At 39.6% G+C, this 70,685-nt stretch overlaps 5 protein-coding genes, 1 long non-coding RNA gene, 1 other non-coding gene and 1 pseudogene across 11 annotated transcripts; 6 read left to right on the forward strand and 2 right to left on the reverse strand.

The window, feature by feature from the left end:
- The first annotated feature begins 736 nt into the window (after positions 1 to 736).
- Positions 737 to 6,918, forward strand: LOC149102768 (uncharacterized protein KIAA1958-like; annotated as a pseudogene).
- A 3,458-nt stretch (positions 6,919 to 10,376) lies between these two features.
- LOC110047669 (uncharacterized) lies at positions 10,377 to 14,673 on the forward strand. The gene is made up of 2 exons (XM_020753428.2): positions 10,377 to 10,706; positions 12,016 to 14,673. The coding sequence occupies exons 1-2, from the start codon at positions 10,600 to 10,602 to the stop codon at positions 13,634 to 13,636; spliced, it is 1,728 nt and encodes a 575-aa protein (XP_020609087.2). The 5' UTR covers positions 10,377 to 10,599; the 3' UTR covers positions 13,637 to 14,673.
- Positions 14,674 to 16,930: 2,257 nt separating this feature from the next.
- LOC110047532 (uncharacterized) lies at positions 16,931 to 27,849 on the forward strand. 2 transcript variants are annotated; one of them, XM_089273700.1, is made up of 2 exons: positions 16,931 to 17,349; positions 24,943 to 27,849. In XM_089273700.1, exons 1-2 carry the CDS (start codon positions 17,189 to 17,191, stop codon positions 26,441 to 26,443), a joined length of 1,662 nt encoding a protein of 553 aa, XP_089129826.1. In that variant the 5' UTR covers positions 16,931 to 17,188; the 3' UTR covers positions 26,444 to 27,849. The 2 variants fall into 2 exon arrangements, with proteins under 2 accessions (XP_089129826.1, XP_020608939.2); XM_020753280.2 differs by lacking the exon at positions 16,931 to 17,349 and adding an exon at positions 19,376 to 20,179.
- An 814-nt stretch (positions 27,850 to 28,663) lies between these two features.
- On the reverse strand, positions 28,664 to 32,021 carry LOC110047531 (uncharacterized). Its single transcript, XM_020753279.2, has 2 exons — positions 31,357 to 32,021; positions 28,664 to 30,252 (listed from the first exon to the last, which is right to left on the reverse strand). The coding sequence occupies exons 1-2, from the start codon at positions 31,656 to 31,658 to the stop codon at positions 29,505 to 29,507; spliced, it is 1,050 nt and encodes a 349-aa protein (XP_020608938.2). The 5' UTR covers positions 31,659 to 32,021; the 3' UTR covers positions 28,664 to 29,504.
- Positions 32,022 to 36,667: 4,646 nt separating this feature from the next.
- On the forward strand, positions 36,668 to 39,444 carry LOC149102769 (uncharacterized). Its single transcript, XR_016202053.1, has 2 exons — positions 36,668 to 37,032; positions 38,057 to 39,444. It is a non-coding gene; the product is annotated as an uncharacterized LOC149102769 (long non-coding RNA).
- Positions 39,445 to 39,609: 165 nt separating this feature from the next.
- On the forward strand, positions 39,610 to 48,186 carry LOC110047652 (uncharacterized). 2 transcript variants are annotated; one of them, XM_020753410.2, is made up of 3 exons: positions 39,610 to 39,770; positions 39,946 to 40,292; positions 45,201 to 48,186. In XM_020753410.2, exons 2-3 carry the CDS (start codon positions 40,042 to 40,044, stop codon positions 46,696 to 46,698), a joined length of 1,749 nt encoding a protein of 582 aa, XP_020609069.2. In that variant the 5' UTR covers positions 39,610 to 39,770; positions 39,946 to 40,041; the 3' UTR covers positions 46,699 to 48,186. The 2 variants fall into 2 exon arrangements, with proteins under 2 accessions (XP_020609069.2, XP_089129825.1); XM_089273699.1 differs by having other exon boundaries at positions 39,949 to 40,292.
- Positions 48,187 to 51,479: 3,293 nt separating this feature from the next.
- On the reverse strand, positions 51,480 to 56,844 carry LOC110047670 (uncharacterized). Of its 3 annotated transcripts, XM_020753429.2 has the most exons (3): positions 56,773 to 56,844; positions 56,232 to 56,325; positions 51,480 to 53,737 (listed from the first exon to the last, which is right to left on the reverse strand). In XM_020753429.2, exon 3 carries the CDS (start codon positions 53,620 to 53,622, stop codon positions 52,033 to 52,035), a length of 1,590 nt encoding a protein of 529 aa, XP_020609088.2. In that variant the 5' UTR covers positions 53,623 to 53,737; positions 56,232 to 56,325; positions 56,773 to 56,844; the 3' UTR covers positions 51,480 to 52,032. The 3 variants fall into 3 exon arrangements, with proteins under 3 accessions (XP_020609088.2, XP_089129824.1, XP_089129823.1); XM_089273698.1 differs by lacking the exon at positions 56,232 to 56,325 and having other exon boundaries at positions 56,773 to 56,843; XM_089273697.1 differs by having other exon boundaries at positions 56,232 to 56,836.
- Positions 56,845 to 60,963: 4,119 nt separating this feature from the next.
- On the forward strand, positions 60,964 to 61,045 carry Trnas-uga (transfer RNA serine (anticodon UGA)). Its single transcript has one exon. It is a non-coding gene; the product is annotated as a tRNA-Ser (tRNA).
- Positions 61,046 to 70,685: the final 9,640 nt, after the last annotated feature.

Raw genomic sequence — 70,685 nt, forward strand, 5'->3', positions numbered from 1 at the left:
CTCTTGTTTTTGTGTTTTAAAAATAAGTGAGCGCTGAAACATGATGAATAATAAAACGGCCCACCGAACTTTTCAGTCACTTAACGCACCCAAATTCTTATTAAGCCATTCGGAATCCGTATCTACTGTCTTGATATCTTGTGATATCAAGCCTTATACGGTGGGACTTTTGGCCAAATTTGGGGATTGTAAATTCCATAAGGCCCATTCACACGAGCGATTTTTGATGTAACTTTTGTCGCGATTCTTGTTGCGCTCGTCCAGCAACCAGCTGCAAGTTCAGCATCATATGAGCTCGATTTGATTGTGACATCGCCAGAAGTTTTGAGTGGGCGAAGCTCACACTAAGTTGGCACCTGAGAAGTTTGTCGGTCTACGAGAGTCACATGATCGAAAGGGGTTCTCCAAAGTTGAGAGGGCACTAGTTTAGAGCCTACAGATGGGAAGATTAGGTGGTAGTTGGCTTGTTCGAGTGGTTTTTCTGCCTCCTTCGTGTTGGCTTCACTCTTGTGTACCATTATCGGTTTCGAGAGACTTCATTTCAAATTTTCCCAACTTTCAGTTGCCAAGGTAGGTTTTGTTTCTTTTATAGCTTGTGTTGAGATGCGGTACTATATCTGTTTGCATGTAGCGAAAATCTGTCTTCGTATCCTTCGTAACTTCTTATTTAAGCTTGCGCTTAATTGCATGTCTGTTTGCATTTATCCAAAATACAGCTTACTAATTTCATGTAGGCTTTGAAAATGTTGATTGCAGTTGTATGGACTTTTTATTGATAGATTTCTTTTATTATTCCGCCTTCAGGTGTTCATAACAGGAGTTTACAAAGGACTACAAAGTAAGACATATTGTCAGGGATTATCAGAGATTGTCAGAAACTTTCAGAAACTGAAATGGACTGCCTTGCACTTACATTGTACTTGTACTTGGGTTTTTTTTTCGGCATTAAAAGTTAGTATGTGAATCTCGGTTGAACCGGTCAAGGATCGGCTTTCAAAACCATCTCGTGAAGGCAAAGGATGCCTTATCGTAAGGATCAGTTCTGGAATATGATGCTAGCAATGTTTTATTTACACATGTTTTATCTGCCAAAATCGAAACAAGTTACTACACAATACAAAATGTGGACTGAAGCGATGCTTTGGTTTACAAAAATGATGGTCTAAAATGTGTATATTCCATTGCTTATAAGGTAAACAAACAAATGATGTGGAGGAAAATCTAAGCCGTACATTTTTTGATGTCATTGATCCGACCGCCATTTTCTGCGAATTAGAGCATGCCTGAACTGGACACGCGCCACAAATATTACTTGTGAGTGGCTTCCAGAATAACTAGCTTTTGTTTCAACAAACTTAGAGGCAAAACACTTGCCATGATATCGTTCTACCACAACACATTGGATTTCAAAAATTACCCCAACTGTGATTGCACAAATGTCGTTGTCTGTTAAAATGAGTTTAAAAAGTTGGCCTTTGAAAAGTGTTAAATAGAGTTGACAAGGATAAGTGCTTTAATAAGGTCGACAAGGCGGGTCAATTCATCTTTCGCAGGTTCGGGCTTTCAGCATCTGGTTTTCTTTACACAAAGAGGAAAACACACAAAGCTAACAGCATCTCACTCAAAGCCCTACCATGACAATCAAAACGCAAAACTATAACAACATCATCTGATAATTTCCAGGTCAAATGCGCATCTTTCGGTATGACTCCGCCTTTCTCCTGCCAACCCCTTCTCCAGCAAATTAAATCCATGAATATCCCCTTACTCTTATCTTAGGCTCTCATGGGTAAAACAGGCAATAAATAAGCATTGTGGGTTTACCCTTCCCCTCAAAACGTCGTCTTATTTATAGCACATTAATATTTACTACATATTATTCTTAGAGCTACTCGGATGAAATCAGTACCAAGGGATTTTATGTAGCACGATATTTTTATTTCGCATGTAATAAACCAAAGACCTTCATGGATATTTCGCTTCAAAAAAAAGGCGTAATACTGCGACAACTCTATCGGTACAGAGTGACGTAATAGCGACGCTAACGGACTCGCGTAAGCAGACTACCTATTGTCTAAACACACTAACAAATATAGCCTGCAGTGCAGACGTAAACGGGGAAGGGATAGGGATCGGGTGGCGGCAAAAAACGCGAGGAAGAAGGGGATGGAACAGCACCTTATCCCGATAAAGAAGCCCGTTTCTAATGAGCAGCCCAGTTTAATTACGTTTACCTGTAAAATTCAAAAAAGCAAAAAGGTCGTTACGCCCACACAAGTGGACCTATTTTTATGAAACGTCATAAAATGAACAGAGGTTTCGCATCAGCGCATGAATCATCAGTCTTGTAAACAAATATGGTGTTGTCTTCGTCGTAAGTAAGGCGTGGCAACAATCATAGTTGAAATCGCTACAATAGTTTTACCAAAATTGCTTGTTAAAATGGGCCTCTTAATGGTACCTCTTCGGCACGTTTAGGCGTCATATCAGGCTCGTTTTGGTCGTACCATGAGTATTTCAGTCCACTGCCTCTCACCACAAAACTTACCATGCTTGGCAAATTTGAGTAACAAAAACAGTTTGATGTCAATTATTGTGAACAGTAAATATCGTTATCCTCTCTTGTTGTAGCTGCTTTTTATTTTGCTTGACATTAAAGAATATTTCCAGTCCGTACTGCGTAGTCTCAGCACTCTAATGTTTCTAAACATGATGAATCTCACTCGATGGAATGTGAATCGATGTATTCGTTACGAACCACATACCTTATCTTTGAGGGCTTTCAAATTCTTTTTCCAACAGCGTCCTTGATTTTTACAGCTGCGAAGTTGTTTCATCAAGTGATATGAGAAAGAACGAAGCATAAAGCCTCGATCGCTTCGCATCCATAACGGCGGTTGTTTTGAAACCTTGAATTTACTTCATGTGAGTAGTTGCGAAATGTTTACATTTTGCGATATCTTACATGAAACAAAACAAAGAACGCAAAAAAACTCTCGAGAGTGCGCAGTACGGACTGGAAATCATCTTTAAGGTTTTGGAAAGTTGAGCTAAATTCCAGTTGGTAGGAGGCCGCAAAAAGAAAAGATTGTGCCAGAATCTATGTACCATTCGTTGTTATACGTCACAGAATTCAGCACCTGTATGGTTCTCCTTACCCATTGTACCTTTCAGTGGTCTCGTGCGCGTAACATTTCTTTCCTGCAGCGATGCCTTAAGTGGAAAATTGAGCTAAAAATCCCGGCATATGGCAGATTACTGCGAAAAAAATGTGTTAAGCTAGAAATAACCTTTCGCTTGTTGTTACACGGTGTAGAATTCAGTAGCTGTGTCCTCTACTCTTTGGGTCTTTAGTAGTCTCGTGCGCTTGACAGTTCGACAACAGAGACCTTTAGATTCACGTTCACCGCCGAACGTGTAACTGCGGTTTGAAGTTAGATGTTTGCCGTTGGGACATTGGTCTATTTAGATTTGAGTAAATTGTAGCAAATAGAAATCATCCTGTCAATGCATTGGAAATTGTCAAAATTACGCCAAAAAAATTATACATAACAGTACGTTTTCTAGCATGTGTAGCTTTCTAAAGAAATAAAGCGTCGATCATAACAGACACACTTTCAACTTAAGCCGCCGCCACTTGGATTTCCACTTAGGGTCAGTGCCTTTCTACAAACATCAACAAAAGGCTAGGTAATTTCTTATTTGCTTAAAAGTTGTAACCAATTTGTAGAAAAAGAGCCACTTTATTCAATTTCAGCATTTGTACGTGGCATAAAAATAAAATTCAATGCAATAAAGCTTGAGGTAAATGGCTTGTATGTGAAAACGTATCTCTTGAAGTCCAAAACGCGAGTCGAAAACCTCAAACGTGACGTCTGGCTCTGGTCTTGTGACCCTTAGCCGTTCGCCGTCTGCGATAAACGTGAATCTAAAATTAAAAGTCTTCAATAAATGTGGTTACCAAGCAGGGAGCTTGAAAACTGAATACGAAGCCTGGTAAAAAATGAATGGGCGAAATTCGCAATAACCTTTGTTCAGTGCGTCTATTGGTCTAAAACTGTTATGCTCACGTGTGTACTGTCGTGAAATGTAATAATGTCGTGAATTGTAATACCTGTCGTGAATTGTAATTACACTTGTCGTGTATTGTAATACCTGTTGTGAAATGTAATAACAAGTGTCGTGAATTGTAATAACGCACCTGTCGTAAATTGTAATAACATGCTGTCGTGAGGTATAATAATCCGAGCTGTCGTAAATTGTAACAACACCCTGTCGTATTTTGTAATAGGTCGTGAACCTGAGAACGAGCAGTTTTTCAAAAAGCGTGTTTAGTCTTTTCAACAAACAACGGTTATTATACTACAGGCTGAGAAATTTCTGAAATGTGATTGGCTAAGATCAGTAGTATTTAAGCCAAATTTGAAATACTTACATGTAAAAATTACAGCCAGTTTCCATGGTAACTGAAAAATTATTGTTTCTAATTTTAAAACAATGGCGGATAGATTTCCCGATTGTGACGCGAAAGAACTACAACAGTTGAAGGAAAATGCAGAAAATTCGAACACAAAGAAAAGCACTAAGACCTGGGTCACTGTTTGGACTACATGGGCTGAAGAAAAAGTATACAGTCCAAATATTGTAAGCCACGAATCCAAGGAACTTGACGAGAAGCTTCAGAAGTTTTTCGCCGAGGTGAGAAAGAAGGATGGTTCAGACTACGAGCCAGACAGTTTGCGGGTAATGATAGCGTCCCTGTACCGTCATTTAAAGGAAGCAGGCAGCAGCATTTCCATTGCCAAGGACAGAGAGTTTGTCAACAGTCGCAAAGTACTCGAAGGGAAAGCTCGCTTCCTCCGTGAACAGGGCTACGGCAAACGTCCCCGTGCATCAAAGGCACTAACCACTGAAGATGAAGAGCTGTTGTGGTCCAAAGGGCTCCTTGGCAGCCAGTCTCCGAAGTCCCTAATAGCCACAATGTGGTTTCTTTTGACGCAGCATTTCGGATTACGAGGCTGTCAGGAACACCACGACATGTATGTCGAAGATTTTTCATTCAGCAAAGACGACAATGGCGTCGAATACATCACGTACGAAGAAAATCCCACTAAAACGCGTCAGGGCGGCCTTCGCAAAAAAAAGAAGAGTGGCTCAGCCGAAAATGTTCGCAACTGGTGGGCCAAGATGTCCAGTCAAGCTTCTAAAGACGTTCCTGTCACACAGACCCGAGGAAATGAAAAGCAGTGGGCCATTTTACCTCACGGTGATTGAGCGCCTTAAGTCTGAATGTGGTATAAGCGACAGAGAATGGGGATCCACTGCATTAATTCCTTCATGAAATCTACGGCTGTTCAGGGCAAGATTTAAGGTAAACGGCTCACAAACCACAGTGCACACAAAACGCTGCTGAAGAAACTCAAAGCTGCCAACCACCCTCGCTCCGCAATTATTGGCGTCACTGGCCATACAAACGAGTGCTCTTTAGCCGACTACGAGGAAGGCGATGAAAATGAACAACGGCTGATTTCCTCAATCATAAGCTCTGACGGTCAGGCAAGCACGTCCAACCAACGCCGTTCTCTTCGGAATGTTGGCCTATCCACTGCTGTGGAAAACACGCTGATGATGAATGAAGAGCGGTTGACGACAATCAACAATTTCCACGGCTGTTAAGTGACCATCAACTACCGGCTTAGCCAGAAGTTTCCCGAGCCGAGGTGCAGTGTTCCACAGGCAGAATCGATTGCAGATGATTGTTAAACTTTGACTGATAAGCCTGTTTAAAACTTTCACTCTTTAGAACTGAGATTTACAGACATTAGAGTACAGTTTCATCACAGTTGTGTGATGTGTGTGATGTTTCGGCGATCACATGTTTAATCACATGTTATTGTAAAGCCAATCAACTGCGCGTGACTAAATAAAAATATGTGTAATATGAAATGCGAAATTTCTTTGCCTTGTAGTATAAACAAAAAATAGCACGGTTTTTTCGGGGTATTTGGGATAAATACCGGCTCGTGATATTTCAAAACTCCCCAAATATCACTCGCCGCGGCGGCTCGTGATATTTTGGTGAATTTTGAAATATCACTCGCGGTATTTATCCCAAATACCCCTAGAAACCGTGCTATTTCCTATACAAATTGATGACGGTGGTGATGGTGATGACGACAGTGAGGATGAGGATGATGATGATGATGATGATGATGATGGTTTTATGAGAATTGCAATGCTGTTTATCGATACTGTTATGCATTCAATAAAGAAATGTAAACTGCGATTGGGAAATGGCCTTATGTCACCAGCAAGTTTAAAGAAAATACTTGGTTCACGCAGATTAGTTACTCTGAAGATGATCAATCGGTCGAAAACGTGTGGCAATAATTTTTAACAGCTTTCGACCTAGTACAGTTTTTTTCATTTGATATTTTAACGGTGAAATGTCAGCACAATATCATATATTCATGGTTGGGAGGTAAAAAGAAAAACGGGAGTGTTGCACAGCAATTTACTTTTATTCAAACCATAAATGCTATCTCTTACATACCATTACTTTTATGATAACAGGTGATCGGAACACGTAATGATTATAGCACTTAGCACTCAAGACAACCAAGAATACATAGCAATTACAATTTTAGTCCAGTTTAAGCAAATGTTTTAAAGTTCTATCTCGCCAAATAAACCAATGTTATTATACTATTGATGTTTTAACAAAAACTATGATTTAAAAAATCGAACTTGTGCGTTAACACAAGAATGTTCAGTGTTCTACAAAAGACATCCAGGCTCTGACCACTACAACCTTAGGAATTCATCGATATCTTTTGATGACATCGTAATGACCTCATTAAATTGTCCTTTTAGCCGCAAATAAACCATTTTCTTTTCCGTTAGACACGTTCCTGATAACGTCAGTGCTGCAAACGGTCGGTCATCGGACATTGGCTGACTAAAAATAGCTAGTGTCCGACGAAATCTCAACTATGCCAATATTTTTTTTTAGCGTAAATCTTTTTACGAAGATGTCCATTACAAGGCCATTTCAATATTATGAATTTTGAATATAGAAAATGACAATGAAATGAAATCCTTCTACTTCACAGGTTATTACAAAACACGACAGAGTGTTATTACAATTTACGACAGCTCGGATTATTACATTTTACGACAGCGTGTTATTACAATTTACGACGGGTATGTTATTACAATTCACGACACTTGTTATTACATTTCACGACGGGTATTACAATACACGACAAGTGTAATTACAATTCACGACAGGTATTACAATTCACGACATTATTACATTTCACGACAGTACACGTGCACACTGTAAATACGTAACATTCCATGCCGCTATTCAAAATTGAAACACGTTTTCCCAAGTAACCCGCGCCAAAATACACAGAATATGGACATTTCGCGTTGATGGTTTTCAGAGGAAGGCCAAGAAAGGTAGGAAGATACATAACTCACGTGCAAAGCCCGGCCATTGTTCTGTCCATAAAACCTTTTGCTAACTTCTCGTTGTCATGTCGTTGCTGATCAAGCGTGGTATGCTTAATTAAGTGCGGTTTGCTTAAGCTCTCTTTTGGATTTTGCCTAACGCGCGCTCAAATAAATGTTTTTGGCAATACAGCTAAGCCCATGGTAGAGTGCATGATTACGGCTATTGGCCACTCACATATGTCAAAAAGAAAGATCAGAGGCAAAACGATATCACCTTCTTTGACAATAATTATTTAACGAGTGGAAGGATGATGGTTCGCGTTTCTCACACTCAAGATGACTTGGAAACCAAGCCATGTATAAAAGATTTCTGTTGCACAACATGATTCATTCATCAGGTGACATGCATGGGAAAATCAGGCCAGACTGTGGTATAGCGATACTAAAATACTTTTCTGACACGTTAACGGGATCGGTGCAATAAGTGAACCTCCCATCTAAATCCTTCCTCTGGAGCCCCTTCTGGACCACCTCTGGACTCCGATTAGACCCCCTCTGGACCTCCTTTGGACCCACTCTGAACTCACTCTGGACCCCCTCTAGACCTCTTCCAGACCCTCCTTTATTCTTTTAGAAAATATGGGCCTCTGATTTAAATAACTAACATTTAAGTATGCGATAATGACGTTTACTAAATCAGTGAAGGAAAATGTGAAGAATGAATAAATTCCCACACTGTTATGTCAGGAATATTACGAATTTCGCGGAAAGTATAACTACACAGTTTAAAGTGAATTCACGGTAATCGTTAAGCTTGTATCTAAAAGTAAAATCTGCGTACGAGCCGAATGAGTCATCAGGCCGGCGTTTTTCTCCTGCTTCTTTGTAGCATGAGCCGACAAGGAGTAATTCAGTCTACTCCCCCCTTGATGGGATGTCAGTCCATCGCAGGGGTACCCCCAGAATTAAATTCACCAATACTTATTTATAAACCTGGGTGCAGAGAGGCGCTGTGAGAGTAAAGGCCCGCGCTCCGCGCTGGACTGCTAGTAGATCCGGCGCTGAGCGAACTAACGACGAGGTCACCGCGCCTCCCAAGAGCTTATATGTAGTTCACGAAATGTAATATAATTGCAACTCACATTTTCTTTGGTTTCGTGTTTAACTCTACATATGCTAAGCGATTGGCAAAAACGTGTACCACTTATTCACACATGTCTTCTCCTGCTTCGCGCCAGCTACAGTACTTCCTTCAAGTATTGTTTGGTCCACTGGATTGCCTATGTCCTTTGTGATTGACCAAAGTGATAAGTCTGGTCTTGGTTTTACAACACTTGAAAACCGCTCTAAAAACTTTTGCATCACTTTCGAAATTACACTAGTTATGATTAGACTTTTCATAGAACAGAACACTGAGAATGCGCTTGGCAATAAAATAATACGGGCCATATTTTCTGGACGAAAAATAAAGGTTTAGAATGGGGTCCAGATAGGGGTTTAGAAGGGGTTAGTGGGTCCAGGAGGAGGGGTCCAGAGAGGGGGGGGGGGGGGGGTCCAGATGGAGGGTTCCACGTTTTGTACCGACTCAGTCATACATTATTATTCAGGTTGAGCTACAACCATAGAAAAATTGTGTTGGAAAATGCCAAAAACATGAAATCATAACCGTAATACCTGTAGAATAAGTGTCAGCACCCCCCATTCCCCCTTTCAATGTTGGAAAATGGTAAAATGCAAACTTGTGTGAGATCAAAGTGTTTTGTCAATATTGCACAGGGGTGGGGAGCGGCAAATTTGGGTATAGAATTAATTTTCCCAACCCTTGTGACCAAGGGTGTAGGTTATTGCTTGGTTTTAGAATAACAATTGCTGGTTTTCATTGTCACGCAATTCAAAATAGATCAAAATAAAAATCAAAACCGGTCAATAGATAAAGTCCAGAATCTGGGAAATGAAAGAAGGTAAATATGCAAAGACTCTCGCCAAAATTCTGGTCACAGCAACTTTTCTTATGCGAGATATGCAGAGAAATTTTTTACCCAAATTTATAGAGATTTGTACGGAGACGCCATGCTGGTGCCATCCCTACGGGCACCAATATGGCGGCCGGAAAACAATAGAAACATCTGTCACTGAGTTTTGCGACAAAAGCGTGAATTTATCCCTCGAGGAACTCTAAAACATTAAAATAGTACTTTTTCTAAGACACGAACTGTTGAGATAGCGAAGTTCCCCTAAATAAGTCACTTTTTAAACCATCATGACAGCTCTCTAGGCCGTCATGTAAATGCCGCGTCACGCACAAGCTTAGAAATTTAAGCGTAGTGTATCACAAAACCAAGAACCCATTCGGAGCGAAAATTTTTATGAATATTAGTTTTCAGCAGCTCTTATACATCATTTAAGTAAAATCTCAGGAAGAACAATAGTTTTGGAGTTCGAATTTTAGTGACGTCATGTGAAAACCAGCTATATGTAAAAACTCTTGTTGAAGCGCACACCTGGAAAATCTTTTTTTCTCTGTTCATGTTTTTTGATTACGAACCACATGTGTTTTGGTATTTTTCAGGGACGTAGCCAGGATATTTCAAAGGGGGAGGGGCGGGGGGGTCACACTGTGTAAAAGTGAGGGTGCACGTCAGATTGTCATGTCGTTTACGCCACCTGTTGTAGGTTGTTTGCTTAAAAAAGGCTTACAAAAGGGGAGGTCACGGGCATCCCAGGACCCCCCTAGCTACGCCCCCGTTTTTAGATTTTGTAATACAGATATTATTTAAGTTTCTGGCGCTTGATGACCGTGCACGGTTTATGCAGAGAGCTGACTTCACACTTGTTGTTTCGTTACTTTGTTTACACTGCACGCGACTCGCCTGCTTCATGCAGTTAGTAACAGTCAGATGAGCGTTTGTCACGGATTCCAAACAGGTTTTAAAATAATACATGGCGGACGTATTACAGGAAACCTGGGAGGAAATCCCAGTCTCGTGGTTGTCCGTTGTGACAAGAGTTATTTCAATTGCACAGGGCACAAAGTTCATATCTGCTAAAAATAGGTCTGGCATCAAAGTTGCTTTGTTATGTAACTCCACGAAAACATGACAGACACCCGCGCCACCTCACGAGATAAGCATCGCCACTAGTATGAATCCGCCGACTCAATGGCGGGCCGAATCTACTAGCAGCAGCATTTCTCGAAGCACCATGATTGAGCAGCAGTCTTCCTTCAGTTCTGGGTTAACAGTTAACAGGTAAGAGAAACAAATGACCTACAGTGATAATCAAGTAAAGAATAATGTCAATGGATTAGGGCTGGCGAGAAATCTTAGCATGAAATTCAGCGGGCATTTTGTTTGCTCAGTGACAGTTGAAATCACTTCGTATAACGAAGGTTACCAAGAATAGCTTGCAGTTAGTGAACAAGATAAGACGAATATATGTCACAATGACCACACTATATAAACGTTTGGCTTTCATGCGAAGCAGCGATATTATAGAATCCTCGCAAAACATTGCTTTGACATACAAAATATGTTAAGGTCAATATACACCGAGTCCAGGAAAATAGAAACACGTCAAACACGAGCCTGAGTTGTGTCGCGGCTCAGATGCGCTGGCTCATAACTAAACGTGAACTGAAAGCTTACAATATACGTTCACTTTCGATATTGTCATTATTGAATTTATTCCTGCGTCATGCTTTGCTGCATGACGCCACTAGAAAACATAAATAACATCAATACGGTCTCTGAGTTCGGTATTTGGTAAAGAACAGTTAATCGTATCCAATTATCGGTGTACTCTCAGAAATAAGTCCTTAAGGTGCCATAAAGGTACGTGTCAGTAGACGTTTTCTCAGTGTTATTTCGCATGACTGATGATAGCGTCTCATTACGAGGTTTACATTTTGTGGTTTCGTTCCACTCAGGAGATTTACATCAACATTGTATCAGGTCATGACCCTGGTTTCCAGTTGTCTGTCCTTGTGAAAAAGGAATATGGTTTGAACAAGTTTGCGGCTTTGTCGGGTTTGGTTAGTCATCGTCGTATGTGGTCGCGTAGTTTAGTAATTCACAAGTCATCAAAAAAGTCAGACTTTTCAAAGGTATTAGTAGAGATGAACTAAATGTTATAAACAATACCTAGTGAAAGTACTAAACTTATCGATTTAACAGAAAATGTGTCTAAGCCGGATGAATTCGGCCCAAACCTACGTCAGTCACTCATTCAGGGGTCTTTGGCCAGCGTATACATTTCCTTCGCTGTTAGAAATAATGTTATACAATATGTCAAAACCTCAGCTACAGACGAAACTCTAGGCGTTTGCTTTCGGGTTGTCTTCATTGACATTATTTCTCAGCGAAGTTCAACTCGTTTTCGACGAAAGCTTTTGATCGAGTTATTACTGCGAGGTATTAAGAAATAATCATTTCAGTCCAATGTCAGCAGTTTTTCCCGGCTGGCTATTTTGGTGTGAGTAACTTCTTCTTTACATATAGACCCTCGTTTTATATGTTTGATATCATTACAATTTTTCTTTTGTAATTTGATCTGACGCAGGACCAGTAATGATCACCTGTGGCTAGAGGTCGCTAAAAGATATCAGCAAATAATCGAAAAGGACATCAAACTTCGATACCCCAGTCAGCCGGTAGTTCCAATCAAAACTTTCCAAACTGACTGTAACATACCAAACCCGGTGGAAAATACTCAGTTTGGAAATGACCACCCTCTTCGGCCCTCTGCTTTACCCGTGGCTTATCAAAAGAAAGAGAGATTGAATCTTGCAGCAAGACAAAAGGAAATTGACCCCGGAACATTTCCGAGAATCGTTGACGTTTTCAGCTTAAATCCCTCATTGCCGGCTAAATATTTTCGAGACAATGTGGCAGTTCGGTTGACACCAGACGGATTAATTGCCGAGCCTGTTTGTAGAAGATCGTCAGAAAATGTTGTATCCAAACAGAGTGCGATCCCTGGTCACTCCTTCACCAGAAGGGCGGAGAACCTTCAGGAGAAACGAAATCTTGTTGATTACGATAAGAAATTTATGCAAGATGACAATTTCCAAACAAGTCAGTGTGTTGATATACTTGATTACATTGATATTGAAGCCGGCCAGAATGTGAACAAAATTGGCAGTTTGACGGAAGAAAACCCGCGCGCCATTGAAATGAACGGTGGCTGTGAGTTTCAAGATGCAAAGGAGGAAGAAACGTGCGATAGGGAGGCCATGGTCATTGTGAACAAGAAGGATGTGCCGGAGCAGATATGTTCTGACATTAATGCCCGAGGCAAAAGGAGGAAGAGAAAACGAAGAGCCATATTTGGCCTCAGGAGAAACAAAAGGAGGCACCTCATGGGCAATTTAAGTACCGTCAAAGAAAATAACCAACATGAACTTGAAGGCGAACTCATAAGGGATGGAACCAAAATGGACAAAAGTTTGCAGGTTGAATGCTGCAGTGCTCTCGAAGATGCAAATGCAAACAGCGAGGATATAAGCACCGACGAGAAATGCAACAGCAGCAAAAAGCAAGGTCAGGAAAAGATTCAAGACAGCAGCATCCTGTCAAAACAAAGTGATGAGAAAAACATTACCATTTCTTTCGCTAGTAAAACGGAACTTAAATGTCCAGCTACGACAGTTAGCGAAAACTTCAAAGACACTTTTGTTTCTTCTCTTCATGGTTATAACATTCGGCAAAGTAAAATCCTTGATCTTAAAGCAAAACTTGCGAAACAGGAACAAGAACTTCGGAATCTGAAGCAAAGAAAAGATTTTGAAAATGTCGAAAAGGAGGATTGCCCGTTCGATGGCAGACCTGTTGAGGACAATGGCAGTACGCTCCTCAAATATGAAACAATTTTTGATTTCAGCCATCCGATAGACGTTACCTTCTCGACCCAAAATGAAAAGAACGACGACTTTAACCTTGGCAAAATAGAGGATCTTATAGACACATTCCAGAAAGAAATAAAATCATTCAGAACACTCGATACTGAATTGTATCCAACAAGAAGACATACAGATTATGATCACCTCCAAACAAGGACTTATGTCGTTGGTGGAAATGACAAACGTGTTTTTGCTGGCATCAACAACCAGATGAGATTGGCACCAGAGAATTTTGCTAGCAAAGAGGAGTTTTTGTTTCAGCTTGGATTGCTTAGAATATAATGAAAATTGAGCGCAACCTCATTCTCATTCATGTATTATCGTGTTACTTTGTGCTCTTATATTACTCACAAGTTAGATAACTTAGATATTCTCATGTGTTTTAAAATGCAAACTGATAGCGAGGCTGAAATGCAGTGAATGGAGACTTATACCTCCTACAAACTATGTTTTGGTTTTGTTATTAGCCCTGCAAAAAGTGTTTTGAAAAATAGCTACCGTCCGAACTTTAATTGCGCTATGTTTTAATATGATTGCGTCGCAGTCGTACATCCCAAAGTTTTCCAAAATGCAGTCATCTGGTCTCCTGTTGGGTCGTGAGAAGTTTTCCTGTATGGGAAGGGAAAGAAAGGACGGTGAATAATATTGTTTTCTTTTTTAACCAAGTAGGTATAACTATACATGATAGTTTGTAGAGACAACCATGCAGTCTGTAATATCAGTCATATTTATGTTGTTGTTTTGTCAGTTTGCTCACGATGCATGCTTTTAAGTACTCAGTTTTAATTGCCAATCAACTAAACTGCAGTCTCAATGTTTCTACTTCCTGGTAGCTGGCGGGGGTTGAAGTTCCTCTCCAACTATCAGAGTCGAGAGCTAGTGATCTAACTGTGAGGTCAAAAGTCCCTAAAGGCTAATTTAGATGCAAACTCTATTGGTTAAAAAGAGAAAACAACAACATCAACAGCAACAACAACAACTAATAGCAAATTTCCGGGTTGCCTTAAGCCTCTCTATCAAAGCGAGGCCTGGTGTACAACTATTCATATAAAAATAAGTTAAGTTTGCATTTGAATGAAATCTCATTTTCATATGAAAGGATAGGCACCAAGACTCGGTTTGAGAAAGAGGCTAAGGGTAATTCGGAAATGACCTATTACTTGTGACCTATAGTTTACATTGTGGCCCACTAAGTTAACGAATTACGAAGCTGAAAATTAGACTAAGAAAAGGTGAATTAGAATTGTGAATTCGAATTGAATTTAATTGGAATTTTAATATACTGTAAAAACCCAAATAAACCTCTCACCGTAAGCTCAGATACTTGTGAAGGTCATTTAATGACTGCAGAACCTGTTTTGTGTTTCATTGACAAAATGTTAGATATCAAAACAACTTTACTAATATATGAACTCCGAATATTTTTGGAAGAAATCACTGGAAAGCGAGGTATATTATTGCAATGAATGATTCCTTGCAATAATATGCCTCGCTTTCCAGTGATTTCCTCCGATTCCAGGCCCTTCCGAAACTGGACCACCAATGCAAGGCTTTTGAGCAAATTTAAGCCAAGGCCCAATCATCGGAATTTTGCAGTATCGGAATCCCCATAGGCTCGCTCCAAATTAACACGAATTAAAACATTGAAATCTTGGTGTTTGTAGAAAAGTAAAAGTCTTCCTGAAAATTGGTGAAATGGCCTTGCTTCTGGAGCCTGGGTTTTTTATTCTAGCGTGTTCAGTGCCAATTCGTGAGGACGCCAAAAACGCCTCCAACGAAGTAACATATTTATCATATACGCGAGTATTTTGCTGGAAAATACACCACTCGAAAAATTCATACGAAACTACTTTCGGGACCTGAGTGGAGTATTTTCCATATCCTCACAAGCGAGGATATTGATGAAGTCATTTCCCGCTTTTTCACGGTTATTAAGTTTGTGCAAGCAGTCAGTGAAAATGGCGAACGATATATTCCTGTTCATATAATTTAAAAAAAACAAACAAACAAACAAACAAAAAAAAAAAACACACACACAGTAGTTTAAAGATATGAATTTTATTTTCTCGTGTCAAAAACAATAGTTTAACTCACTTGCTGTGCTCGTTCGTAAAATATTGCTTTTATCACTCGAAAGTAAAGTTATTATCTCACCGCCGAGCATTACCCTTAATTTATTATATGGAGAAGAGTAGTTTACTGGGAACTAAACCACTCGTAGATTCCATACGCCAATTCATCCGGGACCCAAGTGGCGTATTTTCCGTATGTCACCTTTGTGAGTGTCGTATCGTTCAATGACGGCACGATTCCCGCCTTTTGCTTTTGTTGAATTGGTTTTTCCATATAATAAAAAGAACATTACACGTTGGCTCGAAGATATGAATTTTATGTTCTCGTGGTAAGAACAATATCTCACTCGTTCGCTTCGCTCACTCGTGAGATATTGTTCTCGCCACTCGAACATAAAATTCATATCATCTCGCCACCGTGTAATATCCTCTATATACTCAATCTCTCTACTGTTGCTGACGCCATTGCTGTGAACAGTTTCATTTTTGTTTCTAATAAACAAAGCTACTGGTCAAAACCTTGATAGAATTAGGCTTGATAACACATTTATTATGGAATGTTTTGTCCCTCCAAAATCTTAATCAACCTGCCAAATGTTTTTTTTTCAAGAAAACTCAAAGGCTTACAGCCTGCTAATTTTACCATTTCCGGATTAAGATTGTATTTACGCCAAAAATTCTAAATTTGCTTTTTGCTGTACACCGCACCAAGCAAACTTTTGATAAAAGGTATCATGATTTCGTAAGGCCGTGAACCATGATTTTACGAAAAAAATATTCAGTGAAATGAGGAATCAGAAAGAGTCTCACTGTGAGCCCTTATTTTGATTATGTTGTCTGTCATTTTTTAAACACCCTTTATTACGTAACTTGAACATTGCATAACCGTGAAAGGCAATCCGTTTGATTCTTCTGCTGCGTTACAGTCCTTAGTGGAACGTTGTTTTGCTGATTGTCTAAAAATTAAACGAAATGCGAGAAATAGAAAGATTTGCTGTGTCTCAAAAGCTCGAGTGAAAAATCTCTCCTTTTTCTGGTGACACGTGAAAAGTCTATGATATTTTTTTACAGTTGTTATTCATCTCGCTCCTGCAAAAGAAACACTCATGATTGTCAGTCATAATTTTAGCAATTTTGCTTGATTTGGTCGATGAACTTCCCAACCTCTTCCAGATTCCAGAGCGAAAAGGATGCGGCTGCATTCGCAGATACTTCGACCGGATACTCTGTCCTTGAAAGCGAGGACAAGCATTCAGGCCACAGGAAGTGGTCCGCACCTTATCTCGCCCCGAAAAAAGGAGCAATGTAGTAAATACTGTGACACAGGATATTTAATATATCTATTTCGTAAAAGGTATGATAAGCGGTGAAATTTGCATCACGCGTGAGTCCCTCATGACATTTTCTTTATGTAAAAAACAAAACGTTACCATGGATTATTACCACGAGGTCAGAGGTTTCCTTCCTGGAGTATCAATTTTCCAGATGTCTTGTTTGTGCTCAACATAACTACCCAACCGTGTCGACGTCAGTAGCAGTATTGAATAACAGTTCAAAGTTCGCAACGCTTCAATGAGAAGAAATTAGGCGGTATATTTTGGTTTACTTTCACACTGTACTCACCACGAGTCACACTACGGCTACTACGAATACCATCTTCGGCAAGTCCAGCTCATACCGCGGTCAATAGTTCCAAACGAATGCTCCAAAGGAAAATATTAAACATTTTATCGGCGATAAACTGAGACGCAACCTTCACATTATGTCATCTTGGACCGTCGGCTGTCGCGATGTTCTCACGCCAGTTCACAATAGCGACATAAATAACGACCGAGGCGTAAGTAAACCTTCCATTAACGGTTCTAGCCCTACCGGTCTTATTGATCAGGTTTCGTCTGGTGATTCTGGAACGACAATCAACAGGTTGGTGTAGTGTGTCAGTACATATAGCGAATGTTAACTTGTTTTGAAGAGGTTTTGGTTTATCGTCATCGTGCGCTCAAGGTCATACGTAGCGCATGGCTTCGCGCCCTTGTCTGTCGCTCGGTTAGTCCTGACGAAAGTCTGTTGCCCCGTAGGAGTGCCTTTATGGTATGTTTCCAAACTAATAGGTTAAATAATAAATAAGAATGCATTGATTTAGGACTTGAAGCAGACAAAAGTAAAATTAGCACTGGTCCGGAATATTTTCATCATGACTCTTGCCTTGATCGCTTGGATCTCATGGCGATACAACGGTGGAAGACATGTACACAAAGGTCAAATGAATGTGTCAAATATCGCTCCATGACGGTACTCAACGGTACTATACGGTAGTCAACAATCTTCAATGACTGATTCATGACTAGCCTTGGAATAAGCCGGATTCTTTTATTGAATTTGATTTAATAAGCTAAACGAACAGCGCTATCGCTTCATCTGTTTCGTAATCAGCCATACATCATTCTTTTAACTTTGCAGTAAAGTTTCTTAATATTTTTGTCGCCGGATTTAAACAATCTCGCTACGAAGATAAGACAAAGCGACTCACGCTTCTTTTGCAAACGGCCTTGGTGTACACCAAGGCAGTGATTTAAAGCCTTGGTCATGTGAATATCCGCACTCTATAAACGTCGAAAGTATTGTTTAGCCTGCGAGTTTCAGGTAGCTTTTAGTTAGCCATGATCTCTTGGATATAAAGTTAAAAGACAAAAATGCTGGTTAATTTATTACGTTTTACTGCATCGTCGAGTATGGAAAGATTTCAAACTGTTTTGCATATATTGAAGGCGGAACACCGAGGTCACATATCAATATCATTAATGAGTGATTTTGCCATTGTTTCCAAGTGATTTCATTGTATCCAGCACCCGCACATAGAATTTTATATTTGTGTCTGATCAAAAACTAGTTCTTCGGGGGATAAAACAATTCTGCGTGATTACTGTAAAAAAAGACGATTATGGGTGCTGTAAAGAGCGATTCCTGTTGACACGTCAGTAAATGCTGAATTCGTATTTCTTTTCTCAGCTTGTGGCCTATGACCTGCGACTCAATGCAATAAAATGCCTTTCAGCTGATGTCACACAAATCTTTAATTGTTTATAGTCTCTGTCGGCAGTTCTGAGAAAAGCAGTAAATCGAACAGATTCAACTTAGAAAAATCCATGGACAGTGAATGTGTGCATGGCCATGTTTTGATGGAAGGCCTGTCGCAAACATTTCCTCAGTCGCCGTCTTTGCAAAACTATTGTTTTGAGTTTCCTTCAATTTGAGAGTATCTTTCTACCTTCCAATCAAGCGTGCTTGATCCAGACTCGAAGATACTGGCAGAGTGACGCATATAACGGCGGCTTCGATTCACGATTACCGTAATGCGTAACCCTGTTACGGGTATTTTGCTGGTTATCAAATATTTACCAACCCTGCGGGAGCCGATGTTGACAGGTATAAGCCAACCTTTTCGTGACCTAAACTGACCCTTTTACTGAGCCTCAAACGAACCAGAAGTGTCACATCCAATGAACTTCACTCATTTGAACCAACCCTCATGTACGCTCAGCCAAAGAAAGAAACTTCGATTATATTTACCGTGAATTAAGAAAGGACTGTTTTAGTTTCCATTAAACGTGTTCCAGACCCCCTTAACCATCCTCAATTAACCCAACAAGTAGTCCAGTACTGGTCCTCTCCCTCACGCAGCATCACGCTCGGGAGAGGGTCCTTCTCTACTGAAATTTTCCTTCTTCTAAAGACTTTTAATTCACCAAAAAAACTCTTGCACGCCTTGCGTGCCTATGTTTTACATACCTTCGTATGTTGTTATCACAAGTGGATCATGAAAACCAAGAAAAATAATCCCGCAAGGCAGTTATTTTCTCGTCAGTTCCGCCGATTTTTTTTTTTTGCATTTGTTATTCATCTCGCTCCCGCAAAAGAAACACTCATGATTGTCAGTCATCACCGATTTTGCTTGATTTGGTCGATGAACTTGACGTCCTCTTTCAGATTCCACAGCGATATTTCAGATTCCACATTCGCAGTTATTTAGACCGGATACTCTGACCTTGAAAGCGAGGACAAGTATTCAGGCCACAGGAAGTGGTCAGCAACTTATCTCGCCCCGAAGAAAAAAAGGAATGTAGTAAATACTGTGACACAGGATATTTAAGATATCTATTTCGTAGAATGTACGAGATGCGGTGAAATTTGCATCACGCATGAGTCCCTCATGACATTCTCTTTATGCAAATAACAAAACATTACCATGGATTACTATGATTACCGCGAGGTCAGAAGTTTCCTTCCTGGAGTGTCCATTTTCCAGATGTCTTATTTGTGCTCAACATAACTACCCAACCGTGTCGACGTCAGTAGCAGTATTGAATAACAGTTCAAAGTTCGCAACGCTTCAATGAGAAGAAACTTGGTCATACTTCAGTTTACTTTCACACTGTACTCACCACGAGTCACACTACGGTCGGTCTGACGGCTACTACGGATACCATCTTTAGCAAGTCCAGCTGATACCGCAGTCAATAGTCGCAAACGAATGCTCCAAGGTAAAAGTTAGACATTTTATCGGCGATAAACTGAAACGCAACCTTCACACTATGTCATCTTGGACCGTCGACTGTCGCGATGTTCTCACGCCAGTTCACAATGGCGACACAAATAACGACCGAAGCACACGTAAACCTTCCATCAACGGTTCTATCCCTACCGGTCTTATTAATCAAGTTTTGCCTGATGATTCTGGATCGACAATCAACAGGTTGGTGTAGTGTGTCAATACATATAGCGAATATTAACTTGTTTTGAAGAGGTTTTGGTTTATCGCCAATTCTACGTGATTAGTTTAAAAAACAGGCGATTGTGGGTACTGTAAAGAGTGGTTCCTGTTGACACGTCAGCGAAGACCAGTGAACACTGAATTCGTATCTCTTTTCCTAGCCTGTGGCCTATGACCTGCGATAAACACGCCTGACTCAATGCAGTAAAGCACCATTTAGCTGATGTCACACAAAACTTGAATTGTTCATAGTCTCCATCGGAAGTACTGTAAAAAGCCGTAAATCAAACAAAGACAGATTGAACTTAGAAAAATCCATGGACAGCGAATGAGTGGCCATGTTTTGATGGAAGTTCGCTGACGGCGCCTGTCGCAAACATTTCCTCAGTCGCCACTGTCATTGTTTAACTTCGATTAATTGTTACATCTTTTGGTTTATCTACCTTGCAAAAATAGCGTTACGAATTTTCCCTCAATTTGAAACCACATTTAAACGCCCTAATTAAGCGTTGTTGATACAGACTCGAAGACAGTGCCAGAGTGAGGCATATAACGGCGGCTTCGCCTTACAAAACAAGATTTGTTTAAAACCCATTCGTTCCAGTTCCTTTATAGTCTGTTACAGGGGTTTTGCTGGTTATCAAATATTTACCAACCCTGCGGGAGCCGATGTTGACAGGTATAAGCCAACCTTTTCGTGACCTAAACTGACCCTTTCACTGAGCCACAAAAGAACCGGAAGTGTCACACCCAATGAACTTCACTCATTTTAAGTCACTCGCATGCGTGCGTAGCCACAGAAAGCAACGTGTAACTAATCATAACGGGCTTAACCCAAGGTCGCCTGCTAAAATATAGAGTATATAAACATTGTGTTCGTTTCAAACTAAAAATTTTGCGAGATTTAACAAGTGGTAAACGCCATAGCGTACACTATTGAGTTATGGATGCACGCGGGAGGTTGCTAAACACGAAGAAGCGTAAGAGTCGTACGAGGCGACAGCTGAGAGCAACCCTAGCTTCTTGAGTGCTTAGCAAACCTCCCAAGCACATTCATAACTCAATAGTGTAAAGCCGTGTAGTTTACCATTTGTTTTATAGCATATATTGACACATTGGAGCAAAAGAAGTCCTTTTATTGAGCTACATCACATCAACACACACGTCAGCAGCGTACATCCAAGGGCAAACAGCAGACGATGAATGAACGAATCAGAGTACGTGCTTTGCTTTAGTTATGTTATAAAGAGCTTTATTATGTCATATCTTTGCAATTTCCATTGCATATAACAATAACAATAACAATAACAATAACAATAACAATAACAATAACAATAACAATAACAATAACAATAACAATAACAATAACAATAACATTCATTTCTTATATTGCGCATTTTTTTTTATAGAAATAGTCAAAAGCGTATTACAATTAGATAAATTCTTACAAATTACAAATTGAGAATTAAAACTACCAACGCATCTTAAAATTATATAAGAAAACAAAACTGTTTTGTGGATCTTTGTAAGTGTATCGCGCAAAACAAAATTTGTTTGCATCCCATTCAGTCTACTGAGTTCCTTAATAGACTGCAAACATATCTACTCACCTTGGATGTACTTAGTCCATCACAAGCTAACCGCTCCCTAGCGTTGATTCAGGGTGCTCAAATGATCGCGCGGCCGAAGAGTCAATCTTCTTTATCGTCTTCTTCCAATAACGTAACGCGAGGACTTGTCTATGGCTTTCCGGAGCGCGATGCAGCGGTAGCCGCAGTGGCAGCGGTAGTCGCAGTGGCAGCAGTAGAGGTAGCAGTAGCCGTAGAGGTAGCAGTAGCAGCAGTAGCAGCAGTAGTTGCAAAAGCAGTAGCAGTAGTAGGAGTAGTAGTAGTAGTATTAGTAATAGTAGTAGTAGTAGTAGTAGCAGTAGCGACTTAATTTAACGAGGATAACACTTAAGAGGCTGTCTCTGTAAGAACCGACCACTGATTTTACTTCGAAAATTTGAGTTTTCTCTTAAGCTAGTATTTCGAAGCCCTTACCTAGTCAATCACTAAAATGAGTTTTATTTGATTGAAAATTCTAATTGAAGTTTTCTAGGATTGATTCAAGTTCGGTCCGCTCGACACAAGTTGCGTGCTTGCCGAAACTGGAAAAATAGCACATATTGCCGACGCTCTAAAAAGAATAATATTCGCTCAAAAGTCCCAATTCTTTTTCTCAACCATAGATTTATCATAGCAGTTTGTTTAGCCATGTTGCAATTATAATTCAATGTTGTTCCTTCAACGGTTAAAAGAAGATTTTCTACCCGTTAAATCGAGTTTTGAAGCAAACGCGAAAATAGCTCTACTTTGAAGGAACGTTTCAAAAATGTGGCACCTGTTTGAAACTGCTGACGGAACTACATGAATAGAAAGTATACATGTCCCTTAATTTAAAACAATAATAAAATTTGTCTGCCTACTAGGTTTTCAAAACTAAGGACCGCTTAAAGTTCAGAAAATTTGAAAGAGTATTCCGGCGAGTAACTAACACACTTGCCTTCGTAAAGTGCTCCGATAAATTCACGTAAATCTCTTACCTGGCTTCAACATTAAAGTTTTGGTCCTTTGCAGCGATCCTTGAAACCTAAGTAGCATTAAAACTGCCAGCTTTTCCTTCCAGCTGTAGGTTTGTATATAAAGTACATTTATACTTCGATGTTCTTTGTATTACTGACCATTGTTTTCCTCGAAGCCGATTTAATCAAGTAGAGTCCTCTTCAAAGGTTTGTAGAAGCACTCTTTTGGACAACTCTCGGCACACATACATGTATGAACAGTAAACGGTGATCAGGGGAGCCAAGGAAGGACTGATAAATGCCACGGCCATTTTGTGTTTACAACAGGTGTTTTAGTTCCCAATGTTCCCGTGAGGATCACATTCCTGTTATACTCACGGGAAGATTGGGAACTAAAAACACCTGTTGTAAACACAAAATGGCCGTGGCATTTATCAGTCCTTCCTTGGCTCCTCTGATCACCGTTTACTGTTCATACATGTATGTGTGCCGAGAGTTGTCCAAAAGAGTGCAAACCTTTCAATAGGACTCTACATGATAAACAAACTGCTATGATATATTTATGGTTGAGAAAAAGAATTGGGACTTTTGAGCGAATATTATTCTTTTTAGAGCGTCGGCAATATGTGCTATTTTTCCTGTTTCGGCAGGCATGCAGGTTGTGTCGAGCGGACCGAACTTCAATCAATCTTAGGAAACTTCAGTTAGAATTTTTAATAAAATAAAACTCATTTTAGTGATTGACTGGGTAAGGGCTTCGAAATACCAGCTTATGAGAAAAATCGAATTTTCGAATTAAAATCAGTGGTCGGTTTTTACAGAGACAGCCTCTTAATAGCAAATAAAAGCTAACAAAGACGTTGCCCACCGATATTGCAGTAATAAGATCACTAAATCTTTACAAATCTACAATTAAAAATTACTGGTAAAAATTTAGAAAAGACAATTAAAATAAGAATTATAACAACTAATTGTAAAGTTTTTAGTTGTTGCCATTGGATGGCTTTTACTTAACCATGTTATAATAGTATGTGTAATAATGTCGAGTTATGGACCTTCTTGAGGGGTAAAACAGTCAATTCTACTTCTATGTTCTAGTGTCATTACATAGCATCAGGCCTTTTTATTGTACATATAGCGAGCATTTTAGGCAATAAACCTTGCAAATAGAATTCTATATGTGCTATATTTCCACATGTGAAAAAAGCGATACGTCCAATCAGCTTCGAGTATGGCGTTCTTCCCAAGTGAAAATATAACCAATCACCGTTCAGAGTAGAACACTTAGCCATTCAGAGTTAAGCACTTAAATGGTATCCGAGAAGCGCGGTCGAAATCAGCGCCCGCTTGAAGTTTGTGTTTCGAGAACATGGCTTCGTCTTCCCGTTTCAGTTCACTTTCGGGAACACAGCAGCGAAATATATCCAACATCTTGAGCGCTAGAACTTCAGTTTGAGAATCAATGGCCATTTAAGAAATCGAGGAAGTAAATTTTAGATCAGAAAGCCAACATTCAAGGAGGAACATTCAAATTTAAACAGTGTGAGTCAAAGAGTCCGAATTTGTCTTAGCACAGCGCGAAGCGCCGCCATTACGTGATTAAATCTGAGAGTGATTAGGGACAAGCGAAAAGATTTCACTTTATGTATTTACGAATTCTCCCGTATTATATTTAAGCTTGTGCAGGCTCTTTGTCCGCTTGTTGCTCGTTTTCCAAAGTTTTGCAACTCGTGAATAAAAATCCGTACGTCGCACTTTCTATGAAGTAATCTATATCTATTGTACAGCTTTTTTCATTGGTTTGACCTACGGACTCTGTTTAGCTATAAAGAATTCCGTCCATGGTTCAAAGGCACATTTTCTAGTTTGTTTCAGCAACTGCTCAGCTCCCAGTATCATGTGTGCAGTATCAGCAATGCAGCAGTAATTCCTAATTGCTGACAAGTTACTTCTTCAAACAAAAAACCTAAATTATAATGAAAATATGTCCCGAAAAGAATTTTATTCTATGCAGCCAGTTAGAGGCAGATTTGCTCCAAGCACCAGTTGAATGAATTCTTAAGCCATTTTAAGTTAAGGAGTTAGAGATACACTGTTGTTTACAAAAAAATAGTGACCCCTGTAGGCGCCTGTGCTGTTGTGACTGACCATTCTTAGTACTGATCTCCATTCCTTGTTATAGGTACTCAAGCGATGATCCTCTATGGCATGAGGTGGCCAAACGATATCAACAGATCATCGATAAAGACTTCAAACTGCGTAGCCAGTTTCCGGTCTACTATGACGGTCAAATGATTCCCCTGACTACTCCCGTGAAAGTAACAGTGAATACTCTGTCTAGTCTAAAGGAAGGTGGCAAGCAAAAGGGAGCGTCGACATGCAAGTCATCGGAAAAATATGCGGAAACAGGTAGCATCTCGGCAAATGAACGCGGATATGGCAGCATTTTAACTGAGAAAACGGAGAACGATCACCTTCCTAAAATTGTGGAAGTCTATAGCTTGAATTCCCTCAATTCAAATGCACAAGAACCTGGGCTAAAGACCAGCACCCAAGGTAGGCTCTCCTGTAAGAATGAAGAAACATTTGCAAGGAAGAGTGACATGTCTAACAAACAGCCTTCGAAAAGTTTACTTCAAGATGTCAACACATGCACTCACAGTTCGCAGATGAAGCCTTATTTGGTATCGGATAACTTTATAGACCTTACAATTGGCGACGAAGAAGAAATAAAGTCATGCAATGACGATGACATAGCAAGACCAGGTGGTGAAGGTATGTGTGGGAGAGACGTGAATGCAGGTGACCAGAGTGAGTTTGATCCACCCATGGAGGACACAGGTGATAAAGAAAGAAAAAATAAGAAAAGTAACCAGCATAAACGTAAGGGTGTTTTTGATAGTCGAAGGAAAGGTAAAAGAAAATGCCCAGCACAAAACCAAAACCAAAAAAATACCATTAAAAGTCTGAATGTAGGTTGGGACTGTAATGGCTGTAACTCCGACAGTCTCATCCAAGGTGACCAAGACAAAACTCAGTGCAGCGTCTTAAATGACCAACAAAACAACAATCAAGGCAATGGTGAACAAAAGTTAAATGACCTAAACAATGACAACGACTGTGGGAAAGAAGAAAAGAACAGCACCGTAAAAACAGAAGAAAGAAAAGAACATTGGAACGGCAATAGGATTAACGGTGGTGTTCATATTTCATCAGATATGACTTATCGAGAGAATAAGATAACGACTCTTAAGGCCAGACTAGCGAAGCAAGAAGAAGAACTGGTTAGGCTAAGAACACAGAAAGAAAGTAATATGGCAAAGGTCATGGGCATGGAAGCACCAGATCAAGATGTTAGACAGGAAAAAGTAGAATCAGAGGCCAACGATTGGAGTAATGAAGTTCACGAGAGGCAGGAAGCGACAAAAGATGATCATGTAGAGGTGAATCTGGATGACATCTGCCAACACGTGATAAAATCATTTGATATTTTTAACGCTCGCCAGTGGGAGAGTAAGACGAGAAAAAAGGAAGGATTTCATATGCTTTACGAAGAAAACACTGGTATCATAAAACAAGCTAACGAAAGAAAGTCAGATTTTAATGACGTGGCTTACCTGCCGCAAGGCAGACAAGAGGAATTTTTGTTTCAAATTGGTTTAAGAAGGACTGAGAAGACCTAGTAACACTTAATTTCTCATTTGTGCAACATGATATACTGTGGCTCTCTGCTTTCGAATCGTACAAACGATGATAGGCCTGCAGTGACCCAAGGAATAGACAGACAACAAAGCCCATTACCTTCCTCCGGTCTAGGCCAGCCCCCCAGAGTTATAATTATAAGGCTAGTTTCGTTATCAATGCATTTCAGTGCTTCTTTTTTTCAACAAAGAAATGCGTCGTTTCCAAACATGTCAATCACTCTGGTTCGCTTCAGTTTTGCGTTTAGAGGTGTGTTATGTGTGATCCCAATGACAATGAAGTTCTTGTTTCTTTAAGCATTGTTTGATTTTACAGCATAGGAAGAAATAGAGGATATTACATGCCCGCGCGTGGATACGAATTTTATCTTATCGAGTTGAACACGATAAGATAAAATTCGTATCCACAAGCGGGCATGTAATATTCTGTTTATGATCTAAACATGCTAATGACGAATTGTTTTACGATTTTCCGAAGATTTGCGAACACTTTCCGAAGATTTCCAAAGATTCTCCAAAAGTTGTCCGAAGGTCAGACAAACGTTTCCGAACATTTTCCGAAAATTTCCGAAGATTACCGAAGATTTCCGAAGATAACTGAAGATATCCGAGGATGATCCGATTATGTTTCGATCACACAGCAACACATCTAAGTTCAGTTTAAGCGATTATCATGTTAGTAACCATGGCGACACCAATATCCTCACACGTGAAAGATTAAAGATGATATCTTCACTGCGCGCGATGAAGATATGGTTTTTTAGTAAAAGGAGAAATCCTGGTATTTCACTAGTGTTTATATAATAAATCATTTTATTATATAAACACCCGTGGAATACCAGGATTTTTCCTGTTACTAAAAAATCATGTCTTCGTCGCGCGCAGTGAAGATAATATTTTTATCTTTTACGCTGTGGAGATTCCTTTTTGATGACATTTTTCTTTCGTCCCTTTAACTACACTTAAATTCGTTGATGTATGATCGAAACATCTTCGGATCTTCTTAGGTCGTCTTCGGCAATTTTCGGAAAATGTTCGGAAGCGTTCGTCTGGCCTTCGGAACAATTTTGGAAAATCTTCGGAAAGTGATCGGAAATCTTCGGAAAATCGTCAAAAACGTCGTCATTAGTATGTTTATGTAATAAACAGAATATTACATGCCCGCTTGTGGATACGAATTTTATCTTCTCGTGTTCAACTCCATATCTCACTCGTTCACTGCGCTCACTCGTGAGATATCGAGTTGAACACTCGAAGATAAAATTCGTATCCACGCGCGGGCATGTAATATCCTCTATTTACAGTGATTGAAATTTGTTGCGCTTTCATGTTTAACGTTTATATAAGGAACGATATCGTTAAATAAAGTTGATATTTTGGTAATGAGAGTGTGGTTACACTAATACTGCTAATCGCGTTCCTCTTTACAATAGAATGGGTCAATTGCGGAAGTAACTGTGCCAAAAAGTTCGTCACGCCATACAAATTACTGATATCAGTGACGCCTCTGTTTGCATCGAAGAGAACTTTAAGCGCAGAACATGACAATAATTTGCAGAAAGCGGGTGGATTAGTTTCTTTCCATCGACAAATGCTGTTGGGAAAGCAGTCGTTTAAAAATCAGCTATCGTTTAAGTTAGACTCTCCACCTCAAATTAATCTCCCAAAGAATACATGTCTAAATATACCGGATTAAATCAATCTAGTTTTATTTTTTAAAAGTGACCAGCAACTACCATTTCCATATTTGTTTTGAGCTTTAAATACACTACTATCTTGAAACTGACATGATACCGCAATCGGTGATGGTGTACGTGCTAAGGTTGCTAGAAATATGAGAAATACACACAAACGCAAGCGACTCGGAAAAAAGTTCTCCCGACATGCAGTAGTTGACTCAATGACCTTCCGTGAGCTCACCGATGACAAACTAGGAGCTTGTAAACCATGCCATTCGATCGACTGTCAGAAGGTCATAGGTTCGACTCCTCCTTCTCTCCTTCTCAGATCATGGAAGGAGACTTTTTTTTCAAGCTTGTCGATTATTTATCCGTGTTATTTTCTACGCCAGAGTTAATTAATAATACTGACTAAATTTGTCGTCGGAAAAATAATTTAGTTTCGTTGTGTAAAAGATATCGGACAGTCGTGCATGAAGGGTAAGCTTGTTGTCGGAGTTCCACTCACAAAGGGGAAACACTGTTCATACCAGAAATATTTATTTGCCAGTCCTACTCCCGTCTACTGAAAAAATGATCTTGTACGAGCAACAACATGATCCCAGTATCATTTTCAGATTTTTAAACGAAATGACAATAATAACTTTGCTTGAAAAATATTTGTGTGTTGCCTGACCCATTCCAATATTATTAAAATGTCACCCCTGATTTTCTGTCTTTTTCCTCTAACGGCCGGTCTAATGGACAAATTTGATAAAATATCTCGCTAAAACTTCCTTACGTACATTGTATTGTTCTTTAATTTTATCTATATTTTCGTATATACTGCAATATAATTTGCTCCTCGACCTAAAAAAATTCTAAACTCTACCGTCTCGTTACTCTACAAAAGCTTACCATGACAATTTTCTAATAAATCAAATTTCTACACCCTTGTTTCTTGTACCTGCATGCAAGCAGCTTACACTGCCGTAAGTTGACTTGGACCATACTAGCTCTTATAATCCATCAAATATTTTTGCTCGCGTGGGATTGGTCTAAACGCGTCACGTTTCTGAATATTCCCTGACTGATATTCCCCAGCTTGAACTGAGGAAAATCCGGGTGACATTCCCGAATTTTCAAAACCGCGCTTGTTGCGAAAAATATTTGAAGGATAATAAACATTTTGCCTCCATTTTGCGCGAAAAAAATGCTCGGATATTTTTCCTTGGGCATTATCTGTTCCTCAAAGCTCACAGTTTTCTTCTAGCTACGCTCTCGGAAAACTGTTCGCTTCTCGGAACCGATAATGTCCGCGTACAAATATCCGAGTATATTTCCGCACCAAATGGAGGCTATTGTTTATATATTCACACTAATATTCATAGTATTTCTTGGTGATAATCACTTACCGTCATTGTAGTTCTAACAAGTCCAAGGAAAGACAGGAATTCATCTTGTGTGAAAGATTTTTTCCCTTTATCCCCTTTAAATGATTCAAGTGTTATTTTATCCTTGAAAAGAGAAACTGTTTCTTTAGTTTTCCTTTCCAAAGACCTGTTAACATCTAGTGGTATATCTTTTCTTAAATTATATCGAAATCTCTTTGTATTTGATAGAGCGGTATCTTCTGTACGCATTCGTTTTCGACTCGTACCTGTTGAAGTTCTTTTGAACTCTTTATATAAATCATTCATGGGTATTAGTTTTTGATGACTTTTAACCGAAACATCCCTCTCATTTTTACATGATACTTGTTTACCCAAGGAATATTCATGGTCTTCCTTTGTCAGAAATCCTTTTGATTCAAATATTCTTTCCCTGTTTTCACTTTTCAGTCTATTAATTGCCTTTTCTTGCTCTGCCAACAAAGCCTTCAAACTTTGTATCTTCTCCTCCGTTTTAGTTAAGATGCCGTTTTTGTCTTTCAGTCCCTGTACGTGGGAACCAGTCGTATTTTGATCAGAGATGTCGTTTTTAGTATAGTGCGCGTTATTGAAGCAGGTATTGGCACTGTCAAAGCGTTCTTCAGAGTTTAGCCAATATGGTGCCTCCTCAGCCTGATCGATGTCGTAGGGCTGGTAATCATCCGCGCAGGAAATAGAATGGCTCCACCAGTCGTCTGAAAAACTAACAAGATGAATGTAGGTGAATATAAATGAGGCAAATTTGTTATCGTTAAACTCTGGGAGCAAAATGTTATCTGTAAGTAGCTCATTATCTCATGATTTGGCACCTTACTCTATGACGTCACCGTCACGGACCATGATGTTGATATATCACCGTAATCCACGGTCAAACAGAAAGTAAAATATGCTCGAGTGAAACGGAAGTAGTTATTTTCAATTTCTCGCAATTTCTCGCAATTTTTTCGTCTCAGCATAGAGGTAATATAAAAGTATCACGTTCTCCGGCAAACGGCAAACGTCGGCTTGCCGTTAATTCTGTCAACTGTTTCCCTTAAATTCACGTGTTCTCACTTATCAAGAGACTATGACTGTTCACTATGACGTACAAGCGACAAACAAAGCAGCAGAGGGCAGAAGTGGGTTGTAACTGAAGGAAAGTAAACGTGATTTTAAACCTCTCCAATACTTAGAGGCATCCTCAATAACTCTTGTAACCTTACAGCTAGACGGAACGGATGAGGCCTGGTCACACTGGCCAGTGTTAAGTTTTGTAACAAAAAGAGAACGTTCAGCTGTAGCTGATCGACGGTAATGATCACGGCCATTTTGTGATATCCCTTACACCTATTAGCTTTGAAATTTAGTTACTTGACATCATTTTGTTTTCGTCAAAATGAAGCATTAACGGAGACTGAAATTTTATATTCGGCTAAGACAACACACATGGTTAGAAATGTTGAATGTGGAACTGAGAAGGACTAATCTGTTTGTTCTGGCGAAAGCCACCAGTTGTTTTGGGAACCTGCTCTGTTATCAGTTTCACAGTGTTTGGTTATTAAGTAATTTTTCACCAGTTAAGCAATCATACCTTCACAAACGAACATTGAGTTAATATTATTATATAATGTGGTAAAGATCACTGCTGTAGTGGCATAAAATGTGTCTAATTGCATCGGCGATATCATAGAAAATTCTTGATCTACCCTGTGTGACGGACAGAGAGTACTTTTATTATACCCTTCACAGTAGATAAAACTGAAACTTTCTTAGGTAATCAGGGCTAGAAAGGGTCTCGTAATGAAAGGAAAGATATTTGCAGACGAACCTTTCAAGTGGTAGCGAATCAACTTCTTGTTTCCGGTTCTCTCCATGCACAGTAGAATCTCCATTTCCGTACTCGTCGATTGTATTTGCCGTCGTTGGAATCACACCTCGTGCACGGTTATTTACGTCTTGGTAATCGCCCCGAGTGAAACTTCTCTGTAAATCAGGATCCATGTCATATTTGCCTCCATTTGCTTTGAGCCAAGCTGAGCTTGGTAGCGCCATGTCTGTGACTGGAGCAGCCATCATAACAACCGGATATTCGGTCTCTGAACGTTCGGTTCGAGTGAGTATTTTACCCATATCTCATAGCGTGTACCATGAATGGTTTACTCACAAAGATTGTTGCCTCTTATTTGATTTTAAATAGCGCTTCTTCACCACCAAATTGAAGATCTGTGAAGTACAGTTACGTTTTAACTGATGGTAGTTTTATCTAACTCAACAGCATGCTTGTGTTGACACGGTTTGTTTTAAAACTACACTCGAGCTCGCGTGCCACTTTCTCTGTTCTTAAGATACCGCTGTATGGCCTGTTTCAAATCAGGGCTTCCGCGTCTGTTCCCTTGAGATCAGTGACGGTTAAAACAGGGAGAGTAACGCTTGATTGAACATGGTAATATTGAACGTCTTTCAAAAGGCGTAATTAAATATTGATCACAGTCAAAATGATAGCGAAGAGGAATTGTTTATAAATCAGTGTTATTGTTTCTCTCCGCCAATCAGCTGAACGTTTGCAAACCGCAAATTTGACATGCTGATGCTAAAATGCTGAAACACATCACGTATAGCATGGAAACATACATGCTTACAAACATGCTTTATTTCAAATTTATGTTTTGAAGATCCATAAATTTCTTTAGTTCACACCACTAGCTAGGGCAACCAGCTCTTTGATTTAATGATTTGAGTCGGCTTTGATGGTAGCATAAGCATCTGCTCTTTATGCCACGCGCGTGACTAACTGAAGCAGCTTCTGGTTTTCTCCTAGCTCATTTTACTCTCAGGAGGAACTTTTAAGTGTTAGTTGCCATGTAGTTTAATAATAGTTCAGTCAAGTGGTAAGTTCAAACAATAGTCTTGAGCTTATTATTCCTTATTGACAGCTGTCTGCTCGGTACACTCTTTTCTCAGTTCTACAAGAAAACACTTATGTTATATAAGAATATCGAGGCTGAAATTTGCGAAATTACAAGAATATTTTAAGATTAAACACGAGGCCGAAATTAATTGAAAAGAATGTTATTTTGTGTGTTGAAATACAATTGTATGTTTTCAACTAAACCGTGTAAAAATTCTTCTTTTCCCTAAACGGCAAAATTAGCCAAAAACACACAAAAACAGCACTAGCTGTATGTTCGATGCTAATATTAACATTTCTACAAGAAGTTACGTGTGCCATATCCTGCTGAACTGCTTGCAGTCTGACTCCAAAATTACTTCAACGCCAGCAAAGTCATGATAGGGCAGATAATCTGTTGTTTTATTGGCACAGTCTACTTTGTTTTCCTATAATCTAAGAATATTCACAAAACTATTTTCAACCTAAAATCGGCAAAAAAATAAGAATATTCAGGGCCGGAAAAGCAATATTCTCGTAAAAACAAAAAAAGAGTGCAATGTAGTATTAAAATGGTAGTGCCAAAGTTAGCTTTTGTGTCCTCTTTAAAATCAAAAGGGGTGCAGTGAATAACTACTGTAAACTCGAAAAAAAGAGACATGTATCTATATAGTCTTTATGCGCGACAAGTGAAAATCTTTTCCACGCCCGGTAGTACAAATAACCTCTGAAATTGGACATTCGTTTTAGTATCACCAAGTCTATTTCAGCGGCTTACAATCCGGATTCACCTCTCTTGGATTCACTGTTAACTGACTAACTGGTCTGGCCAACATGACGATATATCAACATGGACGCAAAGTAAAAAAAAAAACAAAAAAAAACTCGCTTGTCTGTTAAGGTCATTAAGTTCTCCTCCGAAGCAGTGTGATAATAGGAGTTTGGCCTGGGAAAGCACTTCTCTGAAACCTGGCATATGGGAAATTCTCTGGCTTCATGGAGGCTGGGATCTATTACACCCGGGGGGGGGGGGGCACTGCCACATATGGGCTATATAGGTATCTGCCGCTGTGAAGGGTATGGTTTTCAAGCAGTGTACTCTAGGATAGGGTATATAAATCAGAGTGTCTGGGTCTAGAAACTGACCGGTTGGTTGAAGATTTTATCTAGAGTAAGGAAACCAGGAATTGCCACTCAAAAATATAAAAAAGTTAAATCGGCAAGTTTAAATTTACGCAAATCAGCCTCAACAGTGTCGATAGATGGGGGGATTTGGGGAGTTTACTCTAGTACAGGTTAGCAAAATTCAGCTGAACTAGCTCTGGTATAGACTAAGGGTTCCAGGGTCCCAGCGGCACATCCCCACCCAGAAATTCCCAAAGTACCCTCCCGGGCTATTACACGAGACGGAGCTTTGACCGGCGTATCGTGACCCCGATACAGGATAGTTGTATCCGGTGTCCCACCAGCAGGGGTGTGACCAAAGAACAATTTACAAAGCATCTGTATTGTGCTAGTCTCTAAACAAGTGATCTCATGTTTCATTTACTCGTAAACTGCTATTGGCTGCCAATGAAGTCATTGTAGTACTACACCATTTTATTATAGCCAAGTAATTTATAAATACTACTTGCAACTTCAGATAATTCTCACTACAAGGTGTTGCACAATAATGCAGATGGACAAGTAGTTACCATGGTTATTGGACTTTCACTACTGTTGGCTTTTCCATGGTTACAAACTCTGATATCAGCAGCTAAAATTCTCTCCCCAGAGCAGCTGAAAGCTAGATCAATATCGGGTTCTTTATATAAGTGTTCTTTATATCGTTAATTCAGAGGATTGGAAGTAGAATAACTGGGCGCCAGGAAACTATATCGTCTCCTAATATCTATCACTGATGATTTCAAGTTCGATTTCATTGACTTTCTCTGTTTTGTGTTAACGCCGGCAGTAAAAGCACGGTAAGGAAATAAATTATACGAAATAACATTTAAAGTGTATATCACAGCTATTTTTTAAATTTGCTTTATGGAATCTACACGAGATACGGATATGAAAATCGAAAAAATGGACATCGTTTTTTTTTCCACCGCGTTTACGTGAAATTTCACTTCCGGTTGGGTCAGTAGCCGCGGGGGATTAGGACCTGGGAGTAGTTGGATTGGGACCTGGGACTAGTCTATTGGGGCTTAATCGAAAATTAAAGGACACTCAGTAAGGAGCGTTTATTAGAAAGGAAGCGTTTACACCAAGAAAGGCACAAAATCGAATCGTTACGGTACTTCTCATTGAGTGTTTTCAGGAGCCTATCACTAGGAACGTTCAACTACTCCAAATTCCTGTCACGGCGTTTTCACAGACCGATTTCCCCGCAGTGACCAATAACAAGCACGGACTTGATTTTTAACTGACGTCATCATTTCACGTTAGCCTGATTCTCAGACGTCCGAGGTCGTTCGCGGCCCCTCTCTCCCTCTCCCGTCTGATATACTCTGTGTGAGGACGTGTTCATGACGTCAAAGCCATTGTCAATTTCCACCAATCAGAGCGGATGTACCACATCCTGAGAAGTGTGGAATGTATGGAATGTAATTCAAGATGGTAGGTTTCGAATTCGAGTCGGCCGTGCAAAATGCTTGCCTAGTTTTTGGCGTGGAAAAACTGTCCTCTAAACAGTTCAAAGCGCTCAAAAACGTTTGTTTCTGGTATAGATGTCCTTCTTAACTTGCCAGCGGGATTCAGAAAGTCGCTTGTGTTCCAGATGGCTCCTTTAGCTCACGTCGAAATCACGACGCCACGATGGATTTGCAGCGAATCCAGTGATAATTGTAATATCCCACTAGTGAGCCTTGTGGAAGATCAAACAAATTTCTTATGGAAATTTGGCATATCAGCTGGCTTGATTGGAGAAGATAAGGCCCTGAATCTGAAGATTGAGAAAGGAGAGAGCTCCGTGGTATTTTCGTCGCCGGAGTCCTTTCTAGGAAATGGTCGGTGGCGAAGGTTTCCTGGAAAAACCGGACCTTTGTATGAAAAGTATTTGTTGAAATATTCTGTGTAAACAGTTTTGTTTTTCACAAATTCGTTGTATACTCACACTTAACAGCCAAATACATCACTAAACACAGTTTATTATAATGATACTTAAGGAGGAACATTTCATATCCACTTGCGTCAAACAAAAATGTACCATTTTCTTTATTCCTTTTTTTAGCAAAACAAGCCATGATCGAATATTACGGGAATATTATTAAACTTAAAAAAACGCAAATAGGGGCTTCACTATAGAAATTGTCCACACATGTATAAAAGGCTCTTCATCTAAATTGCTTTTGGACACTGTTTCCCTATTTGCTGCTCCAAGTTTGTCCGGTGGTAGCTGCTGAGATGTGCTAAGTTGACTTGCAGGTGAGAAGAAATTCCTCCCAATGTTTACACATGCTGGAAATGCCCGCACAACTACAGGAACACCTGAATGCCTTACTGCTGTATATCCAACCATCGAAACTGCAGGAGGTAACCCTGTCAGACTTGTAACCTCCCTTGCTGTTACTGGCGAAGGAAACCTTGTTTGATTTTGAGGTGGATTTGTAGGAAATAGAGCTATCTTCACCAGCTTCCTGAGTGTGATCTTGACTCAATCCCCACTTAATGCGAACCACGGCGTTTTCAGACACTTCTGCCCTCAACTCATCTTCGAGACTTTTGAGATTTCACATCATTTTTTCGATCTTTTTCAACTTTGGGCAGCATTTTCTTCTGCAAACATATTGCAAGTCCTCGTTGGAAGTTTGTGATTCACCGCCTAAAATCTTGCAGAGTTCCTCGCAAAGCGCCCAAAACCGCTATTCTATCGCTTGTTTCCAGAAATTCAGCGCAGAACAAGCACTGAATCGAGTTCGTCTGAGATAAGACGGCTTTCTTCGGGGGAGAAGTTAGAAACATAGCTAAGAAATCTTCGCTTTGCCAAAAAAAAAAAAAAAAAAAACCGCGCGAAATTGATTTGCTGACTTTTCCACGCTTCATTTCTTACGCGCGTTGTGATTCGCTCTCGCTATACAATAGGTGAGATGACGTCAAGAACACGACCTTGCACAGAGTATATCAGACGGGAGAGGGAGAGAAGGGCCGCGAACGACCGCGGACGTCTGAGAATCAGGCTACCCTCACGTAGACCGGAACTGACCTATTTCACAGGAAAAGAAGAGCCTAAAAATTGACCGGTTTGTAAAAATGCAGGTACATAGGCTTAGTATGGAAGTTGTACACTCCCAGCTAGTGGTAGACTCATGTTGTTATGCTTCCAGCACTATTCCCCCACCCAGCAAAAGAGTTGAATTGCTCCTAATTGGGCTTGACTGTAGCTTGTATGTTTTTATGGCCAGCAGTCGGTTGATCCTTAAATTCTCCTCGAGACTAGAAAAGTTAAAATTATGCAAATTAAAGAAACAAACAGAAGGGAATGGGGCAAAGTGCCCCACCCCCAGTTCTCATCGCTGCTCGCCACTATAAATCCTTCTTTTTGCTTCGCATTAGTGTATTTCGTCACACGCTAGGATAATAAAGAGACTAATCGCAGACTAGGTCATTACTGTGACGCAGGAAGATTTCCAGGTGAGATTGCAGTATACATAAGATAGGTTTCAGGAACCTGGCGAACGAAGGCATATTGAAAGAAAAATCTCCCTAAACATGAAGGTCAAAGAAACAAAACAAGTCTACAATTAGCTTCTTCCAGGCGTTCAGTTAATCACCATTTTCGCGCTGCGCTCCAACCAACGGATCATAAGTAAACATATTATAATCACATGCAAATGAAAAACAGTGCCAACGGCCTTATGATACGAAGTACTTTCTAATGGATTTACTATCATAAGGGTTGATTATTTTTTATTATTTGGGGGGCTGAGTGGACTTATTTTTTGGTAAAGAGGGGTTAGGGACAAAGCGATTGCGGGTACTCGATTGCATGACATGAATCTTCTTCACCCGCAGTCCGGCTCGCCGCTGTCAATATTTACATATCGAAGAATACTTTTGCTAAGTGACTACGTGACTGTGAATAATTTATCGTGGACACGCTTCACACAGTACATATTCTTCGTTCTAGCTAATAACGTGAGATCACGGATACGCTACACACAACGCATATTCTTCGTTCTAAAAACGAGAGACTACGAACAGGCCACACGATGTATCTTGTTTTTCGACCGGGGGCCTTGTTTTCGGTCTGTGGGACTGCGGGAGCAGTAGTAGCTACTAGATGTATATCCACATAATATTCCCTTGTTTTCAACTTCGGGAGTGTGACAGCACTGTACTAGTTGTATACCTACTTTTAAACATTCGGAGTTTTTTTTGCGACCGTGAGAGTTTGGGATTGCCGGAGCAGCAGATCATTAACGTCACGCAATCGGTTTCCTGAAGTTGCTTCAAGCTGTCACGCAATATCAACAATTTTTTGTATTTTAAAAAACCACCTCCATAGATCACACCGAAATTAGTAAATATGCGAAGTTTAATAAGCATCTATTGCGAAAACATGGAAATATTAGACCCTAGCTAAACTTACCAATTTTTACGAAGAAAAGTACACTTTTTTATATAAGGATATATTTTTGCTGTTAAATTCTGACAGGTCTCTGAAGAGTCTCTTGGCCGAGACGAGACGCCGCGTCAGACTTGCCACGAACTATGTTTTCACAAGTATTTGTCAATTCCTATTGTATAAATGTGAACGTACGTGCGGTTGGGAATCCTTCTGCGATAGAAGGCCAGACTGCTAACATCTTGAATTTACAAACGGGACTTTGAGCGCGATGCTCAAAGAGTTTGCTGTTAAATTCTGAAAGGTCTCTGAAGAGTCCCTTGTCCGAGACGAAACGCCGCGTCAGACTTGCCACGAACTATGTTTTCACAAGTATTTGTCAATTCCTAAGGATATATTTTATAACAATATTGAGGCTGAAATTTGCGAAATTTTAAGAATATTTTGAGAATAATCCCTGAGCTTAAATTTTGAAAAGAATATTACTTTTTGTGCTGACATTTTGTAAGTACAATACAATTATATGTTTTAACTAAACTTCTCTAGACGGCAAAACTAGCCAAAAAGCAACGAAAACAACACTAACCGTATGCTCGATGCTAATTACATTTCTGCAAGAAGTTATGTGCGTCATATCATTATGAGGCTTAAACGGCCTGCAGGCCAGTTCCAAAATGACGAAGACACCATCCAGACACCAAATACATTCGAAAACAGAAATGTCATACGTTATTCACCAAGCCTAAAATCGGCAGAAGAATAAGTATTCGGCCTGGGCCGGAATATCCAGGCTTATATAAAGAGTGAATGACGAGAAGCGAGCGTTGTCCCATATTTTCATGAGTTTGCAACGGATGCAAATTCGGCAAACTGATGGGTAGAAAGGTCCATCGCGGTATTTTTTTTTATGTCAAGCTATAAGGTGTTTTTACATTTTTATGTCGAGAGTATGGTTTTGCCGCATGAAACCGGTCAGCACCTGTTTATTAATTAGTCTGTCTACATTGTTTTACGAGTTATTTTTCTTCGAGCGCGCGAGGGATGCTAGCGCAGAGCGCGAGAGTGGCCGTGAAGGGGGCGCAAAAATCGGATTAGTATTTTTCTACACTCTTTCTTTTTTATAAGAATATGTTTTATAAGAATATCGAGGCTGAAATTTGCGAAATTTTAAGAATATTTCGCGAATAAACCCGAGGCTGACATTTTGAAAAGAATATAATTTTGTAAAATTTGAATTTTTTTTGAAAATTTGTAAATGCAATACAATTATATGTTTTTAACTAAACCGTACAAAATTCTTCATCTCTCTACACGACAAAACTAGCCAAAAACCAACAAAAACAGCATTAGCCGTATGTTCCATGCTTATAACATTCTTGCAAGAGGTTATGTACTTTATATCAGGCTTTGATACCTACAGGCTGGCTCCAAAATTACTTTAACACCGTCCAGCCACCAGATACATTCGAAAAAAGAAATGTCACGCTGTAATCTGACAATATTCACAAGAAAATTTCAGCCTTAAATCTGCAGAAGAACAAGAATTTTCAGCCTGGCAGAAAAATAATATTCTTATAAAAAAAGAGTGTATCTAAGCATGCGATCTCGACGAACTCAAGACAAAATGGACAGATTATGTTTTCATAAGTAATGCAATCTTTTATGTCATTGACCCTTCTCAGTCACGCAATTGGAACTTTTGTCATTTAAATTTTTCTTGCGTCACTGTTGATGAATGCGCGGGCGGACGAGACTATATAACGAGCACGAAACACGCACTTGATAGAAACAGGGCTGACGTCAGGTAAGAGGAAATTTTTTTCTTTAAGTCAAAGTCGACTTACAAAAGTCTCAAAAATATTCCAAAATGAATTGAACTTGTTACTGCATTAGGATAAAGGTGTAGTTAGATAGCTCTAAGTAGACATCACAAAACAACGATATTGTTCCTTGGTTTGTTATTCATGCATAATTCTCAGCAGTGGTCAAGTGATGCTTTCATTCGTCATTCGCGTGCTTCTTGAGCCGTCCGCCTGTTGAATCCATGTTTATTGGAACCTCTACTGATCTTGAGCATGGGAAATGCTGAAGCTGTTCCAAAGCAAAAATTAATGAGCAGCGCGGAAACCAGCAACAAGGTCTTACCTACAGACAAGAACACGACGGTTCGGCTCTGTGACACGTCCTCTCCAAACCGTACGAACGCCAACAACGAAATCGAAACAATTGGCGGTGTTGATGAAACGATGTCGACAGAAAAATCTGCTCAGACCAACGGCAATAATCCCAAACCTACATCTTCAACTTCGTCAACGTTTTCAAACAGGTAGGTGAATTTTTTTCTTGACTAATTACAGCTCAGCTGACAGCCCGACGTCGTTTTTTGAAGGCCATTCAAATTTGTCGAAGGTCATGACATTAATTTTGCTTTCGAAGCAGAGTTGCAATTCCGATCATTTCTGATCATTCGCGGCTAAAATGACATTATACTTCACCTGTAAGAAAACGCTTCGTAGAAAGCAATCTGAATTCAGCAAAAGAGAGTGAAAGTTCTCGTAGTTATCAGACTGATCGTGCCATACCGTCCAGCCAAACGAGTTGTCACGCGTTCCGAGAAGACGCGTTCAGCAGACGTGAAAGAACTTGTGTATTCATCCAGTGCACGCAGTCTACAATAGTTAATATATTTTTTTTGTAAGAACACGAACTGATCTGTCTCTTCAGCGAAATATATTTATACTAATTTATCGTACAAAGAAACGAGATCGCGTTCAGCTTTGTGTTGTAGACACAGCAGACCCAAGAATAACACATTTATTAAATTATTGCGTGTCTCGTTGCTAAATGAAGATCAGCTTGCTCGACACAATATTATAATGACTATAATATTTTGGTTTTTTGGATAAAATCACCAGACGTAAACAATAGTTATACAGGAACAAGTCTGTTTCCTCAAACATACGAGATACATGTAAATGAATGACTTTTTTATGCCAGCGGTAAAGTAAATTCTATGCGCTCGTTGAACAAGCACTCACTGGCAGATAAATCATTACCCATTTGCAGTTTGTCTGATTTTACGGACGGCGACAAATTATCGATTATTCGTCCTAATTTGACGTCCGTTTTTATGGAAAGGACATAATTAATAACCTTTTTGGTGGAGTTCGGTAGTCTTGATAATATTCTTTTGTTAAAAAGAAGCTTTCGTCCTTATCTTCTCTTTGTTTCACCGGTCTTTCAAATTTCTTGGAGTTTTGCTTTCTCAAGTGTTACTAAGACGCCAAATGTGGTTCTTTCGTGCGGCAACGCATGGAAATTGAAAGGAAAATTGAAAACCACGTACCTTCAGGCCACAGTCACGCCTCACGAGTCATCATTTGACTTCCGGTCGTCTCGTCATGGCCTTTTCAACTTCCGGTTGCATTGTAGAACGGAAAGGAATTGCTGGTTTTCAGTGTCACGCAATTCAGAAAAGATCAAAATAAAAATCAAAACCGGTCATTAGATAAAGTCTAGAATCTGGGAAATGAAAGAAGGTAAATATGCAAAGACTCTCGCCAAAATTCTGGTCACAGCAATTTTTCTTATGCGAGATATGCGGAGAAATTTTTTACCCATATTTATAGAGATTTGTATGGAGACGCCACGCTGGTGCCCATCCGTATGGGCACCAACATGGCGGCCGGAAACCAACAGAAACATCTGTCACTGAGTTTTGCTACAAAAGCGTGAATTTATCCCTCGAGGAACTCTAAAACATTAAAATAGTACTTTTTCTAAGACGTGAACTGTTCAGATAACCAAGTTCCCCGAAATAAGTCACTTTTTTAACCATTATGACAGCTTTCTAGGCCGTCATGTAAATGCCACGTCACGCAGAAGCTTAGAAATTCAAGCGTAGTTTATCAAGAAGAACCCATTCGGAGCGAAAATTTGTATGAATATTAGTTTTCAGCTGCTCTTATACATCATTTAAGTAAAATCTCAGGAAGATCAATAGTTTTGTAGTTCGAATTTTAGTGACGTCATGTATATGTTCGATGCATGGAAAATAGAAAATAGAGAAAGAAAACAAGAAATAAGAGAAAGAGAGAAAGAAAGAAAGAAAGAAATAAGGAAAGAAAGGAAGGTTAGAAAGCGAGAGTCAACGAAAGAAAGAGAGAAAGAAAGAAAACAAAGATCAACCTCGATTCCAGGCTCTTTCCTTTGTCTCCCTTGCCGTACCACAAGAGAGGTAAAGGAGAAAGCCTGGGATCGAGGCTGAACAAAGATTAGCCACCAGACCAGATAGCTAGGCATCAGAGAGGCACCGCCAAAGAAGAGACAGACAGACAGACAGACTGTTAGACAACCAGCCAACAGACAGACAGGCCAGCAAGCACTGGGCGGACAGATGGACAGAAAGACGGAAAAAAAAGAAAGGACAAAAGAAAGAAAGAGAGAGAGAAAAAAGGTAGAAAGAAAACAATTAAGAACAAGGAAAACCGAAAAAGAAGTAAGTGGATGGTCAAAGAGTACGGTCGCCCTTTTTGAGCCATTCTGAGTATCGATTTTCATTTTTATATGCCCGTAGGCCTCGACCTTCAAATTTTTTTCATCACTCGTATATTTCTCTATATTTGGACATTGAATGTGCAATAGACAAACATTTATTGATCACTTTCAAGACCGCAGACGGAACAGAATGTTATATTTACCATATCTTACCACTATAGATCTCACTGTAATTACCATGTCACGATGATATCAAAGCTGATCAAGCAAAAGAATACGCGGTTGTCGTGTAATTTATACGCACGATCTGCGTATAAATGTGTGGCTAACGGTTCCGGCAGTTGTCTAATGACTTTCGTTATTAAAAACAATTTGTTTTAACTGTGTTCCAGTTCCTGTTATAAAATAGGATTGTACTGGCCCCCATGGGTAGCTGGAAATTGAACGACACGCCCTTTACCAAGGGCTCAAAAACTGATGACCCACCACTTCAAGTTCCAATATCTGACTCATTATATCTTTATTATTTCATTATATCTCGAAGTTTTTCGAGAACTTTCGATTAAAGTAAATAATTTAGTCGATCTAAAACAGCAACAGGAAAGAGAAGTGAACTGTCTTGTAGAAGGAAGGGAGTGTTTTCTCGTTATACCAACTGCATATGCTAAACGTTTTGTATTTCAGCAGGAGCCATAATCGGGGACGGGGACCGTAAGCGCGCGCCATTTCAAGTATTGGGGTTGTCCCCATGATATGGGACAATAATTCTATTTTTAGAACAAATTGCGCCATCACCTGCGGCACACGCGCGTACATGCTGCGAGGATATTTGCGGATGTCGCGCGGGGGAAATGGCGTCCGAAATTCCCGAAATTTTTCATGTTTTTGGCCCACAACTCAACGCGTTTACGTCTGTTGGAATTTTGCTTAAGTATTTTCGTCGTAAGCTGCTCCAGTTTGAGTGAAGTAAGACAGTGTCGAATTTAGGTATGTTCCGCTGTAAGCTTAAATATATCGCTAACCAAGTTGTGTTCCGACGGATGCTTCTTTTACATGAGCTGTACATTACTCCACTTTAAATTTCACATATGTTGAAGATTAACAGCTTTTCCATTACACAGCAAAAAAAACTAGCTGGATATATTTAGATATAGCAGAGCTTCAGGACTTCATAGTTTCCTAGCTCCTCTTGCCACACGCTTGCGAGGAATTTGTTAGCCTATCGCGACCGAAAAGTAAAGCAAAATAATTGCTAGTTTGAGTTTCGCTTGAATTGTGAGCAACGCTAGCTTGATGTTTCATCAAGGCTTAATAACTTTACAACCGTAGATACTGCTCAGTTTTATTCGTGTAAAAATCCAGTAAATTCTCTTTTGTCGATGAATGAGAGCGGCCGCCGATGCGTGTTTTGTACAGTCAGTAAACATGACAAATTGTACTTCCGCCGCACTTTCGTGTGAAAGCGTACATCGAACTCAAACAATAGCTCTGTAGTTTTTAAATATGTTTAAAGATTGATAAACGTTTGAGAACATATTAAAAGCTTAGCTGAAAGTATGTGAATAAAGCAGAAATAATCAGCAAAGTTACGATGACGCTTTCTTTAATCAACTTGGAATAACGATTTCGATTTTGTTGATCGAGTTATCAAAACTCCTTGTCTATTTTCATTTTCGCAGTGTAAAACTTCAAAATGCTTATGTTGAAGAAACACACATGATGTTAGTAGCCTTTTTTGCGATCGTGAAATTTGTTGCAGCATCTCAGCACAAAAGATAACGAAAGAAATCTTTGTCAAGATTTGTGGACAACTGAAAACGCCGACTCGGACTTGAAAGTGCACGAGCTGTACTATGCAAATGAGCTAATTGTACGCGTCAGACTTTCCTTTCAAAAACTTTTGAAAACTCACCAAACAAGCAGAAACAATAAGAAACCATCAAAACAGGTTTCGCTCATGATTAACCATTGTCTGAGAAACTCACAAATTAACTCGATACCAGAGTAGCTAGTTTTCTTGCTATATTCCTAAGTCAGAACAAACGCAAAAACATATGCGTAAGCTTACGACTAGCGTGAGCAGATCTTATTATTCATTCCCAGCGCGAGATTGAAGTCTTGTTTTCGACCCTGAAAAACCCACCTTTTCCGTTAGCTCATCAGAGCATAAAACTACATATAAGCGCCCTGGTTCGTATTCCCTGCCTTATTCCCTGCCATCGCTCTGAAAAATACGCAAGAGAATGTCTCAACTCTCAACATTTGATCACGCAACGTGACAACATCCACGCGAGAGCCCCTGACATGTGCGTGAATCCGCGTGGATATATGACGTCAGGATGGCGCAATTTGTTCTAAAAATAGAAAAATTGTCCCATATCATAGGTGCGCGCGAATCCCGAGACTTACGGTCTCCGTCCCCGATTATGGCTCCTGATTTCAGCTGTTCGCAATTACAATGACACTGTGGTTGAGGATCATAATTGTCTGTAATCGTCTAAAACAGCATGAGCAGTCTCTATATTTTATAATTGAGTATTGTTTGATGCAATTACCCGTTTATTAACTTGAAGTAAATTAACCACCGTGTTGCGTGCTTTTGAAGCTGAGGTTTCCAGCATTACCCCTTCGTTTCTTTGCTCTGACAATTTGCTGACGCTGATAGATAGCTAAGATTTTCACTCGCATTTCCTTTAAAAACTAATAACTTTACACTGTGATTTTTTTTGTGCTGTAGCTCATCAGGGAGTGGTCAAGACCAAAGACAAATGTGGGAAGAAATATCTGTAAGATACCAGCAAATTCTTCACAGAGAATACCGAATGCTGAACTTGCCTTCTTATCCAGTTGAAGGAGGTAATTTTTACCTTTATTATGTTCCTGTGATAGTAAATCCGGGGTACGTGCCTCAGAATTCTGGTGTTGACAGCGAATGCAGCAAAGAGACAACATCTGCCAAGGGAACCAGAGAAAACAGTGATGACGTCATTTACATTGAGGACAGTGATGAGGACTGTGTTTGTACCGTCAAGAAAGAACCTTGCGAAACGGTTCAAGCAGTGGAATCATCTTATGCGGACAAGAACATTAAAGTTGACAGCAAAGAAGAAACATATCGCCGTGAAGCAGCTCTATCATTTCATGACAAGAACATAAAAGTTGAAAGTAAAGAAGATATATTTCCCCGTCAAACAGTTTTGCGTCAAGTGGAAAAGAACCAACAAGATAAGCCCGCCTCTTTCCCCATATGGGAAGGGACTACAAGACAGGTGAAGGAAAAGTTCGATTACAGGAACTCTTTCATTCAACATAACCAATCAAACGACGGAAGAGATGGCTCCACATCGAGCGATGATGACAACACTATGCGAGATAAAGTACAAGATAGATACTGTGATGATAAAAAGATCGAAGTCACAGAAGATTTCATCCGAATTTTTAAAGGCTACACCATAGAGTACCATCCTCTACGTCGTAACAACACAGTAAAACAGGTCGTTCTCCCCGGATCTCAACTGTGCAGTGAAAGAGATGAAAAGATACAGGATCTAAAAAAGCGCGTGGCCGAACAAAAAGTGGAACTGGAGAAGCTCAAACAGTCGGTTGAGGGAAACGGGTGTGCAAATGGTCTTTCCAAGCAATTAACTGGAAAATACTTTAATGGAAAAGTGAGCGAATGTCGCATAGAAAGCAGCAAATGTTCATTTACGGGCCAAAGAGCGAGGGAAATTCTTAAAGACTGCCCTTCTGCCCAAATCCATTACTTTCCTTCAGGTGAACGAAAAACATTTCTCCCTAGAAGGAGAAAACAAAAGTCACCTCGTAGAGTTGATACCCTTTCAAACGTCAATACTGGAATGGAGACCAGTAATGTAAAAATGGACCAAACAGACACCATTATGAATGGACAAGTTAACAATTCCTTGGCGAAAGCGGGAAAGCGAAAGTTAACTCCATCCCCTGAAATAGTGAAGGAAAAGCTTAGCGAAAGCACTAAACGCGTGAAATGTTCCAAGAAGTCCAAAGTCCAAACAAAACGAAAGAAGATGCAGCATATGTCGCAGTCAACTAGACCGAAGGTAAAGAAACGACAGCAGTCATGGCATGGTAAGACTCAAATGGACCTTAATCATGGAGCAAATTTGAGCAAAGCCAGCGTACCTGAAGACATAAGTCAGGAGGAATTTCTATCAGTGTTCGGATTGTTAAGAAAAGACGAGAAAAAAGACACTTAAGGTTTGAATCTCACCGTGAAACGCGTTCAGGAAATGTCCGCACGCGAGATATATAATCTATGTTTTTTTTTTACTGCGAGGACGTTTTCCTAGTCACGCTTTGTTTGCATAGTAATAAAAGGGTGGTATAACTGTCATCTTTCATTTGGAGAGAGGTGTCATACAATAACTCAGAATTCCTAAGAAAAATTATCCTCCTTCCCAGATCAGGCCGCGATTAGTTAAAATGTAGTTGATTGAAAACCGAATGAATCATTACTAAATTTGAGGATATCGTGAACAGTTTTCAGACTAAGGAGACTCTTTGGTCGTGATTCAGATTGTTGCCGAAGTAGAAAGCCTATAATCTTTAACAACCGATGTCAACTTATATCATAGTTTATAGCCGGAAATGGCTATGAAGTCCGCCAAACATCGAAGGGGCAAACGAAGATGCCAAGATTTATGTTGGAAGGTCCACGACCGTGCACAATCTTTTGTTTCGCGCTCATACACTGTGCATGAATTACGTAACCAAAACGTTTCTTTTCGTTTGTTCCTCAGAATTAAACAACTATTGTGTTTTGTGCACGGCCAAGGCCAAAAAATCAAAGAAAAACATACAACAAAGAACTTCGTCTGGTTTCATAACTATTTCCTCCTATTAACTATGATTATATGAAGACTGGTATTTTTCTTTCCTCTCCAGTCCTCGCTCTTGTTTTTAGAGGGCTCTGCTCGGGATTACGTACGTGTGATATTTAGAATTTGTTATCAGATTAAGTGGCTCAGCTTTGATGAAAAGCTAAAATATTTCAAAATCGCCAAATATTTATAACTACCCTCACAGTCGTGAACACAGTTTAACTGATTTTTCATCCGTGATTGATTGTCAATTTGTACGAGTGCGGAAGCTTTCATGTAATGAACATATCTCTTTGCACACGGTTTGTATTTCATTTGATTGATGTAACATGACGTATTTATTGATATGTAAAAGTTAAGTGAACGGCCTGTAAGTAAGTAAGTAAGTAAGTAAGTAAGTAAGTAAGTAAGTAAGTAAGTAAGTAAGTAAGTAAGTAAGTAAGTAAGTAAGTAAGTAAGTAAGTAAGTAAGTAAGTAAGTAAGTAAGTAAAGGTGCGCTACTCGAATTATTAATATATTGGTTTACATTGTTTGGAAATGTGGCTGGCTTTTAACGACTTTTTGACGCTGGTATTTAATTTCTGGCTGCTATATTTATCTTGTAATGAAAAAAAAAAAAAAATAAATAAATAAAAAAAGGTTTCTGTGAGAAAAACTGAATAATGTCTATGACTTCCTAGCTTGCGTTGCTGCTTGGGTATATTCCGTCTGCGACGAAGGCTAAAACTTTCCTACTATTCTTATTTCAAAAGTTCTCGTTTAGTTGAGATTCTTTTCCAGTAAATGGATATTCCAACAATTATTGATTTGTCTGGAACACTGTAATCTTTTGGGTTCTTTTGTGCTTCTAAAGCCCTGGCAAAACGGACTTGGAAGTAGCCGCAAGCTGAACTTGCCTAGAAACTTGCGTTAGGTGGAGAAACGCGGACAGGCAAGTTTCCTCGCAAGTACGGGCAAGGCGTAAAAAAAAAAAAAAAAAAAAAAAAAACATTTCGAGGCTGCGGGCTTGGTCCCGCTCGGCCAACATGTAATCATTCATTGGCCAATAGGTTGCTATTACAACAAAGAGACGTCACTCAACTGGCGTTGACCTGGGTTGGGTGGCCAAACGGCGTAAAAACTTGCGCCGACTTGCGTGTAAATTTGATCGCGGCCAAAGTGAGCGCACGTCATCGCCAGTCAACTCAGGTGCTCCCAAGACCTGGCCAAACGGAGTCGCAAGTAGACCCAAGTTTTCAACTTGCGTCTACTTGCGAGTCCGTTTGGCCACGCCTTAAAGAAATTAAGAGGTGAAATGAGGAAAGGAAATGCTTTCTTGGCTCGTAATGTCAACGGAATTGATTGGCTAGTTTCTTCTTTGAATTCCAAACATGATAATTGTAGTGATAATTTGAGTGATCTACAGGACGTTACACACGTCAATCCAATTTTGAGTTTTGAACGGGACATCCAATTGTACGTCGGTAGTGATGGCAAGATATGTTAGTCTTAGTTTTCAGGTCAGTTTGCATTGATTTCTTTTGCGAATCGTTGGCTATTTAACAATTACACTGTGGTGATAGTAAGCAAAGGATGTAGGACCAAGTCACTTATCAAAGTCTGTGCAGTACAGATATTAAGAGCAGGAAGTGATATTGTGTGACAGTTGTCAGCGTGCAAAAACTTCAGTTATCGGTCGATAAATTGCGCTTCCGCAGTCAACAGATCAGTCGAGTGTTTCAACTGATAGCGCTTTGGTTTTGTTTTCAAATGACGAAGACAAAATCATTCGAAAAACAGAAAACACTTTCCTACATAAGAACACAATAGCTAACCAACAATAGTTTTTCCCCTGTTTTCTGATAGTCGGTGCTTAGCACGCGCTGTAAGTTTGGAGAACACGGAGAAGCATAACTTGTAGCGTCTTGAGAACCCTCGAAATTTCCCAAGTGCATCATATCTCGATACTGTACAGCTACGATCATGATTGAATTACCTTATACTCCTTGATAGAGCATTGCCAACTGAAATTTGCGATGCATTAAACCCCGCCGAATTTTCTTAACAAAGCAAAACGCGACGCGTGGCTCTGGATCTGCTTGAATTAGAGTCGCTTTTCTTGTTTGCCTCCTCTCCTAAAACTCCAACCCTCACTGAAAAATTAGGTAACTTTGCCCCCCTTTCCGCGTCGTATGCTTGTATGCCATTCTCGCAGAGGTTAAGTTATATTATTATAACTGACCATAACTGGATCGTTGGATAATGTAATTCGAAAGATTTCATTGGCTTAGCCATCAGGGCTCGTTGGCTATCTATCATCTCATATCCAACCAACGGTCGTGGAATAATTGTTAAATATTTCGTGTATTTCGAGTTTCTAAACAGCCCACAAAACCGGTCCGGACATCAGCGACAAACTCCGCTTTTTACCTTATTGGATATGGCGTCCCTGAAGATAGAGGAGTTCCGAAAAGGATGATTGTTACACCTAAGTTGTGCCTTAACAAGTATCCCACTTATATCTTGCTATGAGTCTTGTTTGAAAAGAAAGATACCCATGGTACGTTAACTTCGAGTCAAACTATGCAAAGTATAGTCTTAATCAATTAAGTGTTTCTATCCAGGGACTACGACGAAGATAGTTTCCCACGGAAATACCAGGGCGAGTGATTTAAAAGCTTTCCGAGTGTTCTCCCAACATCCCAAATGAACTATTTACAGTTTGTCAAAGAGAGGAAATTTTATTGAACTTCCGTGTTTAAGTTACTTATTATCAGCAAAATCATGAGACAAACAGATTACAATGGCTTAAAGAATGAAGCACAGGCTCAGCTCCACACAAAAAGTCCACAGAAAAGGCGAAGAAAACTGATAGCGCCATAACTGTTTTTTCTTAGAAAGGAAAGGAAAAAGGCTATCAGAGAAAGGCAGAAAGTTAACTAATTTATTGAAAAATACTCATCATGAAGGCTTAAGACTGTGCAAATGTTTGGACTGCGTAGTACAAACTTCATACACTTGGCGAAGTGATTCAACGATAACATACAAACGTTTTGCGAATTAAATAAAGGAAGTTTCAGGACGCAACGGCAGCTGATGCGGCAGGTTATGAATTCAGTTCGGCACGGCAAGAGCACGTCGCGCTACTGTCGTGAGGCACGGCAAGACCTGCCAAGCTGAATAGTCGTGCAGAACTTAATTGACCAGCCGAAATGAGTGGTTCAAACGTTGTGCAACTGCCGTGCTTAAGTCGAATTTAATTTTTAAATTTAGTTCGGCACGGCCAGTAGCACGACGTTTCGAATAGGGCCTAAATTGAAAAAGGTAAATTGGCCGCCGTAGAAAGTTTGTGAAGCTGACGATTGAAAAACGGCACAGTGAAATATTTTTATATTATCAAATTTTGATAAGCATGATAAGACGCAACTTTTGGCAAAATTAAAACAAAAAAATCCGTACATAGGGTGCAGAGCCACCTTCAATTTTCAAAAGTTTAAGGTGGCACTGAACCCTATGTACCTTGCCGTTTTTGAATTATAAGCCCCTAACATAGAGTGTTTTTAGCAGGTCTTACTGTTGCTATGGTAACCTATTGTGTCACGAAAATGATAACAATGTGTTCACCAATGATTGGGGAGATTTTTGGTACCAAGACTGTAGCATCAAGTGATAAAGAGTGGTTATAATAACCCATCAAAAACTGTTTTGAGCCACCTTAAGACGAAGGGCTGACGCTCGATTGGAAATGTCACCTTCCTAAACTCGATCGTTGAGCAGGTTAACTTACCTTTTTAAACAATTTCAAGTTAATAATTAACCCAGTGTTTTACTTGCTCATGGACGCATGCGGCCAACAGTTTTAAGAACGGTAGAAACCTTGCATATTACAGTGCCGCTCAATGTTTAGTAGTGTTTGGATCCATTAAAAAAGTGGTTTCCCTTAGCTGTCACTGGCTTTTATACTTCGAGTAGAGTAGAATCCCGATTCCTCGAACACTCGACCTCTGGAACTTTCCTCAGTCGCTTGCCTGGTTTTGTCTTACTCTACCCAACCCTCCTCCGATGCCTGGAAATCCGGTTTTCTCGAGCCAGTTTTCCGTTTCGATTTCTATTGGACGTTCGAGAACTCGTCGCCTATTTAACTCGGCACCTGAAGTGCTCCGCTACGTTTTTCACGATTTGTTCATAAAACAGCCCGAGAGAGCTTGAGAGAAATACAGGGACCTCTAATCACTATATCATAAACAGCCGGTTTCAGATCGTTTAAAAAATATTGAAACAGCACCACAGAAGGCGAGGATCGCGAAAACTAGCGTCCACTTGTGGTGCCAACAAATGGGCGGGTCGCGAAAATTCCAGTCGGAATAAGGTCAGTAGTGTGTCAGGAGTTGTGCGTGTGCACCTCATGACAAAGACCAGCGTCCCATCGTACATGTTACTCCATCGCCTAAGTTCTGTTCTCAACCCGGCCACAGCATCAATCCCCACCCCTGAGGTTACTAAAACAATAAACAACGTACCATTACGACTATTTGGCAAAACAAATGAAAAATCTCCGAATCAAAATGTTGCAAAATTTATCTATTTTAAAATACTTAGTTTCCAGCAATCGGTTATTGAGCGAGGTCAGAGTCTATACTATATGGTCTACAACTTTAAGGTTAAACCAACGTATGTTTTGCGCGTGGAATTAAAGTCAATGTTTGATGAAAAGCTTACATTTACTATGTCTTAGTCCTTGCTGAGTCTCACTAGCCCTTCTAATGCCGTAAATTCAGCATTGCTGAGGTTCTGATTTCCATCTTCAGATAGCGTACCATGCGCGTCAATTTCGTTCCTCTTTTCAATTTTCTCCGGGGGTTTGTGATCAAGTTGATCTTCTTCATTCCAGTTTTTGAGCCATCTTCGTTTTAACGAATTTCCGACAAGATTGGCACCTGGTGTAGAACAGCTTTCTTCTTTATCTTCGACGACGTCTTCTTCATCACTCGACTTCCGATGAGGTGCTTCATTGTTTTTAATATCAAAGAAACTTCCGCTTAGTTCGTCAGAAAAAGATTGTTTCCTCTGAAATCTCAGGGTGTCCAGTGCTTGTTCTTGTTTAGCAAGAAGGGTTTTTAAATTTCTTATCCTTTCCTCTCGGGCGTATATTTCCAAGATTTTGGCGTCTTGGACATTTTCCAAAGCTTTCTTATAGGTTCTTGATTTCTGTTTCTTTCGATGTAAGCCACCATTTTGAAATGAATCGAGATCGCCTGTTCCATGTTTATTTTTAGAATCGAAGCAGTCCAACTTTTTTGGTGACCACTTAGTTCCCTTTTGCAGCTTTTCTTCTGACGTTCTGCAAGCTTTCTCGTGTGGAAGCGAAGTATGATTCCAGGAAAAATTGCTGCGTGGACTGGTACCACAGGAAATCGTTTCATTGACGCCATGTTTGTTTGAAAGTTCGCTCAGTGTCAGTGGCATCGAGTGCTTTACCCAGCTTCGCTGAACGTTCCAATCGTCACTAGACAGGTCATCCTTCTTCTCAGTTGCAGGTGCACATCTTTCAGGGTAAATAGATTGAGCTTGCGCAGGCTTGGAATGCTGACCCATTGCCGAGACATTCCACCACGTTGCCGTAGTTGTTCCTCCTTGAAGAGAGCTGTGTTCAATCTTCTCCCGATATCTCTCGCTGTTGTTGTCTTCGCTTTGATGTTCGTCTCGAAATATTTTTCCTGTTCCACTTAATGGTAGAAAATTGACGTCGCCTTGGTAAATTGAGTTTTTATTTGAAGTTAACGCGCTGTTCCCATTGCATTTCTCACTCTTGCTTCTCAAGCGCGGATCTCGGCTGCTTAACTTGGTGGAAGAGCTTTGATGTATACTTGGGAAATGCTGTTGATTGTGGTAGCTAACCTCATCTGAGGTGCCATACCATGGCCAATAGTTTGTTACAGCTTCGTTACCTTTAACCACGGAGTCTGTATTCAACCACCTGGTATATGAAGTTGTTTCATCAACAACTGGCGTTGTCGGAGACTGGCTGCGAGCTGCAGATTGATAAAACGCGGACGTCCTGGGATCGGTTGGGTGTTGGATATAAGTAATAAAGTCACGTATTTGCATCTTGTCAGATAAAGTTGTAAGTCGATCCTTCTCTGGCCAAACTGCTATGCCATTGCCGTTTCCCTGCGTGCATTGCGCATTTATAACTTGATCTCCTCCAAGGCGTCCCTTTGTTTGAAGCGCCTGATTATACCCATTTGTTTTTCGACTGAAACAGCCACTTTGCTGTGAATTTTTGTACCTATTTTGATTACGGAGGGTGTTTGTCCCCATCTTGTCACTGGCGATGATACATTCCGCACAGCCACATTTTCTAGCCCAGAAAGGGAAAAAGCTTCCATCCCCTGGAAAACTGCTGTAAATACTTGGCTTGCTCTTATCGTTTGTCCTGCAGAAGTGAACAAGATAAACAGTTTCATGCATACAGTAGGCAAATCGCTCATTTAGGAATCATTATTTTCAATCGTTTTAAATACTTGAGTGAAAACAATTGACACTTTCGGTGGGCTTTGGCAGAACGATTGTTTAGGCATTTTCCCAATTTTTGGCTTAATATCTCAATGGATTGGAATGCGTTATATTTTTAATCACCATTTTACGATACTGTTAAACGCAAACTTTCTATTTTCTTGAAGATCATTTTCAGGCCGAGATCAGTCACCGATTTATAGACAGTTGCAGCGGTTAACCTAGCAAAGCTTGCAGTTGTCAGATCTTCATCAACGCTTTCGTGTGCTGCAACTGAAAGGGTCTCCAGTATTCAACGCCTACAGTTATGGTGCAACGGGGTCAAAAGCTGTCTGAAAGCTGGTATCAGGGAAGTAAATGAGTAATAAATCCTCGCAAGTTCCCCACTTTTTGCTTTACACATGTGAAAATGTCGCCCCTCCAGTGAATCATTGAAGTAAAAAAATATAAAAAAATATTTAGTCTGGAGTATACGAATATAACGTACTCGCGAGTATTTACTCACAAGAAGTTTCAACTGAACGTTTTTCATTAACAATCAACTCAACTACTGCTCTGTTAGGAAAATTTCAACCTTATACCCAGAGTCGGAACTCCCCAGTCGCTCTATGCGTCAAGCTAGCGCGGTACTTGAGGAACGGGATTGGGAACACGAAGAGGACTAAGACGAGGAAGAAGAAGAAGCACCTGGTTAACTGGATTGCTAAAGAAACGACTTGGGATAACAGGAAATGCCACATGCTTGGCACATTGTTTTTCTTAAGTCCTTCAAGTTTAAAGTATATGGCTATTCATTGAGGTGCCATTTCGCTATGAGTATGTTTTTTAGGTTTGACAACACGTGGTGGTGTTGCCTTACAAAAAGCTCTATTTTCTTTCGTTTGGTTTTGTTTTTCTGGGTTAGTGACGCTTTTCTATCAGAGAATTTAACCTCTGAGTTGTATTTTTCTACAATTCTAGCTGGGTAATTTCTATTTTGAAGGCCTGTTTGAAATTACTCACGTTTACATCAAAAGTAAATGTAGTTTCTGTTTCTAAGATTTCAGCGGTGAATTTGGATTCTAATTTCGACCGTCTAACATCCCCTTTTCCGCACGAAAAAAAAAAAAAAAAATCAATAATTCCCTTTTCCCGCCATTAATATAACTAACTTCCCGCCTCCTGCCGACCCCTTGCAATCCCTCGTCCCGCCTTCAAATTTCATTCCATCCCGCATCCCGGAAAAAAAAAAACACACACATGATCCCGCATTCCGCGAACCCTATGCTAGACCCTTTTCATTCACTGGTAATGACAGCTGCTTCTTCTTGTACACATTTGTTACAGTTTTAGTCGCAATCCAATTTCCATCGCGAGTGGAGAAGTCCAAAGTCTCTTTTGTAGTTTGGTTAGATCGTCAATAGATTATGAGGTATAAAAGGCTGAATCTAGTTCAGGCTACGCCGACGGTTTTCATTTGTATATCATCGACATTAAAAATCTTGTCACAAACGAAATAGATCAAAATAGAACTATGAAACTGAAAACTGCTCTAAAAACCAAAGGACCGACGTAAATATTTGTTTTCTGTTTCTCACTATATTCAGAAATAATCATCTGAGAATAAATTCCTTCTAAATAAAGCACGATCTACTACAGTAGTTATGCTGGGACTTTTATCAAATTTCCCTATCACGGTTTGCGCCGGTCAAAATGAAATCAGAAACAATTACCGTGAGAAAATTAAATTCCTCGATCGACGAGTTCGAGAAATTTCCATGTAGTATTTAACAAATTAAGATATACCCTTACGTGCAACCTTTAAAATTTAAATTGCATTTAGGATAATTATTGTGACGCTTTTAAATAAATGGCATCCTTTGAAAAGCTGGCACACGGATGATTTCCTTGGATATGCACCTGTCTCAGCAAATAACAGCAACGCATGGAATGGCTTTTAACACAATATAAAACATCACCGAGAGACTGAAAACCCTGAAACATGGTAAAAGCAATACATTTTTTTTTTCATATTTTAAGCCAAAAATCTTCCCAGAATCATGAAAAAAAGGATTAAGCAATCACCATACACGGTAGTGAACAATGACATCATCGGAAACGTGATATTAGAATCACGAAGCATTTTATCCGTCTGACGAATTTATCGAAAGATTCTTGTTGAAAGAAGTTTAACTAGTAAAATAGCAATATTTACAGTGCATCTAAGGGAAATTTTTTGACCTCCATAATACTTAAGGTGCTTAACTTTTTGCAGGAATATTTAGATTGACAAATCGGATTGATGTAAATACGGCCAGTATAGCGGGAAACGTTGTTCTGATACGAACAACACTGTAATGGTTTAAGCGCATTGTCAATTGAAACAAATTTTGCTGGAGGCTATAATGTATTACTATAAAAGCAAAGCTATTTACCTGTCATCCAGATGAGCGCTTATTACTGAGCCATTCGCTCTTTGACCATACGACGTCGTCGCGGTTTCCCAGTGCCCAGTTGAACATGGAAAACCTAGTCCCAAATGGTTATATGACATTGAGCTTCTCTGTTTGTAAACGACCTTTTTTTCGGTTTAATTTGATCGCCGCAAAACAGGCCGATGAAAATCCATAATACCAAATGATATGGTTAACAACACCTTTTGCGAAAAATTTGCGTACATCTATCAATTCTGAATGCGAATCATCTGCTACTAGAATTAGAAGTTACCATCGACCTTAGATGTTCCGGTTTGAACCCGGCTTTCTTGCTCTTTACGTATAGCACACATATTGTAACTTTCACTTTCAAAAACGTGCGTGTTTGAAGAAACTAATCTATTCCACGTTTTCGACTCTAGATGACCAAAACAAAATTCGACGCTTTTCCTTTCAAGTGACAACGAAGGGGTAAATTGTTTCTTCAGTCAACTTAAATAAGAGGAAACGCCAAAAATAATTCCAGAGTTCTCTATCTTACCGAAGTTGTTTCGTCTTGGGTGACGCCGCGGTAGTCTATGTCATCTGTTGTCGCAAAGTTTGATATGAAAACAATATGCATTGTGTTGTTCTGCCATTCAACCGACCGCAAATTGCACCAGGAAATATTATCTTTTATTTCATCTTTATTCACATAGAGCTCGCACGTGTAAAATTATCGTATGGTTTGTTTTGTTTACCAACGTTATAATTTTCAACCTCACAGGTGGTTTGAAGAATAATAATTTAAATCGTAGACTAGTTAAGGAAAAAACGACGTTTGGCAGTACACGATAAGTTTAACCCTTTCTCTTGTTTCTGGGAGCAGCCCACGTGACCAAGAACAAAACCTATTTGCGGCTGCTTCGAAACCGAAAAAAAGATAATTTCATGCGTATTTTGTCAGTTTAATTGTCACTTTTTCTTCTTCAGTTTATGTGGCCATCGTTACTGAAGGGCGGTTATGTATTTACATAACTTAGATCTTTTTGTTTCTTTATTTTCACGCGTGAATAACCTACGTACCCCAAACAAGTTCTTGAATTTAAAGTTATTGACTTGCAGGCACCACATTTAGAACTAGCTTGTGTTTAATTGCACAACTGCGTCGTGTAATTAACGTATATTAATTATGCACGCGATAAGTTAACCTGGCCAAGTAGCAGTCGTATGAAAGTTGTGACACTCAACTGATAATGGAGATGCAGTTCAAGAGAACTTTTGAGTCGCTTTCATCGTCTTTATCGCAGCTGCAAAGTGTTGGAGAGGTTTATTTATATTATTTTTTTGTAGTATTGACTTTATTTTCACTTTTACGTCGCTCGGATCGTAAGATTTCGTTGGTTTAGCCCCGCGTTTTGGATTAATGAATACGTACAACACGCGCAAAGGCGGACCGTCTTTGTACGGGAATTACATAGAAAATAACTTCAGCAAAAATTTTTGAAATATGATATGCAGCTGTACTGGAAAGTGCTTAGCCAAGTTTTCAGTTTTTTGTTTCTTTTTGTCGCCGTCAAATTAAAATCATTTGCGAAACTGAAAACACGAGTACGCAGAAATTGAAAACAACGTCAAAACATGCCTAATACCCAATGCACAGTGGATCATGAGCGGTGAATATATCCAACATCAACATCAAAAGATGCATCCGGCCCATTTGCTTTCATTTTCTGATCTTTATTGGCGTATTTCAGATGCCAAAGCCTAAAGAACTGAACTATTTAACGTTTTAGCAATAGTAGAGCTCTATTTGTGGAACAATCTACACCAAATCAAATGTAGGCTGTGCCGCCTTCCACATCGGGTGATTCAAAAGAAAACTCTAACAGAGGCAAGACCACACCTCAGCGGCAAACCAATGAGGAGGGCCGGATATTCTTCACTTCTGCCTTTTTTTCCTTCCCATGAAGAACAGTGCCATCTTTTATTAGTTCGGTTTCCAAAGAATATGTGGCCTTTTCCCATTTTTGTAGTTACGCGCGCATGTGGCGTGTTTAAAATATAAATAAAGACAAGAGTTTAAATAACGATCATGTTTATTGATAGTTCTAGTTATGCTTAAGATGGAATGAATGAATTTTGCTTTCTTTTGTTGAAATAAGGACGTTTTGAATTCATTTCCTCATATCAGTTTTTTTTCTCGGTATTGTTTTATTACGTTAGTTGTATGCTACCTTTTCGAAAAAAGTTAAAGTGTGAAATAGTGAGTTAAATGAATATACCGTATTCGTATTCTCGATATAGGACTGGAACTAGCTTGCAAGTGAGGCCAATGTGAGGAGCCTTTTCAAATGTAAAGGCTCCAAGGTTAGCATTGCCTTATTCATTAATCATACCACGGAACTGTATGTTGGGAAAAAAAAAATTATATTAAGACTTAAAAAATTATGTTAAGTTAAAAAAAATATTAAGAAATAAATCTAAAAAGACATCTCTTTACAAAAGCTCCATTTCAACCGTTCAGTTTTCACTCAGTAGAAAGTATGAAGTCATGACCCCTATCTCTAAGAGCCCTGTTACGTTTAGGTGGAAGCAAGTCATACGATATATGACCAGTGCCACTATAGTGATTCTTTTAAACAGAGCATTTTCCCTATTCTTTCTTATATCAGATATCATATATTATGTTTTTGAAGCGCCGGATTTATTTTCATTTTGACATCGCTCGGATCGCAAATCTTTTCTTTGGTTTCCAATGGTACTATTATGCCGCCATTATGCTCGATATCAGCTATAATGCTGGAAATTTTATTGGCATAATGGTGAACCGCTGAACAGGCAGACCGGGTCATACATACTCTATTTATTTATTCAAATTAAGATAGAAACTACAGTTACTCGAGTTTCACCGGCGTGTGACAGGTGATCATTAGATGATCGCTTTAAGCGTGAAACTCGAGTAACTGTAGTTCCTATCTTAATTTGTATTTTGCATCGAACACTTCTAGGACTGTATGAAAACAGGAGCCATAATCGGGGACGGAGACCGTAAGCGCGCGCTATTTCTAGTATTGGGGCTGTCCCTATGATATGGGACAATAGTTTTTGAACAAATTGCGCCATCATGTGCGGTACACGCGCGTACATGCTGCGAGGATTTTTGCGGATGTAGCGCGGGGAAATGGAGTCCGAAATTCCCGAAATGTTTGATGCTTTTGGCCCACAACTCAATACGTTCGTGTCTGTTGGAATTTTACTTCAGTATTTTCGTCGTAAGCTGCTCCAGTTTGAGTGAAGTAAGACAGTGTCACTGACCATGTTATGTTCCGCTGCTTCTTTCACAAGAGTTCCGCATTACTCCACTCTAAATTTCACATATGTTGAAGATTAACAGCTTTTCCATACCACAGCAAAAAAAACTAGTTAGATGTTGTTATATTTCGATATAGCAGCGTTTCAGGACTTCAAAGATTCCCTCCTCTTGCCACACGCTTGCGACGATTTCGCCAGAGTCTATCGCGACCGAAAAGAAGAAAAAAATAATTGCAAGTTTGAGTTTCGCCTGAATTGTAAGCAACGCTTGATGTTTTATCAACGCCCAATAAGTGACAATGAAGTTTATGTCTGTAGACGTTGCTCAGTTTTGTTTGTGTAAAAATCCAATAAATTGTCTGTTGTCGATGAATAAGAGCGCCCGCCGATGTGTGTTTTGTACAGTCAGTAAAACATGACAAATCTGACTCCCGCACTTTCGCGTGAAAACGTACATCGAACTCAGATAATATCTCTAGTTTTTAAATATGTTTAAGGTTGATAAATGTTTGAGAACATATTAAAAGCTCAGCTCAAAATATGTGAATACAGCAGAAATAATCGGCAAAGTTACGATGACGCTTTCTTTAATCAACTCGAACAACGATTTCGATTTTGTTGGTTGAGTTATCACAACTCTTTGTCTATTTTATTTTCGCAGTGTAAAATTTCACTATGTTAAAGAAACACAGATGATGTTAGTAACCTTTTGGCGTTGGTGAAAATTGTTTGCAGCATCTCAGCACAAAAGACAACGGAAGAAATCTTTGTCAAGATTTGTTGATAATTGAAAACACCGACTCGGACTTGAAAGTGCACGCGCTGAGCTACTCAAAAACTTTTGTAAATTCGCCAAACAAACAGAAACATTAAGAAACTATCAAAAACAGGTTTTGGTTATGATTAAGCATTGTTTGAGAAACTCTCAAATTAGCTCTATACCAGAGTAAAGAGTTTTCTTTCATAACTTTTCTTTACAGAACAAACGCAAAAGCTTACGCGTTCAACTAGCGCGAGCATGTATTTAATATTCATTCACAGCGCGAAATTGAATTCGACCCTGAAAAACTCACCTTTTCCATTAGCTCAGGGCATAAAACTACATGTAACAGCCCTGGATCTTATTCCTTGCCTTATTTCCTGCCATCGCTGTGAAAATCTGCAAGAGAATCTCGCAACTCTCACCATTTGATCACGCAAAGTGACAACAATCCATGAGAGAGCCCCAGACATGTGCGTGGATCCGCGCGGATATATGACGTCAGGATGGCGTAATTTATTCTAAAAATAGAAAAATTGTCATATCATAGGTGCACGCGGATCCCAAGACTTACGGTCTCCGTCCCCGATCATGGCTCCTGATGAAAAGCGAATGTCCAAAGCAAATAAGTCTATTTATAGTTTAAATAGTTAAATTTGCAGGATCATTCAAAGAGCCGCTGTGATGGCCGAGTGGTTAAGGCGTTGGACTTGAAATCCAATGGGATCTTCCCGCGCAGGTTCGAACCCTGCTCGCAGCGATAAATTTTTTTACATCACAATTTTTTTTTTCTTCACTTTCAATATTATTTTGCCTCAAAGACGGTTTTTTTTTGCTAAATGAAGCATTGTAATTTTTAAGATGCTGTCAAAGTGGTTTGTTTTTTGTAAATGTTTATGCTTTATTTTTATTATTTTTTTTTTTATAAAAACGTGATCGTTAAACTTGAATACGCGGAGCTGAGGCTCTCCAGACGCAAGGAAACTTACTGTTATGTATTTAAATCGAATTTGGAAAAAATTAAACTACTACAGTGTAGACTACCACGTTTAAGCAGAAATTGAATTAACAGAAGGTAGAATTATTTGCATTTATAGACAAGACGTGGTTACAAAGCATGTGTTCAATGTAGACCTTCCGATCAAACATTCTTATTGCTTCGTCATACCTTTCACATATCATAGTTTTAACAAAGAGACTCGTGAAGATCGTTGTCTTATTGTGAGATTTCGACCTTCCGGAAAACAATTCGACATTCAAGTTTACTAGCAACCAATAAAAATCAGGCCGGACGGCGGCCCGCCGCAGCCGGACTAGCCGTTCGCGTACCAAGACGGACAACGTTTTTGTTTACAGAATTTAAGAGTGTAGCAACAGAGGGAAGAATCATAGCTGATTGCTGCGATGCAGGCTCGATTTCCGCCAGCGGGGGCTCCTTTCCCGAACAGCGCCTGGTAATCGGCCCTAACTGCGATGTCTCTCTTGTTTTTCCTGTTTCACTGCTAAATTAATGTAATGGACTACTGGATTAGTGACTCCCCGGAACAAAACTAATAGGTTAACATGTACAGCTTGTATAAGAAAGATGTTATCCCAAAGTATCTAGAAGGATCATAAAGATTATAATGAACTGACTGCTACTGTAGCTTTATCTAGTTAGTCTCTAAGCCTGAAGTAGTGAGCCCCTGGAAATGGATCGAAAAGGAAAAACCAGAACAAAGAATTACACCCTTCTTTATTCGATTCGCATCAAGTTGAGCTCGATCGTTTCAAAGGATAATGAGTTTATCGTTAAAACATTGACCGGCGGTGATTCTTTAACCAATTAGGAGGCTGTCTCTGTAAGAACCGACCACTGATTTTACTTCGAAAATTCGATTTTTCTCATAAGCTGGGATTTCGAAGCCCTTACCTAGTCAATCACTAAAATGAGTTTTCTTTCATTGAAAATTCCAATTGAAGTTTTCTAGGATTGATTGAAGTTCGGTCCGCTCGACACAAGTTTCATGCCCGCCGAAACCGGAAAAATAGCACATATTGCCGACGCTCTTAAAAAAAATAATATTCGCTCAAAAGCCCCAATTCTTTTTTTTTTCGGGATCATTTGCGGTCCAATATGAGGATCATTTCCGGTCCGGGATCATTTGCGGTCCAATTTGGGGATCATTTGCGGTCCGGGATCATTTGCGGACCCGTACAGTTTTAATGCTGCCTAGGTTTCAAGGATCGCTACAAAGGACCAAAACTTTAATCTTGAAGCCAGGTAAGAGATTTACGGGAATTTATCGGAGCACTTCACGAAGGCGAGTGTGTTAGTTACTCACTGGAATATTTCCAAAATTTCCTAAACTTTAAGCGGTCGTTAGCTTTGAAAACCTAGTGCATGGGCAGACAAGTTTTATTATTGTTTTAAATTAAGGGACATTTATACTTTCTATTCATGTAGTTCAGCAGTTTCAGGTGCCACATTTTTAAAACGTGCCTGCAAAGTAGAGCTATTTTCGCGTTTGGTTCAAAACTCGATTTAACGGGTAGAAAATCTTCTTTTAACCGTTGAAGGAACAACATTGAATTATAATTGCAACATGGCTAAACAAACTGCTATGATATATCTATAGTTGAAAAAAAGAATTGGGACTTTTGAGGGAATATTATTCTTTTTAGAGCGCCGGCAATATGTGCTATTTTTCCAGTTTCAGCGGGCACGAAACTTGTGTCGAGCGGACCGAACTTCAATCAATCCTAGAAAACTTCAATTGGAATTTTCAATGAAATAAAACTCATTTTAGTGATTGACTAGGTAAGAGCTTTGAAATCCCAGCTTATGAGAAAAATCGAATTTTCGAAGTAAAATCAGTGGTCGGTTCTTAAAGAGACATCCTCTTAATTCCTAAACCGGCCAAACCGGTCTTGAAGAATCGTGCATGGTTCTTATGCCCCCTGTGTCGTCATCATTTATTTTAGATACACTATAGTGACCTATAGTCAGGGCTCTTGTAAGGTAAAATAAAGTCTTTCAAAGCATTCCCAAACGAACTTGATGGCAGTAGATCGACCTAAAAATGTCTCAAATTTGAAGGAAAACAATGGCGACCGAAAGGCCCTCAAACCCACAAGAACGATCATTTTAGATCGTACTAAAACGTGCAAGTAGGAAAGCTATAGCGCCTTAGGTTACAAGTTCCTGCCACTTGATATTCCTGTCATCCCCGATTGCGGGAAATCTATTATCCGACTTGTAAGTGTCCTCATTTTTGTCCCTGGTCGGACTAGGGCTTTCCACAGGTTGCTCGGGATTTCCCAAAAAGTTTCCCGTAATTTGTCAAAAAGTTGCTCAAACAGTTGCTCAAAAAAAGTCAGAGCTTGCTTTTTCCAGCGAAAGTTGCTCAAAAACATTTTTTTGTCGTTGTTGTCTTCCTTTATTTGGTCTGATGCAAAAATATGCAAATTGTACAACAAAAATAAGATTGTCTAGTAAAATTGTCTAATAAAACATTGGGAAATATGATATTAAGCAAGGCCAATTTAAGCACTAAAAGCTGCTCCCGATTTCTCAGAATTGTTAGAAAACTAGAAATGCCCAGAATGCAAAAAGTTGCTCGAAACGAGAAAAGTTCCTCGAAATACGAGAAGTTGCCAAAAAGTAGCTAAGCAACTTGTGGGAAGCCCTAGGTCGGACAGATCATGCTCAGTGTTGCTTCCAGAGCGCTGTCTAGCTCTTCTTTAGTCACTGTCATTATCACTGGCACTAAAGGTGTCTACCCATTCGTTGTTAGGAGACTCTGGTGGTTCAAAACTGGGATCCTTATTTGACTGAGAATTAGGCGCGGCGGCTCGTCGCTTTCGCTTGGAATTCTTCAGTAGAATTCTTCAAACCGATTGGTTTCAAGACCGCTCCAGTTTCATACTGGAGTTCAGTGGCAAAATGCCCGCCCTACCGTCCATTGTGTTACCTTGTCTTACATTTAGTTGTCCGACGGATTTATCATACATTTTAGCCTCCGCCCTCATTTCAGCCTATCTCCGTCCATGTTGTTTGTATCACACATATACGCATGCTCTGTAGACTTGCCTTACTTTACGTAGACTATCGTTGACCGCAAATCGAGGCCATTTGGGGGAAATACGAAAACAAGGTGCTTGATCAATTTCTGAAATCTGTCAACCCGCGAAAAAAGAGATGTCTCGACTGGTCATGGTTAAAAAATATTTATCCCATTCCCATTTTGGTCATTTTTTCCCATTCCCAGTGACCAAATCCTGGTCCCATTTACTAAAATCACATTTAACCCTGAGCAAAAACAGGCCAATCCCATTTTTCATCGGTGAATTACAGGAATCGACTGTTGGGTGGATCACATTAGTTATTTTAATAATTTCGGCTTAGAGGTTGGTTACGTAACGATCAAGTAAATATATTAACAAATACCAGCATTTAGTATTGCGTTGTCACAAAACTGAGCTGTTTGTGGTTATGGAAAAGTTTTCGTCTCTTGGCGGGGTTCAAGTTGTGGAGCTTCCAGTATTGCTTTTTTTAATTCAAAACGGCCAGTTTTACGGCCGTCGTACATAAAGTTTGTTTATTCAATTTTTTACTCCATTCACACACTTTTTAAATTTTGCGAACATTCAGAATTAACTAATAAAACAAATATTCGGTATTAACTAATAAAACTAATAGGACATTGTGTAATAACTTTTTGCGGAGACATTCGGACAAAAGATGGTTCATTTAGTTTTGATAAACAGGAGGTAAGAGTTCTCTTTTGATCAAACGGAGTTCACCATTACAAAAAAAAGAACTTTGCCGAATATATTTGCGGCTACTGATCAATCAGTGAAGTTATTTTTGGAAATAATCGCTAAGCAAGTGGAAAGACATTTTAGAGGACTAAATTTGAAGTTTCTCACGTTTTCTATCATGGTCGGAATGATTTATTTCTAGGAGCAAACCGCAAAGAGGTAATAAAAAGGCTATTTCCTCTTAGACATTACGTAACTTCCTGAGGCACCAAGAGGACCACATTTCGACTGAGGAAGCTGACAATATCATCAGGACGCGCGCTTTTCGCGACATGCCACGCGCGAGGCGTGATTGCATGACGCAATTTAAAATCATAACCAGCTTAATTTGACGGAAAACATTTTTCTTTTTTTTGCCAAGTTATAGAAACATGAGCTGAAGTTTGGGAGAACCAGACGTGGAAACACCAGCCGCAAGGAAGTGTTTCTACAGCGTTTTCGAATTCTCCCAGACTTTTACAACTTTCCAGGTTATCTTCATATTATAAGTTGTAGTTTTTTTCGCACGTGCCATCATTAGGTCACTAGCTAGTTGAGTGTTTCTACCGCGCTCTCGTTTTTCACAAGGTGGTTTCCAACGATAAATAAAGTAGAAACCGACTGCGTTTGGAAATTTTCGGACTGAGTGTTTTAAGGTTACTTCCCACCTTCGCGGGTGCCCTTCGGGAAAAAAATCGTACGCGCGCGTTTCAATAAAACCCCAACAAACTATATATCATAAGAAAGCTTAATAAATGTACTCTACGAAAAAAATACAATTTCAGCAATGCTTTCTTTTATGAAGTGTCAGGAGGCGGTAAGGCGTGAAACGACCGAGGCTTCTTCTATTGAATTTATCGGCTATCGGATTCCGCAGTACGAGCAAAATGGCTGCACAGTCTTATTCACAAGGCATCAATCAACAAAAGTGTGTCGGGCTTTTTCGATATTCTGATTGGTTGTCTAGATATCCACATCTAAAATTGAAGTAGCTAAAAATATGCGAGACGTGTTGCGTAAATGGGCGCCACGGGAAAAATGTGTTAAATATCAAAATTTCCCGACACACTTTGGTTTGTCATTATCTCTGGAATGTTCTGTCGAAATTTCACGAAAATCCATCAAATCTGCATACCCTATAAATTCGCTCAAAGTGGATGTATTCCGCCAAAAATCAAATGCGAGATTTTAGCTTTTAAAGGTTCGTAAACAACTCGCGCCACGCCCGGAGATTATCACGCCTAATAAAACCGCAAACCAATGGAACAACAGGACCTCCTAGTGTCTATGACAATAGATCAGGATTTCCCGGGAAAAGCATCGCATTGCAACGTGTTTTTTTTTTTTTATCTCGCTCAGTGGAGTTCAATTTAGGACGGCGACGTAATATAATGGGCAAAGACGCCAAAGGCAAAGGCAAAGGCAAAACCCGTGCCAAAAATGTTTAAGGCGGAAAATGTGCCGCTGAAAAACAAGACGTTAAGGAATCGACGGACAGCTTAAGAAATACCCTTAATGCTGAAATGAGTTCCCTTGGGTAGGTTTCATTTTCTTCATCGCTTCCGCCAGATTCCGACGAAGAATCTTGTTCGCAGCCTGCACTGACGTTGACTTTGATTTTAAAGCTACTTGTTCCAAGGATATTTGAACGCTCCGGATCTTCAGCAGATGCCGAGATTGTCGAAGGCGTTTGGCCAAACCAAGAGCCTTTATCGCTTTCGGCAAGGTTTTTTTTTTTTCTTTCTTCTTTGGGTCAGTTTTTTTCGTTTTCTTTACCCAAGGACTCTTTTCTGCTTTTGATTTTTCCATAGGAGTTCGCGAAAAGAGCTTTCGCGTGGGAATTTTTGTCAAGTGCGTGATGTAAATAAATGACATGAAATACGAGCGATGAGCGTTTGCCGCGAAAATTTCCCCAGGGTTCTCGCCCGTTGACAAGATTATGACACCTTCCTAGTTTATTAACTTTATTTGAAAATACGTTTTTTCTAAGTAACTCGGCCGCTTTTTGAGATTTTTAATGTTTTTCCTTTGGAAACACTAGATAAAATGACGAACGTCAATGTTGTCCAATAAAAGAAAAAACGATTTTTTTGGCCTCTGAAGGTGGGAAGTAACCTTAATTGGCACTTAAGTACAGTTTAGATTAGTTTACAATTCTTTACACCCCACTCTTCGGTAGGAACGAATCCCACCCTTCATTGCTAATACATAAAAAACATTCTGTAAACGTGCCCTCGCAAACTGCACAAAGTAGCATCGGCTTTTTAACGCGGTTCTATTTAGAATGGACGATGCAATAGTGTATTTCACGCTAAAGAAGGTATTTCGTAATATAAACTAATTTAAATTGGTAAAATTGTTAGTTGACAAGAAAACAAAAGCAATTTAGTTTTAAAAGCTTTAATGTAATTGGGTATATAAATGTTAATTTCAATGCACGCCTACGATGCTGTTTAAGGAAAGCTGTATTTCTGGTAGTAAACAACAGCTTGGTTTGTTACGTAACGGTGAGTTACACCAAACTTGAACAATCGAATAAAAAGCGCACAATCGTTAAAAACAAACAAACAAAGAACAGGAAAAATAAAATTAAAGAATGCCTTAAAGTTGGTTTGGTTGTTTGATGATTTTATTAATAGAGACATATGTCAGACTAGCTTGCTTGGGCATCAAATGTTTTCTATACTGATGTTTACTCGTCAGTTTCATCTAGTTTGCCTACAGGCTCAAATTAAGACGAAAAAATACGGCTTCAGAGTTCAAAATAAACCACCATTTCGAACCAAATTAGAAAGAAAGTCGTCTTATGAGGTAAATAACTCCCTTAAGTAATAATCAAACTATGAATAATCAAATTTAAAAATGAATAATCGTGTTGTTGTCCTAAAAGCAAGAAAACCATATGTTTGTCGTTTATATGGAATTTGTGTACCTTTCATGACCAAAAAATAAACTTAGTAAAAAAATAAAACAAGAATAACAATTGAAGTTTCAATAAGATTTCATAGCCGGATAAGCCAACATTTTCAATTCGCGGAGAAACATATCAGTGGCATTAGATGAACCCGACAAATTGTTTTATCCTATCCTAACAGTTTGACGTGACTGTGTCCTGTACAGGTGGATAAACTGCGTTTATTACACTTATGATTAACCTGATATGTATTTCGGAAACTTTAAAAAGAAATAAGCAACCGCACTTTAACAAAATTACACCACCTCTTTCCCCTAAGGTCATGGTCAAGATTTGAGATGATACCCTTTAACCTGCCGTGAAGGAAAAGGGACGCCCGTAGCAAATAAAACATTTGGGGCGCACATTTACTGATACCAATGCCCGTTTCAAAAGCGCGAGACTCCGAAACGGAGGGAAGCACAATAAAAACGGCAGACTGCGATAAGGCCACTGAGATTTCGAATCAAACGTTTCAGAGAACCTCGAATTTCTAGTTTCCATCGTGGCCCCCTAATTATCTCTACACCTACAGAAAGTGGGTAAATTCAAATTTCCTCGAAATCTTGATTGACTGAAAAATGGCTTGATTAATGTTAAACTGCGAAAACGTCAAGTAATTGATAGTTTAAAGGCACGAGAAAATGGCAAACATGGGATTGTCTTGTCTCCCCATACCGGTAAAATTCAATCGTTGTTTGGGCGTACAGCAGCAATACAGGAATTGGCTGTCAACAATAATCATTTAATCGGTTATAAAAGCCCCGTGTGATGTACATGTGCGTAATTTGAATCCGGCACGCGACTAAAAACGTGCGAAACTTGTCGCACGACCAAGTTATGTAACAATTTAAACACTTGTGAGTGGGAGCTTTTACGAAACGCGCGAAAGATCATTCTAAAAATTATTTCAAAGTAAATGTTTCTTATTACGAGTTTTTGCGCAAAATGACCAACGAAACAGATGGTGTTAGTTCCACGTGCTTTGGGTTTCAGATGGCTCTACGCAGGGATAAAGATGAAACATTAACTATCCGTTCTGCTGAATTTCGGAAGTACAGCGTTTGGAGCTATTCGCTCGCCTGGGCAAATTGTGCTCTAAATATGCTTCTCGGCGCCATAACTATTTTCTACAATGTCAAGATATTGGCAAGGGTTACCGGGCACCGCAGGAAATGGAAGTGTTCGAAAATTGCTCTGTTGAATCTCGCTGTGGCCGATGTGATGGTCGGGTTTGTTATTTTACCGTGGTGGGCGTTTCTCCTTGGCGCTGCGTTGCTGGGAGAAACGCGTTTATGTCAGCCTGCTGTTCAAATGCCATTTAGAAGCTTGCAGGTCTTTTTAAGCGCAGCATCTTTTCACGGTGTTGTTATAGTTACCATAGAGCGGTACATTTCGGTGATGTACTGCATGAAATGTAGTGTTATCATGACAAGGAAAAGAATGGTAAAAGCCACCTTAGCAGCTTGGTTCGTAAGCAGCAGTTTGGGGGCAGCAGTATTTCTCGCCTCATCGCGAGCAGTACAACTAGTTTTATCGATACACACTATTTCTATTTGTTTTATACTGGTTGCTTTAAATATTAAAATTCATCTGATAGCGCAAGCTCAGAGGACACGAATTTGTCTACAGCGACGCAGTGTCCACTGTGCTGAAAGACGCCCTTTTAAGAAGCGTCTCAAGATTCACAAGTCAGTTGTCATGGTGATAACTGCAATAACTTTGTGCTACGTTCCTCGATTCCTTATCAGCTTGACTTCCTTCGTGGGAATCGGATGGTTAGCAAAATTATTTCAACCTTGGTCGTCAACATTATTTTTCGCAGCCTCGAGCCTGAATCCTTTTGTTTACTTTAAAACTTTGGAAAAAGCGGCTATTTCTCGAAAACGTGCAATTTATGGTGCGGCAAGCAGCAGATATTACAATGGTAACGTATAAACATCTGTCATCGATATCGGCGTATGTCTTCAACCTCGCCGCGGCAAGTCAGCCCTTCAACGGAAATGTACTAAATGTTGACGGTAGAAGCTGATCAAATTAATTTCTTTTTCGAATAATCAGTTATGATACCTTCCAGGAATTAGATAATTCTAGGCGGCTTTGCTAAGAGGTAACGATAAAAAATAGATATATTTCCTCTATCTTTGCCACTGTCTACTTCTTCTCTGTTTCATGATATAGATCTCAGAGACTTCCTTGAGTTGGCAACAGCTGTTGTACGTACTGCGCGTATGGTAGGACCACACACCCTCCCTCTCAAGGAGTGTTTCCACAATTTTGAGCAAGGGTCTCTTTCCGAGAACTCAGCAATTTCATTATTTCTTAATTTGTACCTTTCATCCTATTATCCGATTATTCTATCTATCCTAGATTATCATCTAGGATATAAGATGTTTCCGTGACAATCATGTGTCGACTGGCAGGATGACCTACGAGAATGAATTCTATACTCTCATATTTCGCCAAAAACGTCAAAATAGACACGTCACCTCGTGCTTTATCGCACTTTATATCAGTTCTACGAAATCAAAATGATCAAACTGATTCATCTCTAATGAAACTCTTGTTCTACGTCGGCAGGCAAGTGGAACACTTAGTAGATTATCAACTTAATGTCGGTTGATAAGGGCTGGATTTCCAACTGAATTCACAACGGAGACTAATT

Source organism: Orbicella faveolata, unplaced genomic scaffold, assembly GCF_042242905.1.
Source record: "Orbicella faveolata isolate gen_17 unplaced genomic scaffold, um_ofav_v1 contig_35, whole genome shotgun sequence".
Lineage (NCBI taxonomy): Eukaryota > Metazoa > Cnidaria > Anthozoa > Scleractinia > Merulinidae > Orbicella > Orbicella faveolata.

What these genes read in the sequence shown, in the direction of transcription:
- LOC110047669 (XM_020753428.2), top strand. Translation starts at nt 10,600, where the DNA reads ATGAATCCGCCGACTCAATGGCGGGCCGAATCTACTAGCAGCAGCATT. An exon ending in TCTGGGTTAACAGTTAACAG is followed by an intron (nt 10,707 to 12,015) that starts GTAAGAGAAACA and finishes GATCTGACGCAG; the next exon opens with GACCAGTAATGATCACCTGT.
- LOC110047532 (XM_089273700.1), top strand. Translation starts at nt 17,189, where the DNA reads ATGTCATCTTGGACCGTCGGCTGTCGCGATGTTCTCACGCCAGTTCAC. An exon ending in TCTGGAACGACAATCAACAG is followed by an intron (nt 17,350 to 24,942) that starts GTTGGTGTAGTG and finishes TCCTTGTTATAG; the next exon opens with GTACTCAAGCGATGATCCTC.
- LOC110047531 (XM_020753279.2), bottom strand. Translation starts at nt 31,658, where the DNA reads ATGGGTAAAATACTCACTCGAACCGAACGTTCAGAGACCGAATATCCG. An exon ending in GATTCGCTACCACTTGAAAG is followed by an intron (nt 30,253 to 31,356) that starts GTTCGTCTGCAA and finishes TCATCTTGTTAG; the next exon opens with TTTTTCAGACGACTGGTGGA.
- LOC110047652 (XM_020753410.2), top strand. Translation starts at nt 40,042, where the DNA reads ATGGGAAATGCTGAAGCTGTTCCAAAGCAAAAATTAATGAGCAGCGCG. An exon ending in TCGTCAACGTTTTCAAACAG is followed by an intron (nt 40,293 to 45,200) that starts GTAGGTGAATTT and finishes TTTGTGCTGTAG; the next exon opens with CTCATCAGGGAGTGGTCAAG.
- LOC110047670 (XM_089273697.1), bottom strand. Translation starts at nt 56,350, where the DNA reads ATGTCATATAACCATTTGGGACTAGGTTTTCCATGTTCAACTGGGCAC. An exon ending in AGCGCTCATCTGGATGACAG is followed by an intron (nt 53,738 to 56,231) that starts GTAAATAGCTTT and finishes TCACTTCTGCAG; the next exon opens with GACAAACGATAAGAGCAAGC.